The 72,089-nt window shown below is 36.9% G+C and overlaps 2 protein-coding genes across 3 annotated transcripts; both read left to right on the top strand.

The window, feature by feature from the left end:
• Positions 1-12,156: 12,156 nt before the first annotated feature.
• On the top strand, positions 12,157-31,648 carry LOC149837849 (protein WHAT'S THIS FACTOR 9, mitochondrial-like). Its single transcript, XM_090006225.1, has 2 exons — positions 12,157-12,193; positions 29,763-31,648. Exon 2 carries the CDS (start codon positions 29,765-29,767, stop codon positions 31,007-31,009), a length of 1,245 nt encoding a protein of 414 aa, XP_089862351.1. The 5' UTR covers positions 12,157-12,193; positions 29,763-29,764; the 3' UTR covers positions 31,010-31,648.
• On the top strand, positions 12,164-70,625 carry LOC149837848 (rho GTPase-activating protein 5-like). Of its 2 annotated transcripts, none has more exons than XM_090006224.1 (5): positions 12,164-12,463; positions 65,286-65,406; positions 65,490-65,609; positions 69,494-69,724; positions 69,818-70,625. In XM_090006224.1, exons 2-5 carry the CDS (start codon positions 65,317-65,319, stop codon positions 70,388-70,390), a joined length of 1,014 nt encoding a protein of 337 aa, XP_089862350.1. In that variant the 5' UTR covers positions 12,164-12,463; positions 65,286-65,316; the 3' UTR covers positions 70,391-70,625. The 2 variants fall into 2 exon arrangements, with proteins under 2 accessions (XP_089862350.1, XP_089862349.1); XM_090006223.1 differs by lacking the exon at positions 12,164-12,463 and adding an exon at positions 61,475-61,734.
• The last annotated feature ends 1,464 nt before the right edge of the window (positions 70,626-72,089 follow it).

Below are 72,089 nucleotides of genomic sequence, written 5' to 3'. Positions count from 1 at the left end.
TCGCATTGCATTTCATGTCATTTCTCATCATTTCATATCATTTCTCAGCATTTCATAACATTTCATCACATTTCATAACATTTTCGAAGTCCAGAACTCCAGTTTTATAAATTTCAATCCAGATTAAGTTTTAAAGTTTTCATAAATCAATTTCAAACCCTGGGTTTCCAAAATTAACATTTTTACCCCCAGGAGTCTAAAATTGGAAATATTTTCCCAAGAAAAACAATTTGGATTTATTTCAAACTCAAATTTTCAAATTCTACACTGGATTTGTTTTGCAACGGGGTATCGAACTTTAAAATCCGAGCTTGTTTCAAAAATTGCCAAAAATAGCTCGTTTCGTTTGGAAATAGTTTCTTGAGAAAAACAATCTGGATTTCTTTCAAAATCAAATTTTCAAAATCTACACTGGATTTGCTTCGCAACGGGTATTGAACTTCAAAATCCGAGCTCATTTCAAAAACTGCCAAAAATAGCTCGTTTTGTCTGGAAACTTTCTGAAAAGACTATTTTACCCCTCTAATCGTCAAAATGAATTTCAAAATCAAAATTTGGACCCGCTCTGAGATGGCCCATCCATTTGCATTCTCTTGTTTTAATTTATAAGAAAAGAAAAAAAATATCTTTTTTTTTATTTTTTGGTTTGTTTTATTTTATTTATTTTAAATTTTTTAAATTATTTTATTCTTCCTAAGGTGGGACCCACAAGGTGGTCACCCAAACCTCCAGCCCCACTTTCCATTTTTTTTTTCATTTTTTCTTTTCCTTTTCCTTTTTCCCTCCTTTTCTTTCTTTCCTTTCTTTTTCCCTCTTCTTTCCTTCTTTCTTCCTTCCTTCCTTCTTTCCCTCTTGCCCAACCCATTTACGTGAATTCCTTTCTTTCATTAATCAAAAAGAAAACTTAGGAAAGAGTTTATCTTTCCCTAAGTTAAGAAAACCAAAAGAAAAAAAAAGCCATACGGTTGGCCAAAAAAGGATTCAACGCTCATCTCTCTCTCTCTCTCTCTCTCTCTCTCTCTCTCTTAAACTCTATCTTTCTCTCCCCTTTGCTGCTACAACCATAGCACCTCTCCTCTTGGCTGCAACTTCCAGCCATTGAAGAACACTCCTCCTTCACACCCAACAACTCCAGCCATCATCTTCAACCTACGGTTCCAGCAGGCTTTGGAGTGGCGTCATCCTTAGCAGCTCGAGGACCTCCTTGCAGCCACACTTTGGTACCTCCAGCACCCTCAACTCCAGCCAACAGCCATTCACCCCTTTAGCCACAACACAACAGCCGTTCCCTTCGGTTCAGCCAAAGGCAGCCCAATCTTCATTGTTCCAGCAGCTGCTCCACGTTGAAGCCTCCTTCTAGCAGCCGCCTCCGGACCTCCTTCTAGCAGCCACCACGAGGGAACCGTCAGCCAGCCCCTTTTGTGACAGCTATCCCAACCTTCAGCCACGACCAAGGTGTGTTTTTCTTTCTTTTATTTTACTTGATATTCACTTTGTTTCATCAATACATGTTTTTAGAGGATATTCTATATGAGTAGGCTCGATGAATGATGGGATATGTCCGTTGGATGGATTAGATCTTTCGTTCGAAAGCCAAAAGCAGCAAAGTGAATCACATCCCCCCGCTAGTTTATTTTCATTTTGTTTTCATATTACATATATTTTCATGCTGCACCTAAGTTAGTTTTCTTGATTTTTTTTTACTCATCTTATGTAGTTTCATTCATGTCTAGCATAGAGCTTGTAAATTTTCATTTAAGTATCGTTTAGATGATGTTTCATGAGGTTGTTTTTTTTTTCAATAAATTCTTAAAATTTTAATATTGTTAGATTTATATGTTCTCAATTTCTTATAAAAAAAATTGGTTTCATTTGAGTTTGATAACCCCATAAAAAAAAAGCGAAATCCTAATTCGGGTTTTGGACTTCTCATAAATTCCAATTTCTGCTTTAGCAGAGAAGAACCTCCGACACCACCCTTGTGGGAGATCCGGATTGTCCTCCAAAAATCACAGTAGATTCATTATTGAATTTAATAATTATCTGAAAATTTTTAGGTTTTTCCAGTTAGTTTTGCTCTCTGTAAAAAATCGGATTTCTCAGACCCCTGGGAAAATATCGATTTTCTTTTGTCAGGATATAGACAGATCCTAATGCACCGATTCCGCCCAATCCGTAGCCCGTCTGCAAATACTTTCAACATGAAAGTTGTTCCTAACATAATTTCCTGTCATTTACCAAAATTTAGAAATTTTTGAATCTGTTTCATTATTTTTCTCGGATTTTCCCTTTCTGTCTAATAGATTTCAATGTCCAGAAATCTTAGAGATTTAGGTCTCTGATAACAATATGGCCTTTTCCAAACCATAACCAAATCCCAATGGTGTCAAAAGATAAAATCTTTCTATGTTTGTCAGAGACATTTTCCCACAATTTGCGCCTTTTTCCCATCTGTCTTCCATTTTTCCCACATTTTTCTACTGAAACCTGTCTGTTTCCCCTAAATCCTAGAGTCGCCGGATTCCGATCCGACTTGCCGGAGTGGCACAGCTCCGACCATAGGTCAAAACCAGAAAGTGTAAAAGGAAAAAATCCTTGCCTTATCGTCCTCTATCACCTCATAAAATTTGGGAAATTGTTATGGAAATTTAATATCCTAAATCCCCTTTAGAATCAACATTTTAGGCAGAAATCACAAAATTTAGGGTTTTTATTTGAATTTCCATATTTAAAAATACAAAAAAAATATATTTTCGAGCTCCATTATGTTTCTAGGGTTATTTTAGGTGTCCATGCCAAATGTGGTTTAATTCCAAGTTCATTTGCTCCAGGTGTTGGTTTATCTTTAAATTCAGAAGCGAAAATCAGGCGAAAATCAGGTTAAATTCGATATTTTATGATATTTTCACCATTTTAAGGTTTTTATCATGTACATAAGCATGTAGAATCATATTAGGGTTAATTTTAATCTCCTTTGCATTTCATATTTTTCAATTTTGCAAAATTTATTTCAGAAAACCCTGGTTTCAAGGCCAAAGTCTTGTTATCGGGGGTATTTTAGTCATTTTGACCTAAATTTCGAAATTTCAATTTCTAATTCTCCAAAATTTCATGCATATCATCATATTTCATCATATTATGTTTGATTTATTTCATTTAATTTTAAATTTCCAAAATTTACAAAAATTCTTTCAGAAAACCCTGATTTCAAGGTCATCATGGGTATTTTGGTAATTTTGACCCCAATTTCGAATTTTCAAGTTTATTTTCGAAATTTATTCATTATTTATCATGTTTATATCAAAGGGGGTATGATTTTGGGTTTATATTTGAATAATATCCGATAATTTCCTATATTTTCGGATAAATTCAGAAAAAACTACATTTTTGTGCTAACCTTGTTTTCCAGTTTTGCAGGAATATTCAAGAAGAAGACTTAGCCATTTTATTTATTTATTTTATTCAATTCAATGTAAAAATCAATGTAATATTTGGAATAAGAGTTACTTTTCTGCTTAGAATAGGGCTGCATTGCATATAGTTTAATTTATGCAAATTTTAATATGTGATGTACGATTCATGCACATTTATTTCAAATTCACTATGGTTTACACGAATGGCACGTGCACAAGCTCTTATGGAGTTTATAAACTCGGTGGGATTCGTATTTATGGCCATAGTCAGAATACGAAGAAAACCAAGATTTATGATCTTCATATTAGCCACATTCAGCCTACACACTTAGGCTAACTTCAAAAATGCACTACATTTTTTTAAAACTTCAAAAGGATTTCCCAATTCCTCAATGAAGTTCCCTTTTCAAATTCATATTCATTCATTCATATTATTCAAATTTCATTGTTTTCAAATTCATTTTCCAATTTCAATTTCAAAAAAATTCAGTTTTCTCAAGAATTTCCAAGTATTTCTCAGGATCTGATTTTCTCAAAATCCTAAGTTTTCAAATGACATTTCAAAGCATTTTCCAAGTTCAAATCAAGATTTTCCTATGTTTTCAAATTCTCAAATTTCAAAATCCCCAGTTTTCAGAAATCGATTTTCTCATATTTTTCATTTTTTCTGAGAATTCATTTTCCATTTCAAAAGTCATTTTCCAATGAATTTCTTAGATTTTCTTAGAATTCTCAAATCCATTTTCTGAGAAAAGCAATTTCAAATTTCAAAATCGATTTTCTAAAGTTTAAATTTTCCCGAGAAATCACTTTCCAATGCAAATTTCTGATTTCCAATAAAATTCAGTGATTTTCCCAGGAATTCCATTTTCAAGCATTTTCCAGTCCTTTTCTAAATGCATTTCAATTTTCCAAAGCAAACATCATATTTTCTCAAACTTGCATTTTTCAAAATTCCATAGCACAAGCCTGATTCTTTGTGCATTCTAGGAAAAATAGAGCATAATTTAGATATTTGAGTCAAGTTAAAGCACGTAATTGATCCTTGGTTCAATTACCCCTGGTAAAGGCGTCAGGAACGGTTGAATCTTGTACCGACAGGCAGATCCCATTCCACAGAATTTTCCCGCAAATTTTCAAAACAGAGGCGAGTAATTTTCAAAACCATTTTCAAAACTTTGGTCGAGTTTGACTCGCAAATTCGTTTCTCTCTCGCAAGGGAGGGGAAAAATTTTGCAATGAAAACAAGAACCAGCCAGTCACATCCTTCCAAATGCTTAGATTTGGAGCAGTCTTTGATGCTTTTGCGCAGCTCCCTGAAACCTCAAGTCGACTCTGCAGGACTGCACGCACGAAGAGCCAGGATCCTTGCGAGGTATCCCTCTCCTTAGACGAGGATGTATCGCCAGCTCCCAACTGAACTCTTGTCGCAAGAGTGAGTGATAGATGTCTCTTGCATCCTCCACGAGGATGCCTTTAAGGCATACGCAAAGAGCAAGAACCTGCACGTCATCTGCAAAAGCAAGGCAATACCAACACATATGCAAAAGCAAGAGCCTAGGCGCAACGACAAAGTAAAGGCGGTAAGCAGAAGTGCAACGCAGAACTTTTGCACGATGCGCAACGGCAAAGTAAAGGAACTGTAAACAGGAGTGCAACACAAAACCTGTGCACGATGCGCAACGGCAAAGTAAAGGACAAGGATCGCGAAACTGCGTCCTTGAGTTAAATGTGTACTCGTATAAATATATATGATATATATATATATGCATATATATTTATTTAATTGTCCTTTTTAGTTAATTGAACTAAATTCAATTATCCAAGTCTTCTGTGTAATCTTTCCCTACCTTTGAGAGTTGCAAGCTTGCTGTCGTCCGCAGATGTACGCGATTGGCGGCTCGGGTCGCAGAGCGCGAGCGGGATCCGTCGTACGAGCTGCAAAAGTAACGATCTTAGCAAGCTAATACCAAAATAGAAAGTCAGAGGCACTATCGTCGCCCTGACGTAACGGAAACAGAGGCAGGGGCATCGTGCGCATGCGCACCTGCTATAAGCGCAAGAAGCAGAAGCAGAAGCAGGAACCGCGAGCCCCTACTGACTTGCTATCAGCGGACTCCGAGGAGGCAGGGGGTTGCACCCCTACCCTCATAAAGCGAGGGCAAGAAGGGTTGCGCCCCTGCCTGACAAAGTAGAAGAGAGGCAAGGGCAGAGCCCCTGCCTGTCAGCAACGAAGGGGAGGCAGGGGGCTTCGCCCCTACCAGACGACATACAAAGAGGGAGGCAGGGGGCCTTGCCCCTGCCTGCCGAAGAACAGCAGAGGCAGGGGTGATGCCCCTGCCTAAAGAGAGAAAAGGCACAGGGAGGGGGCTCAACCCCTCCCCTGAACGACGAGGGCACAGGGAGGGGGATTGACCCCTCCCCTGACCAAAAGAGGAAGCAGGGAGGGTTCGACCCTCCCCTGCTGTCAAAGGGAGCAGGGAGGGGTCGACCCTCCCCTGCTGTCAAAAGGGAGTAGGGAGGGGTTGACCCTCCCTTGCTGAAAGGAGACACAGGGAGGAGGGGCTCGGCCCCCTCCCCTGTCAACACAAAGAGCAGGGAGGGGGCTCAGCCCCTCCCCTACAGTAACACAAAGCAGGGAGGGGGCTCGGCCCCTCCCCTGCCGATCAAAAGGGCAGGGAGGGGGCCCAGCCCCTCTCCTGCCGATCAAAAGGAACAGAGAGGAGGGGGTGAGCCCCTCCTCTGTCGATCAAAAGGGCAAGGAGGGGGCTCAGCCCCTCCCTGCCGATCAAAAGGAACAGAGAGGAGGGGGCGAGCCCCTCCTCTGCCGTAACAGGAGGCAGGAAGGAGGGGCTCGGCCCCTCCCCTGCCGTGACAGAGGGAGTAGAGAGACGGGAGAGGTAGAGAGGAGAGAGAGAGAGAGAGAGAGTGGCGAACGAAAGAGGGGGAGGTGCGTACCTGGTGGTCGCCAGCGGCGGCATCGTCGGCGTCGGAGGGAGGTCGCAGGTGGCGGCGGGTCGGCAACGCAGAGGAAGGAGACGAGAGAGACCGAGAGATGAGAGGGGGAAGGAGGTTTCCAGAACCTCCCCCCCTTCGTCGCTGCGTGCTTTTAAAAGCACGCAGCCGACTTGTTTACCCGGGTCAGATCCGGGTCCGTATCCGGCCCGGATCCAAACATAATTTTTTTTTTCGATTATTACAATGTTAACCATAGGGATTTATATCCACAGAAATTCCAGCAGAGATACACTTTATCGATAATGAATTTATCAACAGAAATTCTAGCAACATAACTTTTATAGCAAACATCTATATATTGGGTTATGATTAAAACCAACACCAACAAATAAAATAAAGATAAAACTACTGTATATATATTATATATATTCAATTTTACAAAGGACATCAAGTTGTTGAAATCAAAACTAGCATTAATGCTAACTACTGGGGTTTTTGACAAGCCATCCGAACTGTATGAAAAAGAAAAATACAACCAGCATTAGCACTAAGATGTTGGGTTTTATGAAAAGAAATTCCAATTAAATAAGAATCAAGATGTTGTAAATTTAACAACATTAACGTTAACATGCTAGGATTTATAAAATAAATAATACAAAAAATTCAACTGCAAATAGTTCAAGTTGTTGAAATCAAAATCATTGTCAACTACTGGGTTCATAAGAAATAATTCAAACTACTGTAAATCAAAATCAATGTCTGTTGTTGGGCTCTATGAAAAGAAATTAATTCCAATGGATCATGATAGATTCCCTACTCATAAACGAAGCAGCCAACATTTCATTTACAGGAACAGTACCAATAATTACTCATAAAAACTAAAGAAATGCAAATCCCATTTGGCCATAACCAGTTTCAAGAAGATTATACCTCAGAAATCTTGTTGTAAAAAAACTGCACCTTGAGGCACAGAGGGTCGCGCCTCAAAGCGAGGCGTGCCTTTTGCGCCTCAAGGCGCGTTTTTGATAACACTGGGTCTAACCTTAGTTTTCTAAGGTATTTCTTAAGTACCGAAGTTGTTTATTTCCTGAGGATATATTTTATCTCAAATGAAGATTGTAGTTGATGTCATTGCTCGTTATGGAATCACAAATGATGAAAGAGTCTACACACCAGAGGTTATCAATACAAAGACGAGAGTTGAAAGATGGGATTCCATTAGAAGATCCAACCTTATGTAGACAATTTATTGGCTCTGTGGCTTATTTGTCCATTACTCGACCAAATATTGCTCATGTGGTACACACCAGAAGTCAATTTCAACACGTGCCAACAACAATTCACATGAGTGTGGTGTTGAGGATTGTTAGATACATAAAAAATATCATTACTAAAGGGGTTTTGATATCCTTCTCATCTTTTTTAAATTTGATTGCTTATAATTGATTTTGATTGAGGAGAATATCCCAATAACCGACACTCAACTACCAATTTCTGTGTTTTTAGGTGATCAAATTATTTTTTAGTGATGCAAGAAGCAACAAAAGGTAAATCTGTTATCTACATAAGCTAAATATAGATTTATGACCACCACTATAGAGATTGTTTGGTTGCAGTCCCTCCTTGAAGACATGAAAATTGATATCTCGAAACCGTCAAAGTTGTGCTACGATAATAAGAATGCTATATATATTACCAGCAATCACATCTTCCATGAGCATATAAAGCATAGAGATGGATTCTTTATGTTTGAGAACACTTTACGTTTCTTCAAAATATCAAATTGCAGGCTTCTTTACTAAGTCTTGCCTTCTGTGCCAATTTTTTTCTCCTTAACAAACTTTCGATGGTCACACTGTAAGTTTGAGGAAGACTATTAAATATTATATATATTGTACTAATGAAGGTACGGAACTATTGAGAAGAAAATTAGAAATCACACTTTTTCAAAAAAAAAAAACTTTTTGTAAATCAAATGTTAAAGATGTGATCTACATGAAAATTTGTTTTGAATCATGTGATTATGACAAGTAATTTGGTTTTTAAAGGGGTTCAAAAATCAATTGCCAACAATGCGCCAAAACTTCATAAATAAAAAAATTGCATTTTTACATCAGAAATGCACAATCAAAGGATTGATCCTTAGCAAACAAGCCATGTTGAAAACATCTATGTGGTTAGATTGAGTTGATACAACTTGCACCTATGATTCCTAGCTCAACAATTCCTTAACTTCATTAATACCAACCTCTTTCTCTCTCTTATATATATATACGTGTGTGTGTGTAGGCAAAACCACATTGTTTGGTTTTTTCTCACATCTAACACCATAGATGTGATCTACAAGTTTTGCTTAGTGGGAACCGACTTCGGGATTGTCGGAATCTCACTTGTTTACAGGTCTTTTTGGAGATCCAAAAATCAATGGCTATGAAGGCATCAATTTTTTCTAACTCATAAAAACATGTTTTTTCGTCGAAAAACATGATCCAAGAATCAATTCCAACTAAATTGAGCATGTTGAACACATCTATGAGGTTAGATTGTGTCAAAACAACTTGTATAGTGAGATTCAAACTAGATTGTAGGTACAATTGTTTGTACCAAACATAAACTCTATATATGTTATTGAAAAGTGTTTTTATTTTTTTGAACTAGCTGTTAAGCTAGCCATTATGCATGACTAATAGCTAGTAGAGTCTCTTGTTCTCTCTCCTTTGTGTGTGTGTGTGTGTGTGTGTGTGTATATATATATATATATATATATATAGAGAGAGAGAGAGAGAGAGTAACTAGAATATGAGAACTAGAAATATGAGAATTTCCAACAATTTTTTTTCAAATCCAACCATGTGGATGTGCTTGGCATGGTGAATTTGCTAGGAATCAACCATTGGATCACGTATTTTCGATGAAAAAATGTGATTTTTGAATGATTGAATATTTATGAAGATTATGAGCCATTGATTTTAAACCCTTAAAAAAATGACATTTATGCATCAAAATCGGATGATTCAAGAACGAGTTCTTATAAATCCAAGCGTGTAGATCACATCCATACGGTTAGATTCAAGAGAAGAACAAAAAATTCACGGAAATAGTGTTAAAATAGTACATATATTATATATATTATAAATGATATGATTGTAATTTACTTTTTGAGTGAAGGGTATTTTGGTCATTTCCCCTTGCAATAAAATATCCACTAGTGACTGTCTGTAGCCTTTTTTATTTTTTATTTTCTCTTTTTTTTTCTTGACCAAGGGCTCTTTGATCTGTTGGGAGGGTGCCCAATGGTCATATTTGTGACAGTTGGGAGCTCCCAACAGCTCTTTGGAGCTCCGAATGGTCTCCTCTTTAAAGGAGGTTTTGTGTATAAATAGGGGTAGAACCCCTCTTGTTTCTTTAATGCTTGTGTTAAGCATTTGATCAATAAAAGGATTATATTTTTATATTTTATTCTTATTGGTGTTGCCTTGTTAGGCTTTTGTAATGTCCCATAGTGGACTTGTGCATGTGCACTTGTATGATTATGATCTTGTAAGCTCTTAGTGGCTTGTGTTTTGTGCTTCCGCATATTTCGTTATAAATAGCAGTTCACACATTAGTTCTCATATTTCCAGTTCTCATATTCTAGTGATTTTATATATATGGGCATCTCTCCTATTGTAATATGTGGTTGCTCAAGAGCATTTTATTAATACAATCAATATCCTTTATGTCTTCCCTCATGATATTGTGAGCTCGAGACTTGGTGCTTTTGTATTTGCCATTGGTGGCTTGAGTGTAACGCCCCAAAATTTCAAACTTTCGAACCTTTCAGAAAATAGGCAAGAGACTAAAAGAAATCTCTTTATTACAGAGTTGGTTTATGAAATCAGCAGAAGACCATCCTTTTGTTAATTTTAGAAAGGCAAGCTGACCACTTTGGGCGCGTTAGCTGAAGAACCAAAACATACAAACCATGCTACTTGAAAAAGGCACTTCCATTAAAGAAGGTTCCAAAAGTACAAAATTCGGATGTCCCAAGGAAAATCCGTTACAAGACCCAAAAACATCAGGACGCGAGCTAAGAGCAGGAAGAAGAAAGTCTTAAAGCCATCTTGCCATCGCGCCATCGCCCATGGAGTACCTATTCATCACCTGTACCCATAGAATGGGTTAGTTTCGCGAAAAACTAGTAGGTGCACAAGAGAGACTACAAGGAAACTGAATTATGTACATTTAATTCAGTAGGTTACGCAGTTTAAAGCAGATATGCAGTTAAACAGGTAAGCAATGCAAGCAGGTAAATAGTGCAAACGCGTAAGTAGTGCAAACGAATCAGTAGTGCAAGCGAATAGGTAGTGCAGGCGAGTCAATAGTGCATGCGAATAGGTAGTGCAAGCGAGTCAATAGTGCAAGCGAATAGGTAGTGCAAGCGAGTCAGTGGTGCAAGCGAGTGCAAGGGAGTCAGTAGTGCAAGCGAGTGCAAGTGAGTCTCACTACTCAACAACCAGTGCGAACAGACTTTATGTTTCGATATTACTGGCCTGCGGGTACGCGCAGGCAAAACGTAGAAACAACTGAGACTAGTTCGGGCGTCTGTTATTTTATGTATTTTGAATAACCCGAATAGCTAGTTGAGTCCGCTCTAAAGGGACGACTTTAGTTGAGAGAGGATTCCCCAAAGGAGGCAGTGCCACGGATGCATCCAACTTCTGCAGAAGTGTTGAGCTAACTATTATAGCCCTTTTCCCCTAACTCCAATGACTGGGGAGGCCGGATCATTGCCCATAGGGTGGTTGTTAACAACCTGTCCATTGGAGTTTGTACCGCTCTGTCCTCTCTCTTGACAGACCACTAGAAACGAATAGGTACGTTAGGGGTTGTTTTAATTGTTTATTCATAATTGGATCTCAGATAACCTATTTGGATCTTCAATGTTGGATCCTTAATATCTTGTTTAGAACTCCGATATCCCATTCAGATCTTAGATATCAAATCGCGAACCTTAAATTAAATATTTAATAATAGATTGGATCCTTGAAGTAAGTTGAATTTGAATGAGAAAATTTTTACAACACTTTAGTGGGAATTGGTATAGCTTAAGGCGATGTTCGAATTCACAATATTGCATTTGGATCTTCGATATCAGAACTTCAATATTAATCTAGATCCTTATATCGAAACCATAAGGATCAATGTACATTTAGTTGGATTCATAATAATTATTTTGGATCTATAGTTCCAAACCAGAGTATGATCAAAACTTCGGATTCCTGAATCCGAGTTTATTAAAAGGGTTTACGAAGCACAATGGATCCTAGACCCATAATAAGTTATGTCAATTTTTGGTTAACGTAAATTGATTTATATTAACCTATGAAGGACCCACAAGATCGTATCGAAAAATAAACCAAATGTATTAAGAATATAGTATTTTAAAGCTTGTAATATTTTGAATCCTCAGACGGATCCAAATTGCCCAACTAGGTGGTTTCATTAAAGATTTGGGTTGCGGGTCTGGGTGGTGGCCAAACCGAAACCGTACCCAATTGGGGTGTAATATATATATATATATATATATATATAAGATAGTAATAATAATACTAATTATAAATAAATATATATGGATCCGTATGGGTCCAAATATCAGACCCAAACCATCGATGGACCGCATATCCAGCTAGATCGCGGGTCATGGATCCGGTTGATCCATGCCCCCACAACTCACAGTACGTTAAGAAAAAAAGAGAGGCCCTACCCGATAAAATGGGTGTTAGCGGATAGGGAAAAAGGGGAAGGTTTTGTGTGCGCAACCGCCGGGCGAAGCGAGGAAGGTAACCGCCTCCTTCCGTTTCGGGGCCACCCTCCCTATTTACTCCCCTCCCACACCTCTCTTCCTCCCTCTCGAACCCTTGCTCGGCAACGGAGAAACTGAGGTTAGCGGACTCGTCTCTCGCAGCAACAACCTCTTTCTCTCTCTCTCTCTCTCTCTCTGTCTTCTCCTCTCTGCCTCCCTGTCCCTCTCGACCCGAGCTCTCCAGCAGGAGCAACCGACGTCGGCGATCTCCCTGACCGAGACAGCCACCTCCTCGTTGTCGGAACAAGTAGGTTTTCCTATTTTTTTTTGGGTATTCTGTGGGTCGAGCATGGGGTGAGGGTGCAGTGAACAGGGATTTACGAGTGCAGTGAATCCCATATCCGACAAGAAATTTTGGGGATTTAGGGTTTAAGCTACCGAATATCCCAGAATCTCCGATTTGGGGATTTTGGAATTTCAATAGTAAAGAGATAGAGTGTTTGGCATGGATTTAAATCTGGGGGAAACGAGTTGCTATGTCTGTTGTGAGTTTAAAATTCGGGATTTCACGGTGAACCCCCAAACTAAAACTCCAAATCGTTGATTTGGGGATTTTGTAAGTCTGTCAAAGAAGTATAAGAAGGGGAGAAGGGTTTGGTTTTGGAAATATATATATATATATATATATATATATATATATATATATATATATATATATATATATATATATATATGAATGAATTTAGTATACGTGAATGCTTGCAGTTTTCAACTCATGATCAGTAATTTGATTCCTGTTATAAATTTTAGTTTTCATTTGGTAGCCATCTGGTAGATTCGGATGTAAAGGTCTTCTTAGCATTTCCTGAGATTTAGACGTGATGCCTCTATTAATTCAGTTATGTGGGTACTCTGACTTGGTGGTTTTTGAAAGCTATATTGTTATCAGTTGTGGTAATAAGCATTGTGTTGCCATATTGTAAATCCCTCAACATCCATTTAGATTGGCCAGATTGTGTTGACTTAAAAATAAAATTGTGTTTGTTGATTTTCTCTCTATGGTGATGTTCAGTCCCTTATTGTTAGCTTTATGTGTAGATCCTATGTCAGGTATAATTAATACATGATAACTTAATGTGTCACACTGCTTGCAACTGTACACATCCTGTGATATTCATGTTAACTGTTTATCAATATAGCCTGTCAATCTTACACTGTCATGTCAGAGTCTGCCTGAATGCATGAGTCTTATACACAATCAACCTTACAATTTGAATAGTTGTTCCACGTTTATTGGGTACACTTCCTAATCGGTGTGAACTACAGCAGAATATAGATTTCCTTTTGAGTCAGCTCACGGGTGAAAGCTGGGAGTGTTTAAGCATATTTTTTGGTACATATAATCCCTGTGAGGCATGCGTTACATTTTGAAATACATATACATATTAAACGCTGATCGGAATGCTCGGGATTGAATTCAATACTCAAACTCTTTATCTACATGCTCAACTTGGATATTATGCCATGGTATATCCATAATTCTGATATGAGTGTTATATATATAAAAAAAAATAATGAGAAGAGGGATTCTCAGTTTTATTGTCGTATGCACTTGTAGTGTGGCTAATACTCACCAGTTCAATGTAGTTACATGCTTGAGTAGCTCTGAAATTTGCAATCTGCTATATAGTTGCTGTAACCATCATTGCATCCATCATTGTACACCCACAGCTTGTTGTACCACACACACACAATAGATTGACTATATCGGGACTGCATGTATGTAGCCGCTATGTGTTCGTTATTTTAAGAGCATTTGTAGTTGACAATACCATGTACATTATGTTCAACATATGATGATGTGCCAATTATGTTTTATTAAAAAGACCCACATGCATGCGAATGCTTCTAGTTACGAGTTACATTATGTCATGCATATACAGGGGTTTTGATTATGCCATAGTTCATGCTTATTATGTTTAACCTTGGTTAGTGACCAACATGTAAATAAATATCTGTGAATACATGTCTATTTCAAGGTTGGTATAAGTATATGTCTTGAGTTGTTGGGAAACCCTGCCTAATTGGCAATATGGGTTAAATACCCGATGCGGGTACTTGGACTGTTAGCTTGTGTGCTATGGCAATGAAACCGAGGAAAAACTTAATCTTAAGTGTTGTGTGCCCGACTGGTTTAAAGGTACCAGGACATTGGTGCTTACCGATTTAAAGGTACCAAAGCACTCTGGGTAATAACCATAATACTGATGAAAAACTTAAATTTAAATTCTATGGCCTAACTGGTTTAAAGGTACCGGGGCTTGTGTGCTTGACTGGTTTAAAGGTACCAGAGCACTCTTAGTGGGTTTGTGCAATCAATATGAAAAGAAAAATATATAGTGGGACCCATATAATAAATGCAACTTGCGTGTCAAAATGGGTTCATACCTCTCCCTATGGGGAAGCACTTTCCCTCCAAAGTAGCACTTTCAAAGGAAAGAGGCTTCCTTTGAGTGGAAGTGTGACAAACGCCCCCCAAGGGAAGACACTTTGCTTTGAAAATGTGACCCATAAAGGAAAGTGCTGCCTCTTTGAGGGAAGTGCAAATCCATTTTGATAGGAAAGATGCTTTTCTGCGTTTATCATGTGAGTCTCACCATGTATTTCTCATGGAGATGTTTGTTTCACCACTCCTAAGAAAGACGTTCTCTTACCCATGAAAGAGGGCCTCTTTTATAGGAAAGGGCATGAAAGAAATGCCCTTGCGCTTCTGAAGTGAGTTTCTTAGAAAGCAAAGTTTTGATGTTCACTGTGATGGTGGTAGTAGGTTGTGGTGGTTGACGATGATAATGATTCATCCACATCTACTTAATTTCGGTGATAGTAGTGCAGGATCAAGATCTAGAAGAAAAACGTTGGTATGGCTGAAAGCAGAAGGTAGCAACATACAAACCCATCTCCATCATTGAACTGGACCTATGGTTTTTAATGATCCAGCTGATAGATCTAGAGCAACCAATAGTTGCGTGTGAACAAGTTTTGGTTGATACGCATTAACCCTTGTGAATCATTCCTAGGTACCTAGAGATTGAGCTTATATCAACATAAAAATCAAGGGTATAGAATAACTGGATGTGAGCCCAGATTGAACCAAATTCCACAGTTAAGCATGCTTGGACAAGTGTAATATCACCGAAAATTGACACCATGCGGTACCAAACATTTAGCCTTGAATTATAATCTGTAGGATATAGGGGCTAGAATGTATAGTGTGCAACTGTAATCAAGTCCATCATGCCAGCAAAAAGGAAAGATTGATCATGGCATCTCTTAACTCCCACCCTAAGTATCTAAAGTTTTTGTATAACTCTCTTAGACGTCACCATTGTGTAGTTGTGATATTTAATTCTCATAGGATCTGTTTTCAAACTAGCTATGGTATAAGTGCTTGGTAGAAAAGAAAGGTCTGCTCAGTTCGATCGTCAAATTTATACTCAAAACCCACACACATTATATAGTTAGTGTTTAAAGGATTATAACTAACTGATCGTGCCACTAAAAATTTCACACTCCACCTTGTAGAAGATGTCATTATGAATGTCCTATTTTTGTCTTCTTGCACCCGGATAGGTTTATCTTTTTATCCAATCACTTTGTAGTCATGCTATTTATCTCTTTTCGTGTGATATCATCATTGTACCTATTAGAAACGAGAGACATGTTCAATTCACTCATCAAAATTAAACTATAGCAAAAAAATGAATACATAATTTAGTTAGCTTTTTAAGGACTATAACTAACTGAAATCATATTATGTCACTCATATTTTCAAACTCCATCTGGTTGAAGATGTCATTATAAATGTCTTGTTATTGATTCTTTACACAAGGGTAGGTTTGTCTTTTTATCTTGCCACCATATAACTCTCAGATTTTTTCTGATTTCATAGGGACAATCTCAAACAATCACCATCACCAATTACTTGTTGAAGAGCATAACTAGTCATTCACACTTTCACACATGTTCTTGTAGAGCATGACAACATGTATATATCAACATAGTTAATTATTTTAGGGTAGTTTTGTGTTTTTACCCTTCCACTGTGTAGTTGTAATACTTACCTGTTTTCATAGGTCTTTTTTTAATTAGCTATGATAGAAGTACTTGGTAGAAAAGAAAGGTCAACTCACTTCGCTTATCAAATTTAAAGTATAGTTAAAGCCCATATACATTATATAGTTATTGTTTTAAGGAATATAACTAACTGAACATTGTATTGTGCCACTCGCACTTTCACACTCCATCTTGTAGAATATGTCATTGTTAATGCCTTATTGTTGTTTTCTAGCATCCAAGTAGGTTTGTCTTTTTACCCCGCCATTGTATAGTTGTGCTATTTATCTTTCTTGGTATGGTTTTCGCTTATATTAAATATCATCAAAATACCTGTTAGAGACGAGCGACATGCTCAATTCGCTCAACAAAATAAAAACTATAGTTGAAACTTAGATACATAATACAATTAGATTTTCAAAGACTATAAATAATTGAAATTGTATCGTGTCACTCATACTTTTGCACTCCTTGTAGAAGGCGTCATTATGAATGCTTACAGTTGTTTTCTCACACCCAGGTAGGTTTGTCTTTTTACCAAGCTATTGTGTATAATGTTGTTTATCTCTTTTTGTGTGGTTTTTATTCATATTAGATATCATCAAAGTACTTGTTTGAGAGAAGTGGCATGTTCAATTTGCTCATCAAAATTAAACTATTGTCAAAACCCACATACATTATATTGTTAAAATTTCAAAGACTATAAGTAACTAAAATCGTATCGTGTCACTCACGCTTCCACACTCCATCTTATTTAAGATGTCATTATGAATGCCTTTTATTGATTTCTTACACAAAGGTAGGTTTTTATGTTTACCCGAACACCATACAAGACAATTTTTTCTCAATTCGTAGGGTCAATATCAAACAATATCCATCACTAAAGTATTTGTTAAAGAGAGTAATGTAATAAAATAAGAACAAAAGCAAACAAGTGCCTCTTATGGGCTTATAAGAATACAACTAACACACAAAGAACACCAATTGATGAATCCACATCACCCACTCAAGAGTCAAGAGAATAAAAATAAAATGCTTTTGTATTACACAAATGCTTAAGGAAGCATTGAAAATATACAAGGGCTTAAGGCCCTATTTTATAACAAGTGAGAGATAGGGAGCAACCCAACTAGTTGTTGGGGTGCTCCCAATGGTGACATTTGTGACTGTTGGGAGCAGCTCCAATCGCTAGTTGGAGCTGTCCCAATCGATTACACAAAAAAGACAAAATATAAAAAATAAGAATTATATAGTCAGCCCCTATTGGGTTGACTTCTATTAAAAGGTAAAATGATCGAAATGCCCCTGATGGGTATTTCAATTTATATACATATGGACATACATATATATTAATATATATACTTTTATTTATTTATTTATATATACATATAAATATATAAAAGCATATCTTGACACCCTCTTCAAACTCATGGCGTAACAACCGAGAGTTTGCCAAGTAGAAAGTTAAATCTAAGTGACGAGAGCATTTTAGTCAAGAGATCCTCCAGTTGATACTCAGATGGAACATAAGGCAATGTGATGGTCTTCTTTAGAAATTCTTTACGAAGATAGTAGCAATCTATTTTAATGTGTTTGGTCCTTTCATGGAATATATGATTACTTGCAATGTATACTACACTCTTATTATCACAATATAATCTTGAGAGTTTTACAATGTGAACTCTCAAATCTTCTAGCAATTGTCGCAACCATACTAATTCAGATGTAGTTGTCTCCATAGCACGATACGCTGCCTCAGTGGAAGAGAGGGACACCTTCTATTGCTTCTTGTATCTCTATGAAATTAGAGAATCACCTACAAAAATACAGAAATCAGTGGTTGAACGTCAAACATTCACATCTCCTCCCCAATTTGAATCAGAATCAAACTATGCAATAACTTCTAATGAGAAAGATGATGAAATAAATAACCATAATTAATATAATTTCTAATATATCTAATAATTCTCATTACAACACCCATATGTACTGTAGTGTGAGCATGCTGAAATTGACTGACAGAATGCATAACATGAGAAATATCAGGATGAGTAATAGAGAGATAAGACAAAGCTCCAATCATTTTTCTATATGGATTTGGATCCTTCAGAGGTTCTCCATCATCTTTCTTCATCTTTGATGACCTCTAAAATATCAACTCGTTTTTCATCTGAGAGTCTTGATTGTTCGATGATCTATGATGTATACTTAGTCTGCGATAAAAATAACCACGATGTGAGTAAGTCACTTCTATTCTAAAAAAATATCATAAAAAATCAAGATCTATCATATCAAAGTTGGTTTTGAGCACATCTTTGATATGACTAACTCCCTGCTTATCACCTCCTATGGTAATCTTATCATCAGCGTATAAAAGTAATATCATCATTCATGCATTAGAAAACTTAACAAACAATGTAGTGTCAGTATAACAAGATTTAAAGCCAAGTTATGTCATCACACTACTGAATCATCTATACCAAGCCTTGGGAGATTGCTTTGGGCCATACAATGTTTTTTATACCCGAAGATTTTTTCTATGTGCTAAACATAAACCTGGTGAGGGATCCATATAAACTTCCTCATTGAGATTACCATTCAAAAAGATATTTTTTACATCCATTTGAAAAATTGATCATTTTTTAATTGATGCTATGAAAATAAGGGTTTTAACAATAGTTATTTGAGCGACTGGAGTAAATGTCTCATCATAGTCTATTTTGTATTCTTGACTAAATCTTTTGGCTACTAACCTAGCTTTATATCTTTCTAATGTTTCATCACTTTTAGTTTTTATCTTATAGACCTATCAACATCTTATAGTTTTCTTTCCTTTAGATAATGTTTGAATTTTCTAAGTTTTTGCCTTATCTAAAACTTCTAATTCATCATTTATTATCTTAGTCCATTTTTTATAATTTTTAACATTATGGTAAGATGAGGGTTTTACATATGAGTGTATAACCATTAAACAAGCTCTATATTTAGGTTCAAAGAAATCATAGGATATGAATCTACTAGGAGCCTTTGAAATTCTCGTAGTTCTTCTAACACTAGAGGAATCTATATCTTGATTTTGAAAACATCTTTTTAAAGCACACGGTAGATGGTCTTCGGTATGTTAAGTATAGGTTTGAATTTCATTATGAGATTGATCTATATTATCAAGACCCTCGTTCAGATTCCCATGTGCATCATGAGTGTCCTCATTGTCACTCTCATGCATATCATGAATGTCATCACATCTTTCATGCTCATTGATAAGGTAAAAAAAATGAATAGTCATAATGCTCTTGGAGCTTTTCTTCACCAAATCCATTTTTGTTTTCAAGAAAAGTAACATTTCTTGAAACATATAGTTTGTTCCTTTTAATTTTATAACATCTATACCCTTTTTTATTTTTGGCATAGCCTATGAAAACATAAGGAATAGCTTTTAGGAAAAGTTTATCATTTTTGTCGGTAAGAACAAAGCATTTATAACCAAAGGCCCTAAACTTTTCATAATCGAGAAATGTTTTAAATAATTTTTCAATAAGAGAAATGTTTTCAATATTTTTTGAAGGCATCCTATTTATCAAATAAATCGTTGTATGAGTAACTTTAACCTAAAACATTTTTGAAACATTTCTTAATATAAGAAGTGTTCTAGTACAATATTTCTATGCTTTCTTTCGGCTAATCCATTTTGTTGAGGAGTATAAGGACATGATTTTTGATGAATAATCTCATGTAAGTCAAGATAATTTTTAAACTCCTTTGATACAAATTCTCCTCCGGAATCAGTTTTTAAGATTTTAATATTGGTTTTAAATTGAGTCTTTATATAACAATAATTTTTTTGGAAGCAATCAAATACTTCAGATTTGTGTTTAAAAAAATATCCAAGAGTGTCTACTATAATCATCCACAAACACAACATAATAAGATACTCCTCCTTTGGATATAACTGCAGTCGGTCCCCGTACATCCGAATGTACCAACTCAAATAGATTATTAGATATAAAATAACTAGGCCCAAAAGGTAAAGATTTTATTTTACCAAGAATGCAATCTTCACAAACAAATTTCCTTTTTTTATAACTTGTAAGAAATGAAAACAATTGTAATTTTGACACACTAGGATGTCCTAGTCTTTTGTGCCAATTTTCTATATATTTCTTTTTTACAAATTACAAAAAGCATGTTTTGATAATTCAAGATTGTCCATAACATAAAGATCTCCTCTTCTATGGCCTTGCTCAATCGGCTTTCCAGATTGGAGATCCTTCATCAAACAATCATTATATGAAAACAAGATTTTACATCCATGATCTGCAATTTGAAAAATGGATAAGTGGTTTAAATTTAATTTTGGTATTATTCTAATATTTAGTATAAAGAAAGTTTGTTGTTTTTTAAAAGACCCAAACCTTTTAATTTGTAAGGAAGTTCCATCGGCGGTTGACACATAATAATCATTTGGGTTAGTATGACATTCAGATAATATGAATTCATTTGGTGTTATATGAAAAGAAGCATCAGAATCAAGAATCAAAGAAGTCTTATCGAGGTCAATGCTTGTGGAGATGACCACACTCAAGAAGGAAGTAACTTGATTTTTGAACATTGGTTGTAGTGCCTCCATGAGTTGTGCCAAAAATAATAAGTCGATGCATTTAGATTTGCCTACACCATTTCTTTCAAAAGATGGTCCCACCAAAGCCACCTTCTTATTATCTCTTTGATCATCTTTTCTTCTTTTAGGGCAAAAAGGTTGTTGTGACCCGACTTATAGCAATGATAACATATTAGTTTGCCACTCTTCTTGTATTCATGATCGCTTCTTTTATCATTTTGACTTCATCTATAGTCATTGGAATTTCTTTTATTCTTATTATTTCTTCTAAAGTGAGGAAGCTTATAACTCCTTGTGTGATTTACGGGCTTTGACATAGCAAGAACGAATTCTTCATCTTTTAAAGAGGATAGTTTTTTCAACTTATTTTTCTCCATAACTAATTCTTCTAAGAGTTTCAACTATATTAGGTGCACCTCCTCTATGAAGAAGGGCCGATTTGGTTCATTGAAATTCGGGTCTAAGCTCATTAACAAATTAATAGAAATACTTTATTCTAATTTATTTTTTATGGAGTTCTATATCTTGGGGGCAATGTCAATTTGGCTCTAGAAAAGTCAATTCATCTCAATAAAGACAAAAGGCATTGTAATATTCTCTAATACTCATCTCTCTTTGGGTCATAGTTTTCACCTTATTTTGCATATTGCATATATGAGCAATATCATTGAGACTATATATCTTTAAGATACTTTCATGCATCACTAGCAAAATCAAATTTTGTTAAGCTAGAGCATTTTTTGATGTCAACAATATTGATGAGTCATCCAATTATCTTGGAATGACTCATCCTCGGTTCTTTTTATTTTTTCTCATATTCAGTGACGGCCTTAGACATCTCTTCTACTTGAAGAGTCACTTTCTTTCTATTTTTTATTTTGGTAAGCATAAGTTTTGGCTCTCTTTCGGTGCCATCAACTAAACCTAATAGACCCTTTTTCTATATTTTATGTTTTACTATGGATGCCCACATCACATAGTTAGCATCGTTGAGTATCACGAGAATAAAGACAATCACTTCTCTTTCATCCTCTATTTTTATAATAATGAGAGAGAGATAGAAAAAGGAAGGTAGCAAGAATTTTTATGAAGATAACTTTGATGGTGTGCTTCCTAATACAACGATTTCACGAATTGATGCTCCACGAATCTCATGATCCTCCTCTTGGCCTTTTCAAATAAATCACAACACAAGAACACTAATGCCCTGATACTATATAATAAAATAAGAACAAAAGCAAACAAATGCCTCTTATGACCTTACAAAAACACAATCAACCCACAAAGAACACCAATTGATCAATCCACACCACCCACACAAGGGTCAAGAGAATAAAAATAAAATGCTTTTGTATTACATAAATACTTAAGGAAGCATTGAAAATACATAAGGGCTTAAGGCCCTATTTGTAACAAGTGAGATATAGGGAGCAACCCAACTAGCTGTTGGGCTACTCCAAACTATCTCAAGTGATTGTGTTTGTGAAAAAGTCTTCTAAGAGATTGTGCTCTCCTCTTTTCGTTTTCACTTTCTTTCTCTGTTACCCATACAATGGAGACCAAGATTGATCTCTCCTTCAAGCTCAATGGAAAGAATTACATGATGTGGGCTTACGCCATGGAAAACAATTTCAAAGGAAAAAAACTTTGAAGTTATGTGATGAGCATTATCTCTGAACTTCAATTCAAGTTCACAAAACTAGAAGGAGGTCAAGAGAAAGCCTTAAAGGGATATGACTGTGCTAAGGCTATTGAAGATCATAAAAAATAAGTGAAAGATTGGGAGAGCAACTATGTGAAAATTCTTGCATAGTTCATGAATAATATCAAACTTAAGATATGTGCAAATATTGATTTTTTTTTTAAAATCCAATAAAGCTTGGTTTTTTATGAAGGGTATTTATACCCAAAAGGATCTTGCAAGAACATATTTTTTGCAAGAAAATGTTAGGACCACCAAGAAAGGTGAAATGAGTATCCAAGACTATTATAGTGCTTTGAAATCCCCTTTGGGATAAAGTATAACTTTTAGAGCTTAAGTGGGTTGCCATTGAAGATGTGAAACTTAAGCAAAAACAAATGGAACAAGAGAGATTTTTTCAATTCTTATATGGGCTTCGTCCCGAATTTGAGCAAGTTAGATCTTCTCTCTTACATAGATCTACTCATCTTCTTCTAGAAGATGTTATTTTTGAAATCATCCAAGAAGAAACTCGTCTTGGTACTAATAAAAGTTGTGATGAAGTTTTGGTGGTAACTAAACCCAACAACCATGTTAAGACCTATAAGCATTCACACTTTGGAAGGCAAAATAACTATATTAATAATAATAACTATAGTGGTGGAAGAAAAATAATTATTTGTCATCATTGTAATGAGTCGGGTCACATTAAACCTGTCTGTCCTAAGTTGAATGAAACCTTCAAGTATAAGGTTGCTTTTGTTGAAGAATCTATTCCTAAGAAGGAAGAATAAGGCAAAAGTGGAGCGGATCTTAAAGACACACGTGGTCAAATATTCATGGCACTTTAACAAATTCTTAACACAACTTCTTCTATATCAAGTGTAGCCATAACTTTTATATCTTCACCTGGTACATACTCTTGGATTCTAGATTCAGGAACATCTTTCCATATGACTCCTCATGAGAATGCCTTATCTAATATATGCATCAATTCAAATTTATCATGTATTTCTACGGTCGATGGAACTATTTTGAAAATCAAAAGTATAGAAATATTAGACTAAACTTTTTTTATTTCAAAAGTTAGAGTTGTTCCCAAACTAAATTTAAATCATTTTTCAATTTCTCAAATTGCCGACCATGGATGTGAAGTATATTTTTCATCTAAGGGTTGCTTTATGCAGGATCTCCGGTCTGGGAAGAAGGCCATAGGAAGAAAAATCTTTACTTTATGGACTCTTTGTCCCTTTCTTTAAAATTATTTTGTTCTTATGTCCAAGATAAGGGTAATGAAACTTTGTATAAAAGACTTAGACATCTAACTTATTCTAAAATATATCTTTTTTCTTTTGAAAATAAATTTTGTAATGAAAAAGATATGACTTGTAAAAACTGTATTCTTGAAAAAATGAAATTTATCCTATTTTCAAATAGAACCTTTGTCTCTACAAGACCTTTTGAATTGGTATACTCGGATGTATAGGGTTCTTCTCCGATCATATTTAAAGGTGATTACTCGTATTATGTGACTTTTATTGATGACTTTACTAGATATGCATGGGTTTACTTAATCTAAAGTCAAAAGTTTTTTTCTTCTTTAAAGAATTTCACATAAAAGTTAAGAATCAATTTTAAAGCAATATATCTATTCTTAGATCGGATTTGGGTGGAGAATATCTATCCAATGAATTTCAAAATTGTTTAAAGCAAATTGGGGTTTGCCATCAAAGATCTTGCCCTAAGACACTACAATAAAATGGGCTAGCGAAAAGAAAACATATGCATGTAATTGAAACCACCAGAACTCTACTTATTTCTAAAAATATTTCCAAAAACTTTTGGGCCAAAGACGTTTTAACTTTCATTTATTTGATAAATCGATTGCCATCATCCACTTTAAAAACTATTTTTCCTTATGAAAAACTTCTAAAAATAACACCTGATTTCAATCATTTACAAATTTTTGGTTGTAAATGTTTTGTGCTTTTCCACAAAAGAGACAAGTTATCACCAAAAGCAATTGAATATGTTTTTATTGGATATGATGAAAATAAAAAAGGTTATAAGTGTTTTGATTTCAAAAATATCAAACTTTATGTTTTCAAAGATAGAAGATGAAAATAATTTTAAAGAGAATGATAAAAGGGAGGAAATAGACTATATGTTTTATATGATCTTTCTTTAAGAGAAGATATGCATACTAATGATGACTCTTTAAATTACCATGAAATTATAGATGATATCAATCATTAATATTTTAATATTGGGACATCATCGAGTAGTGATGACATCATTAATAGATCTCCTAAAAATATTCAAGTTTATACCTGACGTGAACAAAATAAACTTACTAGTACCTTAGAAAAAAATTCTCAGTATGGCGAACCTATAGAAGAAACTCCTCTTAGAAGATCTAGTAGAGAATCTATTCCACCAAATAGGTTTATCTCTTATGAGTCATTATCTCCCAATTATAGGACTTGCCTAATAGTTTTATATCCGTACCATAACCTTCACATTATAATGAAGTTAAAAATATTCTTCATTGGATTGAAGCCATGAACATAAAACTAGATGCCCTTAGAAAAGCAAAAACTTGGAAAGTAGTTGAGTTACCTTCAAACAAGATGCCTATTGGATATAAATAGGTTTTTAAAGTTAAAACCAAGAGTGATGAAACTCTAGAGAGATATAAAGCGGGGTTAATAGCTAAAGGATACTCTCAAGAATATGAAATTGACTATGAGGAGACTTTTGCACTCGTAGCTAGAATAACTAATGTTAGGACTCTAATAGCTATTGCATCAATTAAAAAATGGCCTATATACCAATTAGATGTTAAAAATGCTTTTCTTAATGGAGAACTAAATGAAGAAGTTTATATGGATCTTATATTGAGATTTGATATTAAAAAAAGAAAATCACTTAAACTCTTGAAAGCTTTGTATGGTCTTCAACAAGCCCCCAAGGCCTGATATGATAGATTCAGTAATATTATGATTAATTTAGGTTTTCATTCATGCAATACTGACACTACTCTCTTTATGAAAAATATAGGCACTGACATAGTTATCCTTCTATTTTATGCAAACGATATGAATATAATAGGGAACAATAAAAAGGGAGTTAGTGATGTTAAAAATATTTTAAAAGATAATTTTGATGTGTCACACTTAGGATTCTTAAAATATTTTATAGGAATTGAAGTTGCATACTCTCTTAGAGGGTATATACTTTCTTAAATAAAATATGCTGCAGATATATGTGAAAACTCCTCAAGTGGTGAATGATAAATTAAGGTTTGAATATGAGACTCTTTTTGGAGATCCCACACCTTACAAATAACTAATTGGCTCTCTCACTTATCTGTATATTACCAGACCAGATATAGCTCATGCAATTCACTCAGCTAGTCAGTTTCAATATGCTTCCACAATGGTACACATGAATGTTGTATTAAGAATCGTCAAATATATCAAGAATATCATAACTAAAGGGCTCTTTCTATCACCATCCTCATTTTTCGATTTACTTGCCTATACTGATGTTGATTAGAGAGAAAATCCTAATGATAAAATTTCAACTACTGATTTTTGTGTCTTTTTAAGAGATTCTTTGATTGCCTGGAGATGCAATAAGCAACAAAAGGTCTTATTACCTCTACCGAAGCATAATACAAAGTTATGACAACTACAACTATGAAACTTGTTTGGTTAAGAAATCTTCTCAGAGATACAGGTGTTGATGTCTCCAATCCTTCGAAGATGTGTTGCGATAATCAAATTATAATTTACATTGCCAACATCCACACCTTTCATGAGCGCACGAAGTATATCGAGATAGATTGCCATTATGTTCGTGCTGAATTCTTGAGAGAAACTATTGAGTTACCTTTTGTCACTTTAGAATTTCAACTTGCGGACTTCTTTACTAAAACTCTTGTTGCTTCACACTTTTTATTCCTTCTAAAAAAAACATATTCGAAGTTTGAGAGAGGGTGTTAAGATATATACACACACACACACACAATCTTAACATACATCGGCATAGTGATCTATTTAAGGGGTAGTTTTTTTATCCCACCATTGTGTAGTTGTGATATTTATCTCTTCTCATAGGGTCTTTTTTTAAACTATCCATGATAGAGGTACTTGGTAGAATAAAAAGACCTGTCGCTTGTCAAATTTAAAGTATAGTCAAAATCCATATAGATTATATAGTTAGTGTTTCAAGGATTATAACTAATTTAACATCATATCGTGTTAATGATACTTTCACACTACATTTTGTATAAGACATCATTATGAATGTCGTATTGGTGATTTCTCACACCGAGGTATGTTTTTTTACCAAGCCACTGTGTAGTCGTGTTGTTTATCTCTTTTTGTATGGTTTTCATTCATCCTATATATCATCAAAATACTTGTTGGAGATGAGAGACATGCCCAATTCGCTCATCAAAATTATACTATGTACCCTTACCAGATATCTCTTAAGCCCCATGTGGCTGAGGGATTCAAACTTGGGCCTTCAGCTTGGCACATGATCCTTCTTTCCACATGGGATACTACCTGGGTGGTGCTCATGGTAAGATCTTGGCTTTATCAAATCATCAAACTTCTAAGCATGCAAACGGGGGCTCCCCTTCTGGCAGCAGCAGTTAGTGTACGTCACCATGTGTTGGACGTTGCAAGTTTGAATCTCAAATGGTATGGTCGTATATCTGGTAGGGGTTTGCCTAACCTCAGCTCTCTGTTGAAAAAAAGAACTTCTAAGCATACAGATTGTTTACAAATGGATAATGATGTGTCAACTAAACTAATATCAAGTATCTTATTTTTATTTTCTTTTAAATGTAAAGATCCATCTGGGCACAAATGAAGTGAGATAGGATACATATTATATTAGCATATGGTAGATAATTGAATGCAATTGAATTAAACAAAATTTTATATTTACCATATGATACTACATTGCTTGTTATGTCACACGAACATGGACACGCCATTTCTTGATTGATTTCCCATTTAAAGTGCTATACAAGAGGACATGACACAAGGGTAAATTGGAGTACTATCTCTATGACATGGCTGCTTATGAGCTATATGATGCTATCAACAATATTATATCATCTACTAGAAAATCGTAGTGGCGAGCTTTATTTGCTCAACCTGATCCAATAGATGCGTTTAGCATGGTTTATTTATTAGAAGACACAATTTGAATCGAGTTGTTATCAAGTGATTTTTTTATTAGATGCAATTTGAATCGTGTTGTTACACTACAAGAAAATTGCCAATTAGCGACGGATAATGGCAACGGATTTTTTCCGTCGCAAAGTTGCGGCGGATTAACGACAAAAACTAATCCATCGCTGAGATTTGTAATATTTACGAAACTAGCGACGAAAATACTTTCGTCACTACCTCCGCCGCTAGTTAGTGACGACTTATTTTTGTCGCAACACACGCGACGATTAGCGACGAATGTGGCGACGACCGTTTTTTCGTCACTACGTAGCGACGACGCTGGCAACGAAAATATTTTGTCGCTAACTAGTCATCTAAATTTACAATGGCGTTGCGACGGAATTTGACCATCGCCAAATCCATCGCTAATTTTTCCGTAAATCCCTAATCAGAGCCATTTTCCCTCTTTCCTGTTTCGTCTCTCCCGCCCGCCCGACGCACTCCTTCGCGTCCCGACGCACTCCCCGACCCACCGTCCGCCGCCCGTCGCCCCCCGGTCCGCCGCCTCCCGCCCACCGCCCGACGTCTTCCAGGTAAATCCCTTTTTAGTTTTTTTCCAATAAAAGGGGCGCCTGCCCCTTTTAATTTTTCCGGCAGGGGGTGGCCCCCTGCTTCGCTTGTATTTTCCGGCAGGGGGGCGACCCCCTGCCGCGTTTTGTGTTTTCCGGCAGGGGGGCGACCCCCTGCCTCGTTGTTTTATTCGAGCAGGGGGTCGCCTTCCTGCTTTTCCAGTAGGGGGTCGCCCCCCCTGTCGCGTTTTGTGTTTTTCAGTAGGGGGGCGACCCCCTGCCTCGTTATTTTATTCGGGCAGGGGGTCGCCTCCCATGCTTTTCCGGCAGGCGGGGCGACCCCTGCCGCGTTTTGTATTTTCTGGGAGGGGGCGACCCCCTGCCTCGTTGTTTTATTCGGGCAGGGGGTCGCCCCCTGCTTTTCCGGCAGGCGGCCGCCCCTTGCTTTTCCGGCAGGCGGCCGCCCCCTTGCCACTTTTTTTTTCCGGCGGGTTGGATCTGGGTCGGGTCCGGACCCGAATCCAAAATGTAATTTAAAAATTGAAATGGACATTTTTGGACTCGGTCAAAGTTGACCGAGTCCAAAATGTGGACGGACTCGGCCTCAACTCGTTGACCGAGTCCGACTTGGCGTTGACCGAGTCCGGGCCGAGTCCGAAGCCTCACCCGTGTCGGGGCGTGTCGACTCTGGTGCGGCACCTCCTTAGCCGAGTCCGTGTGACATAGGTTGCAAGATAGCTTGGTTTATTAAATTCTTTTTGACGTATAACATCTGTTTTGATTAATTGATGTTTAATGTTGATTGGTTTTTAGTTTACCAATTGTTGTTCATTTAGGCCTGTACCCTTGTGTGTACAGTTCTTCCTACTGATTCATGGATAATTTTGGTGATTTTTCTACTTTAATATAATTTCTCAATTGACAATAATCATTAGGAAAATCAAACATTTTCTTCATGACAAAGTTTTCTTGGGATATTCATACAAATGCTTCATATAGGAGCGATTCTCTGAAGTCCACGTATGCTAAATCTGTTATTGATATATCCTATCACACAATAAAAAAAAGCACTAGAACTACAATACATGGGTCCTTTTGAAGCAGGGGTCTTTTGTAGGGTTTTCCAGGTTATTACAAATCCTGTTAATATGAGACTAGCTCAGGCGACATTTTATACTTGAGCTCTGATAAAATTTAGTTTGTGCCTGAGATGTTTAGGTTTTATTTATATTAACCTAATTGGGTTTGAGAACTTTTGGGTTTTTATCTATTTTTAAGTTAACACCTTATGCCACATCCTATCATTTACCCAACAGTGAAACACTTAATGGCCATATAGCAGTGAGTGGAAAAGAGCAGTGCTGTCTATTTAAATGATTTGATGTGGTGAATATTATGCTTGGTGAGGCTAACTCTCAGTTTCTTCAGTGCAGCTATGTTCCTTAAGCAAGTGCTTTTATCAATTATCTCCAATCACGGAAGGCATTGGGATTCAAGGCTCTCCCACCAATGGATTTCACTCATCCTATCTTGCCAGGATCAGCCATTCCACTGTTATATTCAGAAGTGCAACTATGTGGATGTCAAGATGAAGTGGAAGAAAGATGTGACATTAGATTCCATTCCAATCATAGATAGATCTCAAGAACTTAAAACACTGATCTCCTTGAAAAACTGTATCCGAAACGAAGGCGGTTGCATACCAATTTCACTTGTTTCCAAAAGGGGTTACGAACTTGGAATACCTATTAGGGTTGCTACATTCCTTAGACAATACCCAACTATCTTTGAAGAGTTTACAGGAGAAAAATACAACCTTCCATGGTTTAGATTGACCCAAGAAGCCATTGATCTTGATAAAGAAGAGCAAGCTGTTTACAATGCTAATTGTTCCAATATTGTTGAAAGGCTAAAGAAGCTGTTATTCATGAGTAAGGAGAATAGGCTTCCATTGAAGATAATTCAAGGGTTGCAGTGGTACTTAGGGTTACCTGATGAATTTTTGGGTGGCCTAGATCTTGTAAATCATTATGGGAAGTTTGAGTTTGTTGAAATGGAAAACGAACTTAGAGGGTTGTCTGTCCAACCTGAAGAACCAATATTGTCAGTAGTTCAGAAGAATGCTGTGGGAAAAGGAGAAGAATATGTGCAAGGATCTCCACTTTCCTTCACTTTGGTTCCATCGAAAGGTTTGCGACTGAAACGGAAGATTGAGGAATGGTTGGATCAATTTCAGATGCTTCCGTATGTATCTCCCTATGAGGACTCATCTTATCTGAACCCAAACAGTGACATTGCTGAGAAGCGTGTTGTTGGAGTTCTTCATGAATTGCTCAGCCTCTTTGTTGATAACTCTGCAGAAAGAAGGAAGCTCCTCTGTCTTCGTAAGCATCTGGGCCTGCCACAAAAGTTTTCGAGAGCATTCGAGCGCCACCCGAATATCTTTTACCTGTCATTGAAGAACAAGACTTGCACTGCCATCCTAAAAGAGGCATATGTTAAAGGCTCAGTGATGGAAAAACACCCCATCTTAGCTGTGAGACAGAAGTACCTTAGATTGATGAATAAGTCAAACTCTGTTCTAATTAGCCGGAGGCACAGAAAACCATATGCAACAATGCAATCTGAAGGTGGGGATTATTCATTTGGAGAAATTAGGGAGGGCCTGCAGGATTGCTAGGGGAAAGGTCTATATATGCAACCAATTGTTATTTTCTGGTCTTCATGTCAAGAAGATTCAAAGCGGTGTCATCACATGCATGGGTAGGTTTTAACTGAACATTATGGTTTGTTCAATGTCACACCCGAAGTGCAATCTTTATGTTACATGAATTTTTTGTACAAGATCTGTGCAGATGTTGGGTTTGACCTATCAATCCATGCTAACAGTGTTAAGATTCTAGCTTGAAGATCAGTCAGTTGCATGTGAATAGTGGTACCCATTATAAAAGGTTTGATCATGTTGCTATTGGTGGGGATGTTTGAAACGTTGATGAAATTTTAGAATTCGTGGTGGGTTACATTGCTGCTACTGCTGTTTAAATTGATCATAAAATTAGTTCAAAGCAGATTCATGTGTTTGTTTGTTTGCATATGTTTGTCTGTGGATGTGTATGTTGTGTTCATGCATACGCCCATGCAATTTGCAAGTTGGAGTAACTTGTATATCTTAGCTCTAATTATTGTGATTTGTATTGAAATCATATGTATATGGATTTCTTCTTTTAGCATTCACCTGCACCATACTTCTTGGTCTGGGTTCTCCATTAAGAGCATGAACTATGACTTTTAACCTGTGAACAGTAGCTGATTTCATGCCCATCTCTCTTTTGAAATAGTAGTTTGACTGGTTGGAGTTTTAGTTTTTCCTTTTTTAAAATGATTTTGTTTGAGAATCAGGTTTCTACACTTTTAGATGTCATCTGTCTGTACGATATGATTTGGCTTCACCAGTTACCATATTACTTGTGACATGCACCCATGATAGTTCATGCCTTACCAAGGAAAATCACCTGCAACCTATGGCAGATGTTTACAAGCTGTGGATGCAATTGGCGTTTTCTAGAAGCCCCAGGCAAATCTGTTTAGAATGATCATTGTCATTAAGCCTTCCCCAATGCCACAGGTTGGCTTAAAAATCTGTTTGGACCATGTTATTTTATGCTATAGTTGGTAATTCGATGGTTCTTATTTTTTTAGGACTTTGAGAAGGTTCATTAGCTCATAATCTATGTCATGGCTGTGAGACATGTTAACGGTGTAGGGATGTTTCAGTTAGAACTTTCTTTTGGAATCAAATTGTGTGGTGAGAAGGAATATGTTGCTGAATTTTCACATGGATGAATTTCATGCACACTAATGTTGTTCTATATAACCTTTAGAGAGCAGGTTTCGTACTTTTCTTTGGATTGTGTCGAGCCTGGAGATGAATGTTTCTGTGAAACATGTTCAAATTACTGGGGACCACTTCAAGTCTGAGTATGCATTAGTTATGCATATATAACAACCATTTTAGTGAATTATGATTGTAAAAAATTTCTAAGAACACATTTTGTTTATTTAAATTTATTTAGTGAATTATGAAATGTAAAAATTCTCTACAAGCAACATAGTCTGTCTAACTCAGTCAATTTAATAATTGAAGTGTAAAAATTCTCTACAATCGACACATTGTCTTCCTCTCTCCATCTTGAGTAAAGTTATAGAAATAAATTTTTGCCGCATCTAAGAGAGGGCTTGAATTTTTCTTTTTTCTGTTTATTCCTTTGTTATTGAAAACTGTTTGGCTTTGTAAGTTTATTGCATCAGTAAAGGCATCAACAACAAAAAAGCCATTTCCATCCATTAATCAGCGAGTTGGTCTCTCCATTTTTAATCCATTCACTTGCTTCATGGCTAATGGTGCCTACGTCATCGGTTTGCATCATTCTATAGTCACAAGTCGGTGTATATCACATAATCCCCTGCCAATCAGTTTTCATTTTTTGCAGTGCATGTGAACTCTGAAAATGCTATGCTATGTTTTGCCCTTAAATTATTCATATAAACAGAGAGATTTGAGATATTGATGGAATTGAACCACATCCAATTAGGCTGATATCTTAGGAAATGTTGCATTCCGTATTTCACTGGAATCACAAACAGAAGAAAGATTAAAAAATCAAATAAAAGCAGATGTGTTGGAGTTCATATGGGGTTTGCGGATGAAAATTCAAAGGCAGAAAGGATTAATTTATTCATTTATATATTCCCTAGTCAGATCTACTTCAGAAAGGGAGAAGGACCAAAGCATCTGAGGTCTCCATTTTTTCTTCAAGATAACTAATTACCTTGGAAAGGGAAAAAAAAGTTGGAGATCTCCTGGTTAGTTCACTTGCATTTTTTCCTTGTTCAATAGGCAAGCTGTGAACTTTCAACTATTTTAGTAGTTGTTGGCTGGTGGTGGTACACCATAAAGTTTATTAAGAGTTGCCATACCACAAGATATCTACTGGTTTCAGCTTAAGATTCTCTAGCAACAGCTCAAGATGGTCAACACCAGAGTCTGCTGCAGAACACTGGAATTCGGTTGGAGCTGATAGGCAAGCTGGGGGATAACCACCATGGGGTTTGAACCTGAGTCTCCTCGGTTATTACTGTGTGATCTGGCCATTTAGTATGTTTCACATCTGTTTTTAAGACATTGACCTGCTTTGAGAAAGCTTGTTAGACTTGCACGTTTCAGTGTACCTAATGTCACCAGCTTGAGTCCACTTATCTCCAACTTGTGATCTTAGCTGAAGCTTTAGTCAGGAAAGGAAAACATAACAGATTGCAAGTTGCAATTGGGATCTTCATTTCGGGCAACAAGCTTGTTGAAGGATCTTCATTTTGGTGGGCATCAGGCTGGTCAGGGCCACAGGCTGGTCAGGGCCACAGGCAGTCTGGGCCATCCAGGTAAGCATACGGAGCTCTGACCAGGCTAAAGCTCGGCCTGTGGCCCGAAAACAGCCATCAGCCCATCCAACATAAGACCTGGACTAAGTTGGCCTAGCATAGTCCATTGCCAAGTTATTCAAGTGGGTCAGGAGGCTTGGGCTGCATTTAGGTCCTCAGCTGGCCCTTTGGTGTGCAGGCTTGACCCAGCCACAGTCGATCCATGATGCGAGCTGCACTGAGTTGAGCTGATCCCTACCCATGCATAGCAGAGTGCCATACACCTAAGAGATGGAATCTGACATCAGCTTCTAAATTGAAGCATCTTTTATAGCAGCACTAATCAACTAGTTGTTTTAAGATGATTTTATCCAAAAAAATAGAGACATCACAATGCCCTCATTAATCCAAGTGCCATAGACTCAAAGGTGTGTTGGTCCAATTTTACTCAAAAGTCTAAACCACATGCTTCTTGCACACTTTGCGACCTTATGACCAGCTCACTTCACCCATTATTAAATTGAACATCTGATGATGATGAAAATTCATTTTTCACTTAAAAACAGTTTCTCTTTTTATTATTCTTTATTATAAAACTTACATGCCATGCGTATTTATCAAAAAAGAAGGCCTATAGATGTATTTTGAGTAAAAATATATTTACTTTTATTGATGATTCCTGTTTGATTCCATTATTGCTTCTTACTAGTGCACTTCATGCTTCCCTTGGCATTTTTTTGAACACCCACTTCTTGCTTCACACTTGACGCATCGCTTCTTATTCTAGTAACTATGGGTTTACTGCCTAAAGAGGAGGCAATAGAGCCATAGACCATCTAATGCTTTGTTCAAAAGTTGATTACTGTCGAGTGGATGATTCTTTGTTTGTACTAATCTCCACTGACTGCATTGGATCTTGGTTAGGGGGCCACTTACATGTTCATCGTATGATCCAAGCACCTTGCATAATGCTAGTTATACTAAGCATTGTCTTATGCAGAGGGGCGATGCCAATGGGAATCAAACCTTGACTGCCCGCAGGGGCGGCTCAAGAGAAGTTTAGGCCCTAGGCATATTTCATTGGAGGCCCATATTTCTCCATATTTTTTTTTCATTGGAGGCCCTCGGCATATGCCATGTTTCATTGGATGCCCTCAGCATGTGAAATATAAGCATTATATATTTTTTTCATTTGAGGGTTTGAGCGGTAGCCTCAAATCTCAAAGGCCAGCTTGTCACAGACTAAATTTTAGATGCCCATGCGGCGTTGGGGAACCTTGGCCCAACAAGCCTTTTAGTGAGTTTCAAAAGTCAACACAACAGATCTTTCGAAGCAACAAATGCATAGATAGTATTGCATACAAACACACAATTACAAAGATGCAACAATCACACAGAGCAGAGAGAATGAGAGAATAGAGGGAGAGAGAGAAACGTTTAATAACAATTAATTCATTAAACGCAGATAAATACAATAGTATTGTGCACCACAATCTCATTAAGAGAAATGCAAATTACAGGTATGTAAAGCTGTACAAACATTACAAGGCCGAAAGGCCCGTGTGAGCCACGCAGGGTTTTGGTAGGCTTAGTACAAGGCAAAAACTGCACAAAAAGTTTGGGCGTAACATTCTCCCCCACCTAAGTTGTCGACGTCCTCGACGACAGGGCTCATGCTTCATACTGGTCCACTGCTAAGGAAAACTGGTGGACGTTCTTCGCTTTCTTTCAACTGGCTTCTTCTTCTAGCAATCCTTTCCACTTGACAAAATACTCTTTAATCTGTCCTTGATGATTTCACAGATGATCCATGATGTACTCTACTTATTTGGCGTCAGTTGTGCGGAGAGGTGATGGTGCCCGCATCGACTGGTTGCGGTTGTTGTCTTCTTCATCAGCATTGAATGACTTTAGGTTACTAACGTTGAAGACTGGATGTGTTTGAAAGTGCAGAGAAACTTCAAGCTTGTAGGCGAGGCTGCCTACACACTTGATGATAGGAAAGGGGCCTTCGTATTTGCGAACGAGGCCTTGATGTAGACCCTGAAAGATCCTGGTTATCTCGAGATACAATTTGACCAATACTAGGTCTCCAACTTTGAACTTCGTAGGGCGTCGCTTCTGATCTGCCCACTTCTTCATCCTCTTGGCAGCTTTGTGCATGAACACCTTGGCCAACTCTGTTTGATCCTGTCAGTCTTGAGCAAAATGATGGATAAGTGGCTCATTGCCCTTATAATTCACCTCAATGGTGTGCGGCGTCTAGGGTTGTCTCCCTATTGCCAACTCAAAGGAACTATGTTTAGTTGATTCACACTTCTGCAGGTTATGGGAGAACTGAGCAACGTCCAGAAGGTCTACCTAGTCTTTCTTATTTGCACTTTGGGCATACCCAACAATCGAAACACTTCGTGCCAAAACTTTTCTATAAAGCGTGGGTCGCTGACAATGTTTTCTGAGATCTCCTAGTTGGTCACAACATGCTTCATGAGAAACCTGCGACTCTATACCGGTGGGCGCCATCGACATGAAGATAGCATATTTTAAAAACCGATCCACCACCACAAAGATCGAACTACAACTGTTCACCTTCGGTAGTCCCAAAATGAAGTCCATGGAGATACTCTCCCACAGATAGTTTGGAATAGGAAGAGGCTTGAGTAGTCCTGCGGGCTTCTGATTACTCGGCTTATCCTACTGGCATATCAGGCAAGTGCGAACATAACTCTCAATATCATCCTACATAAAAGGTCAGTAGTAGGCCTGCTCTACTGAAGCGAGCATCCGATGTTGCCCCGGGTGCTCTGAGTACTAGGTATCATGACACTCCTTGATTACCAATATCCGCAATGATCTCCATCGCAGTACAAAAACACGACTGCCCTTAGTCACCAGGAGGTCATCTTGCATCTAAAATCTCTCGGTTTTTCTTTGCTGAACTAAGGTCACCAGGTGTTGAGCTGATGGATTAGACTGGATGCCTGCCCGAATGCGATCAAGGAGGTCGCTTTGAGGCTGAGCATACAAAGCTTTCTCCTCTTGCAAGTCCACCAACTTGGCCTTTTTGCTTAGTGCATCAACTACGACAATGGTCTTTTTGGGCTTATACTCTAAGACCATGTCAAACTCTGCTAGGAACTGTTGCCATCTAGCCTGCTTAGGGCTAAGCTTCTTCTGTGTCTCGAAGTAGCTAGTAGTTGTGTTGTTCGTCTTAATGACGAACTGAGATCCCAAGAGCTAGTGATGCCAAATCCGGAATCAATGCACAATTGTAGTCATTTATTTCTCATGCATGCAATATTGCTCAACAACCTTCAATTTGTGGCTCTCAAAAGCGATGGGGTGTCCTTTCTGCATGAGCACTCCACTGATAGCAAAATCTGAAGCGTCTGTGTGAACCTCAAACATCTTTGTGTGGTTGAGTAGCCTCAACACTAGATCACCGACAATAGCCCTCTTTAGCTCTTCAAAGGTTGTTTGGCATGCATCTGACCAATGCCAACTTCGATCCTTCCGAAGCAAATCTGTAAGAGGAGCACAGGATAAAGAATACCCCTCAATGAATCAGCGGTAGTAATTTGCGAGTCCCAGAAATGACCGCAGCTTCGATACAGAGGAGGGAGGCTTCCACTCCACGATGGCTTGAACTTTCTATTGGTCCATTTACAACATGTCACGTCCAACAACATGCCCTAGGAACTCCACTTCCGCTTGCCCGAATAATCACTTCTCTCGTTTCACATATAGATCATTGTCCTTCAACAACTGAAACACAATGCCCAAGTGACGCGCATGCTCCTCCAAATTCTTGTTGTCGACAATGATGTTGTTCAAATAGACAACTACAAACTAGTCCAGGTACGGGTAGAAGATTTTGTTCATAAGGGTCGAGAAGGTTGTAGGGGTGTTCGTCAGACCGAACATAATAACTAAGAACATATATGTGTCATATCTTGTCACGCGCATTGTCTTGGGCTCGTCCCCTTCTACGATCTTGACCTGCTAATAACCCGATCGCAGGTTATTAGGTCTAGCTTCGAAAACACTCAGGTGTTGGTCAGCTAATCGAATAGGTCGATGATCAATGGCAGATGATACATGTTTTTTACTATCACCTTGTTCAGCGCCTGATAGTCCATGCACTACCATTGAACCCGTCATGTTTCTTTTAAAAAAGCACGGGTGTGCCAAAGGGTGCTTTTAATAGACGAATAATGCCAGAGGCTAGCATATTATCTAGTTGCCTTCGTAACTCCTTCAACTTTGGTGGAGCCATGCGGTATGAGGCCATAGGAGGGGGCTTCGCGCCTGGCAGAAGTTCAATCTCATGATCTACCTCCCTTCGAGGAGACAATCTCTTTGGGAGCTCAGGAGGCATCATATCCTTAAACTCTTCTAATACGGGGACCAAACTAGATGGGGTGTCTGCTTGCTTTGTAGTCTTGACTTCACGGAGGGCCACCAGGAATGTCTTATCTCCCTGCTTAATGCCCTTTTCAACTGAATCGTCGAAGAAATTCCTGTTTCAACAGGACGAGCAACAACAATGCACAAACATTGCTCATCCATAATAGACACCACATTCAAGTGGGGCATGATAGAGGCTATGTTCGCCCACAAGAACTCCATGCCAAGGATCACCTTAAAGTTGTCAAGTGGGGCTACCGAGAAACTGGTTGTGCCTGATCAATCTCTCATCTTAAGTCATATTTTCGTCTCGCCGAGGATTGGTTTCGCTTTCGAGTTCACCGCTTTCATGCATTTCACCTTCTTCATGGACTTTAAGCTCACTCACTTTGCCTCTTCCTGAGAGATGAAGTTATGGGTGACACCTGAATCAACCATGGCCTCAGTGACCACTCTGTTCACAATGACATCCACGTACATGAGTGCCTTGCTGGATGAAGGCATGCCAACACTCACTTCTTTGAGTGCTGATACTCTTTCTAGTGTGCCTATCCTTGGTTGGTCCTCTGGTGGGTCTTCCGTTTATGTTACATTCATAGCTCTATCATCATTTTTGTGATTCCCATGGTTTTACTATTTTTGCCATACCATCAAAGATAATTTCGGTTTTGGTTGTCTTGACAATTTTGCCCTTGGGCATGCTGTCTATCTTCCCAATTATCATTATGCTTTTTGTCCTCAAAAGTTATCTTTTTCAGTTGTCTTCCCTTAAACTCATGTTTTCGCTGAAATTTCGATAGTACTTCTACTGCTGTTAAGGTGCTAGCAAGATCCCGAGGTTTCTACTTTCGCAACTCTTGCTTCACCAAAGGTTGTAATCCCATCATGAAATGGAAGAGGTGGTCCATCTCACCTATATCTGTAATCTCCAACATGAGGGTTGAATAGGTCTTGACGTAGTCATGGATCGACCCAGTTTGCTTCAGGCCCATTATCTTCTTGTACATCAAGTAATTGGCGTCCATCGAAAGGAAGTGACTTCACAACTCTCTTTTGAAGTCATCCTATGTATCAATTGCGCAAAGACCCTTCTCCGTGTCATTGTGTCTTCTTCGCCACCAGACAATGGCATCATCAGCCAACCACATTATGGCGGCTCGAACCTTAACCGCTTCATCCTTGGCAAAGCTTTTTTTGAGGAATTCCTTCATCTGCCACAAGAAATTCTCTACTTCCTTGGCATCGTGAGCACCAGTGAACTTCTTGGGTTCGGGAACCCTCAGACGAGTAGTCAACGTCTCGACTACACCATAACCACCGGTCGCTGGCCGACGTTCCAAAGCTAGGATTCTGCGTTCCAAAGCCTAGTTCTTTTGTTTCATTCTTAACCCTTCATCTCTCACAGTGTCCAACTCGGCAACGATCGAGTCTACTCTATCTTCGAGTAATACGATACTTCCTTGGAGTTCTTCATTCACAGTCTTGAGCTCATCATCAAGCTTTCAATAGCTTAGAGAGGCTTTACACACTGTAGCTTTTATCTCCTATATTTTTCGCAGGAGTTTTTCCACCATCTTTTCCAACTTGGTGGAGTCTCCCGAAGGAGTTTCCTAAGCTTCTTCGGTGTTAGACATCTTTGTCCCCTTTCCTTTCTTGCTCTTTGGCTTCGGCTGTATCACCACACAAGAATCTCCAGAAGCCATAATCAACGATTGTCGCTTGGTCGATCGAGACTCGATGAACTTCACCTTTTCTAGGGTGAAGTCAGCTCTGGTACCACTTGTCATGAGCTAAATTTTAGATGCTCGTGCAGTATTGGGGAGCCTTGACTTAATAAGCCTTTTAGCCAGTTACAAAAGTGAACACAGTGGATCTTTCAAAGCAACAAGCGTGCAGGCAGTATTGCATGCAAACACACAACTACAAAGAGGAAACAATCACACAGAGCAGAGAGAGAAGGAGAGAATAGAGGGAGAGAGAAGAACGCTGAATAACAATCAAGTCATTGAACGTGGGTAAATACAATAATGCCATGCACCACATTCTCATTAAGGAAAATACAAATTATAGGTATGTAAAGTTGTACAAACATTACAAGGCCGAAAGGCCCGTGTGAGCCATGCAGGGCTTTCAGTAGGCTTAGTACAAGGCAAAACCTACGCAAAAAGTTTGGGCATAACAAGCTGGCTATGACTGTTGCCCGTCTAGCAGCCAAGGCCTCACCCCACTATGCACCGATCGTAAGTATGATAGGCTGAGCCAATGGGATCAGGTCTTCGTGCCGGGTGCAGTTTCTTCGGGTTATAAATAAATAAATAAAAAGTAGCAAACTCCATACTGAGTAAGCCGGGGGGCATCCTCAAGTCTCTTCTTTCAACCACTATGCCTCAGCGCATTTTGGGGAGAACCAGCTAACTTTGGGTTTGAGTAACATTTCATCTCTAACCACAACTTATCTGCTTATTCTTCAACATCAATTGGTTCGGACCTCTACTTAGTTTCACTGAAACTTCATTTTGGTCATGGATAGATCACGCGGGTTTAGGTCCACAAGCATTGACAATTTCCATATGAAGACTCATTTTTGCTATGGATCCAATGTGTGGTTAGGGAATATTACATGCCCAATTTGGCATCCAATGATTTGATTGTGCCCACCACCATGTCCACTTGTGCACTGTTATGGACATAGTTCACATCCAACAAATTTCTTCCACAATTTTGTGTGGATCCTAAAGCCTATATATAAAAAGACAAGCATTATGGCTACCATGAAAAGGTGACAGCAACCTACAGGCCCAGTTCACTGTTCATGTCGAGCGATGGTCCTTCACTATTTAGAGCATTCATCTCTTGAAGCAGATAGGCACATGTCGCAGATTCTTGGTGATAGTTAGGGGCTTTGTCAATTGTTAGTAGGTTCCACCATAGTTACAAATCTCATTCTCGAAAAATATTGGCAAGGGAAAATCTCAAGATATTTTGAAAAAAGAAGTTTTTTGGGATGAAGATATCATTATATGTTTTAATATTCAAAATATCAATAAATATAAATTTAGGAAAATATGTTTTCATCACCTTAATATCACGCTAAAAATACAATATTTTCAACCCCTTTTGGTAGAATATCATCCCTTGAGAATATCATAAAAATTGCAACATTTCAAAATGTTCACAATATTTGTGATTACAGGTTTCATCAAAGAATAGAATTGTTGGAGTTTCTGAAATTGAATGCTCTGCATCAATGATGAAATATGAGTAGGCTCCCTTAGGGCTAGTAAATGATCCTAACAAACCAAACAGGGCATGTTCAGGCTTGACTCATTTACCGGTGGATTGAGCTCATGGCTGGGCTCTTGTTCGTGTTTAGCGGAGCCGAGCTTGAGCTCAACTTGTCCATGAATGAGACTTGCCAAACATGAGCTGGATTGTGTAAAAGCATTCTATGTTATATATATATATAATTCATATTTTATGTATATATTTTTCATTCATCCCTCTCTTTTTTAATATATTTTATGTATTTTTTATTTTATATATTACACTTAAAATATCTATTATACATAAAAAATATATATATTATCTATATGAGCTCTCCTTAGTTGAGCCGACCCAGCCAAACACTATGAGCTAATGCTCAACTTGGATCATTTTGTCAGTTATACAAACTGATCACGAATGAGTTCATGACGAGCTGAACCGAGCCGGGTTGTGAGATGCTAGGTTTGTTTACCAGCCCTAGGCCCCACCAAGGAAGTTGGGCATGCTTGTGGAAGGGTAGCATTTTAAGTACATGTGCTGGAAACCCTTATGGTAAAGCACAGCCATAAAGGATTGATCATGACATCTCTTAAAGTAGCAAAGCCAAGCCTCCCAACTTGGGCAAAGCTTCCTTGCCATAGCATAGGCTAGACCTTAGATTTTTTGAAGCATGCATGCACCTTGCTCTTCAATATAGGTCCTCCTTAAGCCATGCAATGGCCTTGCCTGTGGAGCCTGTGAAAAGGTTAACAAGAAAGGTTAAGGAACTGGATCTTCTTGAAAATCCGAGTATGAACCGCTGCATGGAGATACCGTCAATTTCTCTAAGCAACCTACTGCTGGGTTCTTGGCGCTTTATATCAGGGAGGAGTGCCAGAGGTTCGTTGCGCAGATCGGGTTCTTGTCTCATCCCCTCTTCAAGATGTTGCTGTGTTATGCGATAACTGAGTGCTTTTATGATTAAAGATGATTTTACAAGACTGCTGTAAGATCAACACTCTTATATGGTGTTGAGTTGGGCAACTAGAAGGGTGATAAGAAGAAAGAGTGCATGTTTCTGAGACTATATTAAGATGGGTATATGGAGTTGCAAAAACTATATGATGAAAAGGATATAAAAATTGTTTCCAAGTACTGCCAATAAAAAGGAAAAAATAGAGCATCATTTAAGATGGTTGGAAATGATGTACAGACTACAGAGACCTGTGGCAACATCAATAGGCAAAAAGAATTTGTATTTTCTTTTCCAAATGGGCCAGCTGTTTGTATTATTTCTTTACATGGTCAGAAATGCAGATTGTAAGTGCCCTAGGAACAAAGTGTGGCTTATATCTGCGAAATGTGGCCAGTATCTTAAACATGATTTTCAAAGAGTGCAAGGTTTCTAAAGCTTGGTTATGCAACACGTGCCTACTAATTACTTCGTCATCTTCTAGTTGATGTTGTCTCTTAGGATATAAACATACACAATTAAATTTGTTGTTTGTTTTGCTGTTCCTAAGATATGTGCCTTTAGTGGCATATTTGTGCTGCAAGGTAGCATTTGCTGGTGACCATTCTTACACTGGCTATACATTGATGAGCTTTAACTTTTGTGTGAAAACCCTTTTAGGAGAGGAACTTATTGTCTCACTTTTGAGGACATCTTAATCTGCTGACACATGTTGGTGACTGTACTGCTTCTGAGTGACATGGTTTTATCAATTTCATTTTGTGCGATATGCAGGATTGCTGATCTCTATTCTTTTGGAGATTTTGCTGTTTTATTATTTAACTGTTCTTGAAAATTGTTTGGACTTTTTTCTCCTAAACAATTTTAGTTTCATTGACAGAATATGTACATTATATAGCTTTCAGAATTACATAAATATACTCAAAATTATGGCGATTTTCATAGGTTCACCTGTTGAAGAGATCTCGAAGGGGGATCTTAACCTGTTTTCTTTATTCCTCTATAGTAGCTGCTAGAAGTATCTCATTCATCTTCGAAACTTATAAGGTTATTCTATTGGATTTTTCTATTCCAGTAAAACTAAATGCTAACCGAGTGGTGGTTGGCACTCTTCGTGGATTCAATCAGTTTATGAATTTAGTGGTTGACAACACTGGAGATTAATGGCAATGAAAAGAATGAAATCGGGATGGTGGTGAGTATTCTCCTTTTTTTAAACCTCTGGCCTTAAGTATGATTTAGTCTATGGATTGAACTCGCATTGACCATGGAACTTGGTGGCTCAGCTCGATTCTGGCCTAAAGGACAGTTAAGATCCTTTCATTTTTTTCAGGGAACTTGGATGAATCCCTTGACAAAGTGAAGGGGAACCTCAGTGGACTCCAGCAGAGTTAGCTAACCAAGTTCAAGCTAATCCAGAATAGGATAGACCACTTCAAAACCCTACTTATGTCATCTATGCAGGTCATCAGGGGGAACAGCATGGCGATGATTGAAGCTCTTGAACCAGTTAGCAAGGCTTCAATAGGTTCCACTAGCACAGCTGTTTACTGTTAATATGAAGAATCATTATACTGCCTGTTGCTATACAGTTGGCCTCTGGCTTCATCTTCTTCCTAGATTGGACATGTTTTTGTATTCTACTATTGGATAGGTTTAGAGGGCCATTGCTTGGTGCGATGATAAAGTGCTCGGGCTGCCGTTTAGAGATCACGGTTAGAGTCCTGGTGTGATCACTTCTTGCTAAAGTAGAAGGTTAGGATGGTCTCCAATTCACATCTCCCCAGCACTCCGGAGGGACTACACTGGGTCTGGCCATTTTATTGGATATCGTCTCTTATCTTAATGTTACTAAATTAAATGCTAAATATTACCAGCCTCCTTTTCAATTCGTGCAAGCACGTGCATTTGTGTCAGCTTGGTCTGTGTTATTGTGTGGGAAACTGCACTGAAGCAGGTCGTTAAATTTATATAATATTTCTCTGTGCTGTACTAACTTAGGGCATATTGATAGCTTAATTATCCAAATGGGTGGCCGATGTGACTCATCCAGCTTCTGGGGATGTCATAAAATGCGCTGAAAGACCAGACACATTTTCTATTGGCTCTTGTACTTCTGAAATATGCTGTGTAAATGTTATATTTAAATAGTTAATTATTGTTTTTATGGAAATACATGAGGCCTGATGCCATAGAACCATAAAGAATAGCTGAATAGGATAGCATCGTTTGTTTTTCATGCATTGATAAAAGCAGACTGACTGTCTTACCAGCGTAAAACTCCATGGTTCCCCTCAACCCTCAAGGAACCTTCTGCTTTCGCCTTGTGCTAGGGGGTGCCCACAAGGAGATTCAAACTTGGGATAAGGAGATATCTCCTTGTCCAAGAGTCCGGGATCATGTAGACAACCTCCTTGAGGCCAACAACATAAGGCAGTTAGTATCATAATACCATGTATAAGGATGTCTGGTATAAAAAAATCCTGTTTCGACATGATGATGGCTTGAATCTAAGATATTATTAACGGAAAATGATTGAATGGCAAAAATGACATGTTTCTCGAATGCTCCATAATTTTTTAAAAAATGCCTCACCCAAATTTGCAAATGCCAAACTTTTTAGGATTTTTTTACCCTTTGCACATGCGAACCTCTTGAGGCTTTCCCTATATATATATTGCCTCGATCTTGCAAGCTTTTACTAAAAAATATACTTGCATAATGATTTTGTGGACTTTACTAAGTTTGTATAATCAAATTTGTAAACTTGCAATGTATTTTGACAGCTGCTGTACGAAATTTGCATATATAGATGACATTTGTTAGCTATCATGTGAATCTTCTTTAAGTAATTGATTCTCAAAGAGGTTTGTAAATGTGTAGCGACATTCACATATTAATGTTTGGGAATGTCCTTGACCTTTGCGCTCTAATTGATTTTCGTAAATAAGGTACTGCATTCGTATGTATAGTATGCTATTCATGAGTTATCATGTGAATCTTCTTTTTAAGTAATTGATTTTTAAGGAGGCTTGCAAATGTGTGATGACATTCACGTAATAATGTTTTTGAATGTCTTAGACTTTTATGCTTTGATCGATCTTCGCAAATAAGGTATTACATTCACATGTATAGTATGACATTCACGAGCTACCATGTGAATCTCTTTTAAGTAACTGATCTTTAAGGAGGTCAACAACTGTATGGAGATATTCACATATTAATGTTTGCGAATATCCTTGACTTTCACACTTTAATTGATTTTTGCAAATAATGTACTACCTTTGCATCTATACTACGACATTCACGAGCTACCATGTGAATCTCCTTTAAGTAAATGACTCAAGCAGGTTTGCAGATGTGTGGCGACATCACATATAATGTTTTTGAATTTGCTCTGCATATGTGAAAGTTCAGACTCACTTGTGGAGCTAACGAACATTCGCAAATTTGAGGCGTGACTTGCTTGCGAATTTCTCTAGTTTTTGTGAATGTCCATATGAACATTAAATGCGCCAATCATCAATATGTAAGCAATGATTTATATTTCAAAGTTATTTTTACATAAACTAAGGTTTTTGGTGGTCCCCAACATTCTTTTTTCGATAAAAATTTCAAGCAATTTTTTGGTAACTATTTTTGGCAATTCATTAGAGGAACTTCATTGGCGGTGACACTTCATTGGTGACTTTTTTAGAATCATCGATAGTGAGTTTTTTGGTAAGTAACAGTTAAATCAATTATTTTTTGCAACAACAACGTCAATAAATGAATAATTGAAATATTGACAAGTTATCTTTGCATGTTTAATAGCGTATTTTATTTTATTTTTAAATGATTTTTCAGTGAGTCTCTATTTGTTTCTTTAATGATTGGTATGTCTCTAGCCTCGATTTTGGTTGTTTATTTGATGTGTATCTTGTATTACACGTATGATCATTTTTTTGTTTTTTTATCTTATTTTCTATTAGCCTATTTTATTTGTTTTTGTAATACTTTTTCAATAGCCTATTCCTTGTCTCGTTTACCCACCTATTAACCTTTATTCCTCATTTTGTTATTATAGGATATTTTGAAATTAGTGATCACAAAATGATGATTGAAGAGATTGCCTCGAAGGGGCTTACACCCACACTATGTGCTACTGTTGGAACACAATAAGAAAAGCCAAAGGATGGGTGATACTTCCTACTCTGAAGTATGAAGTATGTTTGGCAAGTAGATAAAGAGGGACCCTACTCCATGGCCAAAAGCCTGGGTGTCCAAATTTTTTCATAAAAAAATGTAGCCTCGGTAAACTAAAACCCAAAAATATGTGCTCAAACAAGCACTAGCTAAAGCCTTCAATGTGCCTCAAATCTATGGCTGAAATTGGAAAAAAGATTGAGGAGTTTGTAGATACATCCATGTCTCCCATCTAAGGAGGGAGATGGGAGGAGAACTCATGTGTACAGTCGGTGGTGAAGAAGTTTGAGCGATTAGCTTAGCCTAAGATTGTTGCTAACCTTAATGTCCAACTAGAGGAAGCTAGAGACGAGGTCACCTGCAGTGGCAATGGCAAGATGAACAGGGACGATAGATAATAGAGGAGAAATAACCTTTATAAGGGCGGAGGAGGTACCTCAGCATGGAGAGGATGTGAAGCCTCAGAAAGTGCCAAAGAGTAAGGGCCCTTTGGCTAGATCATATGCTCTGCCAAAGGTTGAGGCTGAGTTGGAGAGTGCATAAAAGGATCCTGAGGAGGATCATTTGGAGGGATCAAAGAAGGATCCTCAGGAGCCTAAGGTGGAGGTCCTAGATAATAAGGTGGCAGATGAGCCATTGGAGGAGCAAATCCATGCTCCGAGAAAAAGGATGTAGTGGTAAAAAAGGTTCGATGCTGGTGGACATATACTTTCTTCATTTGTTATTTTGTATATATATGTTTGTAAGATATTTTTAGGATAACTAGTTTGATTGTTGTAGTTCAATATTTAAAATGCTACATATATGTGTGTGTCTGAAGCATGTTTGTAAGATAACTATGTTGAGTATTGCAATTCATTGATTAAATTGCCATATATGTATATATGTTTGAAACGTGTTTTTAGGATAACTAGTTAAAATATATACATTTATTAAATTATCACACACACACACACACACACACACACACACACATATATATATATATATATATATATATATATATATATATATATATATATATAAAAGATAAGATAACTAGTTTGATTATTGTAGTTTAATATTTAAAATGCTACATATATATGTGTTATTTGAATTTGAGTCTTATATTCAATAATTAAATTGCAATATTAATTGATTTCAGTAAAATTAATTGTGATTGTAGAATTCACAGCTAAAAAATTTAAAAGATCCAACATCTCGCATGCACTGGTTCTACTGGTTCAAAACACATGATTGATTCCTAATACTAACAGACTGGATCAGATGTATTTTGAAAAATTCTTAAAGGTCACACCATGGAACATTGGTCACAGTCTCATAGAGTCTGTTGTGAAGCTCTAGAATCTGGTAACCAACACTTTCTAATTCAAAAATATTGAGATGATCATTACGTTGGAAGTGACACAGATCACTGAATTTAAGCATTATGTGAAGCTTGTGAGGCACATTGGTGGGTAGATTTCAAGCATATGTGTGATGTTGATTTGATAGAGAAGGAGGATGCATCCGAAGGTGAAAGGATGAAATTATCATGATCGAGGAACCACTATGACCCCAACAGGGAGAGGAGAATGAAGAAAAAACTACCATATGTTGGGGGAAGGCCAGTGCTAGGGTAAACCAAGGAGGTGAGAGCATTCTTGCTCTATTTTTTGGCATATGCTTATTTATCAACATTAGTGGAAAGTTGATTCATGTATAATACATACAACTATTGCTAGACCTAGATCACATCGATGAATACACATGATAAACAACTTCACTTGCACACCTATATGCAAGTTTGAGTAACATGAGGTATAGAAGAAAAAACATCATCAACATGTTGGTGGTCTTGGAGGTATTTGTCTATTAATTATACCTTGGCTTTTGATTTATACTCAAACATGATTTAACATTGTTAATGTACTATGTTGTATATTAATTTGTATTAATCTATGTATTGATCCTCTCCAACATGAGGCAAACAACTCAGACAATGAAGGATCTACCAAAAAGTGGATTCCTAGTAACAAGTGTCCCCGATCACCACCCAAAGAGAAGGATTTGTTGGCTATAAGCATCATTGAAATTAGAAAATATTTGAAAGAGGCGGAAACCACAGAGATTTAAAGAAAAGAGGAATTTGAGAGGATGCATGTTGCAGAGACCAAAAACAGAGCAAGGAGAGACTAGAATCAAGAATATGAGGAACTAGACGGCAACCCATGGGGGAGTCTCAAGTGTGATGCCCCCGAAGATTTAAAGATTAATTTTTTTTTATAATAACTCTTTTAAAAACACAACGGTAGCCTTTTTTTTTTTTTGAAATAACACTAACCTCGAGCACACCACAAATTGTAAATAAAAATCATTCATTTAAAGTAACAAAATTTATTTCATTCTTTTTATTGAATGAAATATCAGAGTTTAACAACCAAAATAACAATAAACTCTCAGATGCAATCAAATTCATTCCAAAATTTTTCTTGAGTCCCCGTGTACTACGTTATCTGTCTGCCTACTCCCATGAGCATAAAAATTTAAATAAAAGAAAACTTAAGGCAACTTAATGTATCATATTATTTTATGAACCCTAACCGAGTCTCTAGCATGCAACACACATAAAACATATATGAACTTTTAATTAATAGGTCATCATTCATATAACATTACATCGTAACATGTAATTGAGGCATGACAATTATGTATTTGACATGACTTACCTATATGACACAAAATGATTTATATCTTTTCATTTAAATTGCTTTTGAATTTCATCGCATGCTTGCAATCATTAAGTAATAATCCTGATTCAATTCTCGGGACACATCTTCTCGATCCACCTTGGGCTTTTAGGTCTGTCATGGGTGTTAATTCAATCATTTCATTATATATATTTTAAACCCTGAAGGAAAACTAAGATGCTCGCACCAAAGTTCAGGATTCTTCGTCAAAACATCCTTCTCCCTGGGACTTAGAGTCTGAGACATTTTGTTCCTCTCCCTAAAGTTAATGTGGTGCACCACTAGGCATACAACTACAACTCTACCACAAAAGTATGTTGTCACCTAAGCCACTGTGAAGGGGGATAGTTTACATTTGACTTAAGGCATGACCGCTGAAACGTGCTCATGCCAACATTTATTCTACAGGGTTTGGTGTAGGCACTTGTTCACAATTGACAAGCTAGTTCATTCATATTTGACGAGCAATGTCACTCCATCTTTCAGGGTGTGATTGTTTTTAGTGCAATTTAAAATCATTTTTTTGAGAATATTTTTTCAAATACGTCACATTTTTAAATTGTCTCAAGTTGCACTTGGGTTATTACTTATAATTTTTTATGACATTCATCCATGCATTTACATGTAAATTTAAAGCATAAACAACTGGAATTTAAAGCAAGTATCTACATGGAAAGTATCCAATGTGTTATATCATGCATTTATTCTTTTCTTTATCGAACAGGTACCTGGGCATTCCCAGAATGCATATTCAACTCAGCTATGATCTATGTCATACTTGCATACATGCATTCTATTTATTATTGATGTACATGTTATAACTATAAACATGCATCATAAGAATTTCATTCATCTATGCATATACACACTGTAATTATAAACATGCATAATTCATCATTCAAGTATATATTTTATCAAACTTGTGATTACTGCAGAATCTTCTACATTTTAGACCATAATTACTCCATAAGTTCTTGACAAAACTTACTTTATATTAAATCATAATTTCTGAAAATTTTATCATAACCCATTTTATATCAAATCATAATTTCAGAAAATTTTATCAGAACTTTCTTTAGATCGAATACATATTTTTGAAAATCAAACAAAAAATTTGGTAGAACTTCCTTTAGATCAAATAAATATTTTTGAAAATCAAATAATTTTTTTCCAGAACTTTCTTTAAATTAAGTCAACATTTCTGAAATTCAAACGAAATATTTTTATCAGAACTTCCTTTAGATCAAATCAATGTTTCTAAAAATCAAATAACCCTTTAGATCAAATCCATATTTGTGAAAATCAAAGGAGAATTTTGACAGAACTTGCCTTAAAAGATCAATTTAAGGAATTCATACTAGAATCTAGCAAGTTTTGAAGAATAATACCTTATTCACGTTTTAGATTTGCCGAATTTTTCTCTGCAGCTGGTTGAATCTTTGACACTAACTGGGTATTGCCAAGAATTAAGCTAAACCCAGCTTTCTAAAAGAGAAAAAAAAGAGAGAGAGAAGAAGGAAAGCTAGAGAGAGAAGAGAAAAAACTAGAGAGAGAAGAGAGAAAGCTAGAGTGAGAAGAGGGAAAGCTAGAGAGAGATAGAGGAGAGAGGGGTTTTGTTAGGTGAGAGAGGGAGGGGGTGGGGATATTTATAGCCCCCATAGGAAGTCGCCCCCCTTTGGGTGTCAAGCTAAGGAGAGGGGAGGGGGTGACTCACCCCTTTCCCTAGCTAGGTGTCACCCTAGGGAGAGAATGAGGGGGTGACTCGCCCTCCTCAGGTGGGTCCCACCTCCAAAATCATTTGCCAAAACCATCAAAGTTGATGGTTTTGGATTATTTTATATTATTTTTATTTATTTTGTTTATTAATTTCATTAAATCTTATTTATTTTTACTAAAACAACCTTAATCTGATTCAACTAATCCAGGTTGCCATTTGGGTTATGAAAATTACCTTGTTACCCTTTTATGGTTTGGGTATTTACTTAAATGTGCCATTGAGATTGTAAATTACCCTTTTACCCTTAATAATTTTATTATTTTTTTGAATATACTGCTAAGTGTGAAATTATTGTTTTGCCCTCCAAAAATATAAATATTTATGAATATATCCCTAAAATATGGATCCAGATAAATATTTGGATCAGTTGAAAAATATCTGTTTGGATAATAATTGGATCTATTAAAAATATCCATTTTAATTTTGGATATGGGTCAAAATTAGTATCCAGATTTTATAAGAGATCCAGATCTAAATTTTATTTGGATCAAGTTTCTGAACTATGCATCATGTCCAAATATGATTCAAGATACAAATACAAAAATAAATTTATTTAACATTTAAAATTTTCAGTTATTACACCAAGTATCTGATGAGGAGAGGAGAGTAACCTCGGGTGATCCATCTGATCAAATCCAAATATTCAAAATCCGATAGAAAGATAAAATCCCTAGAAATTTTGGTCTAAAACCTCAACATAAGAATAAAGTACATGGATATAGAAAAAAAGGAGAATACCATAGAGGACTTTTTACCTGAGGGATGTGAGGATAATGTAGAAGATGCTTCGCCAAAATTTCTCAAGTTTAACAGGAAGGGGCGTCCGAGAACTCACATGGCCTTATTAATGGGAAGTACAGTCAAATATCAAAACAATGATAGAAAGCTAATCAATTGGTTTTCCAGAAGTTTGAAAGGGTAAACACTGGAATGGTTTATTATCCTAAATATTCGACAGGTCAAAGAATTTAAGCAAATTATCAACCTTTTCATGAACATATTCTGCTATAATCTTAAGGCCTTACCAACTATAAGTCAACTATATGGTTTAAAACAAAAGGATGAAAGTGCCCATGATTTCATCAACAGATGGTGGTCTATGGCCAATAGAATGAAGAAGTCAATCTTAAATCCCCATGCCATGACCATTATCACTGATAACTTTAGCCAATTCCTGAGAAGTTTAGTCAGCATGACCCATGTTGTAACCTATGCTGAACTTACTAAGAAGACCACTTCCTTTGAGGTTGGTATCAAAAGAGGGGCATATGATGGGTTTTTAAAGAATAACAAAGACAACAACATTTATAAAAAGTTAGACTCATCCAAAGGCAAGGTCAATACAGTCTAAGCCTTAGGACAAAACCATCAGAAGCAGTACAACCACAGTCAAAAGTCAAGCAATTAGAGAAGTGCTCCCAACAAGCAAAACTTGAATGGAAATGACTTTGCCAAAAATCCAAAATGGGACAAGGACCAAAGGTTTACGAGGTTTAAGCAAGCTCGGTCATGGGTCCTAGACCTATTGTTGCAAGACAGCTTGGTGATGTTGCTTGAAGTGACAAACCCACCACAGATGATGGGTAAAGACTCGTCCAAATATTGTTGATATCACAAAGTTGTGAGGCATGACACTGAAGAATTCATTGTGCTTAAACACAACATACAATATAACATCAAAAGTAGTGAATTGATTGTCGATAAAGAGCAACAAAATTACAACAATGATGATATGGACATCTTTAGAGAACCTTTTCCACGTCACACTAAGGAAGAAGGAATATGAGCTTGTGAATCAAAGAAAATTTGACCTCTAGAAAAGGCCATTGAGCAAGGATTCCTCACCAACACAATAATTTGGATTCTTCAAGCTCTCACTTATGATACTAGTTCTCATCAACTTTGTAAAGCTCCTCAAATATATTACCAAGGAGGAAGGGTTGAAGGAAGACAAATTTTATAGAAAAACAAAGTCTCTTAGAAACTTCCTTAGATAAGTGTGATTCGCCTAGATCCACCAGAAAATAATTACAATAGGATTCCTCCCCCAACATCTTACACTAGAGATGCAATTGTAAACAACAATAGCCCCCTAGTCTCTCTTAAAAAGAACAACCCAGCAAGTGATATGGGTCAAGTCACGTGCGTAGAAAAGGTTTACCGACCAGAAGTCTTGAAAAAAAGACTTACCTTTAATGCCCCCATCAAATCACCTCCCAGACCAAGACCAATAAATAAGCTTAGGAAAAATCTAAAGAAGCAGATAAGGGGAAGTACACCATTGAGACTCATCTGGCCAAGTTGCCTTCTAATAGCTCAATATTGGAATTAATCAAGGTCTCTGATGAGCATCAGAAGGCAGTGAAAGGGATCTTGAGAAATGTTAAAGTCCCCCCCCCAACACCCAACCTAAGGGATTGACAACCTTGATCTCTCAGGTCATGACTCAAATGCCAGTCACCTTAGTTACCAATTGTTTGGTGGACAGTTAAGTCTCTCTTCGAAAGACAAGAGAATCTTTCCCCATTGGTTGGAAATGATAACCTTGAGATAAACTTAGGAACCCCTGAGAATTTCAAGATAATTAAGATTGGAAATTGCTTGACAGAAGATGAAAGGGAAGAAATGCTATAATTTTTAAAGCAATATACCAATGTTTTTACTTGGATATTTGAAGATATGTCAGGATTAGATTCTGACCTAGTAGAACATCATCTCATATTGCATAAGGATGCAAAGTTGGTTAAACAAAAATTGAGAAAAATTGATCAAAGAGTAGAATTGCAAGTCAAGCAGAGCCTAGAGGATATGGTCTAGGTTGGCTTTATTCAATCAATTGACTTCCTAAATTGGTTAGCAAATATAATTACTATAATGAAAGCTAATGGTAAGGTTAGAGTGTATATAGACTTTAGAGACATGAATAGAGCCACTACTAAAGATGTCTTTTCTTCACTTAATATTGACCTCATAGTTGATAGTATGATAGGCTATGAAATGTTCTCTTTCATTGATGGATTGTCTGGGTCAGATCAAGCTAGTGGACAAGCCCAAGATTGCATTTACCACTCTATGGGGTACGTTCTGTTATACAATAATGCCTTTTGAATTGAAAGAAGAAGAAGAAGAAACTATCCATCATTGTCATATTCCATGATGAAATCCATAATTGACTGGAAGTATATGTTGATGACATTTGTAAAATTCAAAAACCAAGTAGGTTATTTTAAGTCACTAACTTGGGTTTTAGGTGCCTTCAAAAGTATAAACTTATGACAAACCCCCAAAAGTGTGTTTTCGGAGTCGAGTCAGATAAACTCTTAGGATTCATAATGAGCAAGAGTGGTATAGAGATAGACTCGACCAAGGTTAAAGCCATCATCAACATGCCTCCTCCACAGAACCTCAAACAACTTATGAGCCTTTAAAATAAGATTCAGAACATTAAGATGTTCATTTTGAACTTGACAACCCATTGTGAACCCTTTAACAAACTCCTTAGGAAGGGTATCAAGTTCGAGTAGAACCAAGAATGTCAAGAATCCTTTGATCGCCTAAAGCAATACCTTCTCAACCCTCCTTAGGTCTCTTGTCATAGAAAAACCATTGTTGTTGTACATGTCTGATGGAAAATATGCGTTTTGATGTTTGCTGGTCTAATATGAGGATGATGAAAAGACATAATATGTCATCTACTACCTGAGTAAGACTCTATTGGAGTATGAAAAAAGATACATGAAATTGGAGAAAACATGCTTTGGTCTAGGCAACTCAAAAACTTTGACATTACATCCTAGTATGTGAGATAAAAGTCAAGGTTTGTTCTGATTATATATCTCTTTGATAAACTAATGCTCACATGAAGAATTGCTAGATGACAAGTCATGTTAATGGAATTTGATTTAAAACATGCATGCCAAAAAATCTACAAAAGGGAAAGCAATAACAAATCATTTAGCATACCTACCCCCATAGAGAAAAAAACTAAAATACCAGATGATTTTCTGGATGAGAATGTCATTACCTTGAAAGAGAAACAACGAACTTGAAAAATTTTCGTTGATGGGACTAAGAATATTCAAGAAGCAGGCATGGGATTTATATTAATCACTCCATAAGGTATTGAGATACCTTGTTCCTTAAAATTAGAATTTTCATGAACCAATAACATAGTTGAATATGAAGCTTTAATCCAGGGAATAAAGCTATTGATAGAGCTTGGAGTCAAGGAACTGGATATTGTAGGAGATTCCATGATAGTCATCAACCAAGTCAACAATGAATCACAAACTAGATAGAAAAAATTGGTTCCCTATAATAGCCTAGCATTAAACCTATCTAGAAGCTTCAATAGGTGCACTTTACCCCACTCAAGTAGGGATGGCCACCGGTTCACCGATAGGCTAGCCAGTCTAGCTTCTAACATTTGAATCAACCTAGACCAGTAAAAAATGATCGTTGCAGTAGGTAGCCATAAGGGGCCAACGTTCAAGGGAGAATAGAACCCCATAGAGAAGGTCAACTTGGTAGGATCCGAAGGAGAGAAGCCCTACTATTACAACATCAAGATTTTTTTTGAAAATGGTGAGTACCCTGAAAGTGCAACTTTCACTGACATAAAAACTCTTAGGAGTGTGGCATCCCAGTTTGTCATCATAGGAAGAGTACTATACAAGAAAAGGTTTACCCAAGAGCTTTTAAGGTGTGTAGATAGAGAGGAAATCTAAAAGATCCTTAGTGAGTGTCATGAGGGTGTATGTCGACATGCTGAAGCTCAAATGATGGCTAAGAGGATTTTGAGAGCCGACTAATATTGGTTAACTATAGGTCTAGACTGTCACTAACATGTCAAGAGGTATGAGGCATGTCAGCATCATGTACGAGTAATTTGCATTCCATCTTTAACATTTGCATTTTGTAGTCTTTCTGTGACTATTTTCTATGTTGGCCTTCGATGTCATAGGAGCCATCAACTCCTTAGCATCCAACAATCATAAGTATATCCTGGTAATTGAATACTTCACCAAGTAGGTGAAGGTCATTTTCCTAACTAGTGTCGAAGGTTAGCATGTAGTTTTCTTTATTTGCAAAAACATTATGTGTAGATTTGGCATCCCCAATGCCATTATTTGTGACAATGAAGCCCATTTCAAAAACCAAAAAGTAGATAAGATTTGCAAGATGTTAAGAATAACCCAACACTTCTCTGCTCGTTATTACCCCCAAGACAAGCAAAAACAAATAATAAAACCATCATGGATCATAGAGAGAACCATTACCAAGGATCTTGATTGGCTTACAAATTGCTATATGTTGTGGGCCTATAGGATAACCATTTGAACTCTTACTGATGCCACTTATTTTAAGTTGGTATACGAGATTGAAGCAGTTTTACCTTTGCAAGTACAATTGCCTCCCCTTAGGATTGCAACTGCACTAACAATGCCCTTGGAATCCCAACATGAAATCTGTTTAGCAGAGTTAGACCTATTAGATAAAAGAAGGCTACTAGCAGCCGAGCATACACATAGTTATAGGAGGAGAATATAACGCCATTATGCAAAGCATGTGATTGAGCCATCATTCAAGGTCAGGGATCTTGCCCTCAAATGGATCAACCACGCTAGTAACTATCCTTTAGGAAAATGGTGCCTAAACTTGGAGGGTCTGAATGTAGACAAGAAAGTTATTCTTGAAAACTTATATTGGTTTGCCAATGCCGATGAAGTCGAGTTATTAGATCCGATCAATGCATTACATCTAAAAAAATATTATCCTTGATGTGGCTCTTTTAAAAAAAATCATTTCAAAATGATCCTTTAAGTATGTCCCTGCATGCGAGAGTTTATCATCTAGGAAATCCAATTCTTAAAGAAAAAAAAGGTAGTGATACGATAAGGTCGAGGTAATTTAATCTAATAGTTCTAGTTCATGAGTCTACAAGGATGAATTATAAGGGCATGAGTATAGATATTTTGGAAACTCACCTAGGTAACCAACTCTTCAAGAAAAGAGCGAGTGTAGATTGCCTTCAATGCTAATTTGCTTCATAGGTAAGGTCACTGGAGCCTTTTTCATGTCAAAAAGAAAAGTGTATTAAAAAATGAAAAAAGCGAAAGAAAAAGTTTAAAAAGAAAGAGCACATGAACACTGAAAAATGAAAAGCATGAAAGGTGAATGGTGGACCCAATGTGTTAAAATTGGTGCACTAGGTGAATCAGTTTCTTAAGAAATGTAAATTTTGAATCGAATGAAGCTAAATCGGTTAACTTTCACCATAGAATGACATGTCATTTGAAAAAAAAATGACCCCCTTTTTGTTTTGATATTTACACGGAGAAACTGCCCTCTGGATTAGAGACCTAGCCGCGTTAGCTCTGTCTATCATACTTATGATCACTGTCTTAACAACGTAAAACTCATAGTTTAAAAACTTGTCGGGTCAATCAACTCGGTGACTAAGTTGACTCGGCTCGGATTGCCCAATCATCGGGTCAAGAATGAGTACAAACTCATTTGAACAAAACTTGTCCGAGTCACTGAGTTGACCGATCGAGTCATGGATGAGTTAACCGAGTCATGGGTCGAGTCACTGAGTTGACCGATCGAGTCATGGATGAGTTAACCGAGTCATGGGTCGAGTCAGCCCAGTCATGGTCGAGTCTTGCATATATATTCATATATAATATAATATATATATAATTACATATATTATATGAAATATAATATAAATATTATGTATATTATATATAAAAATGTGATTATACATATATTAATAAAATTCTACACTAAATATATTATAAAACTATCATATAATGTATATTATATATATTAAGTTGATAAAATATTATAAAATATATACATATATTTATATATTTTATATAAAATATAAAAACATGATCCCGAACGAGTCACCGAGTTGACCCGGCCAAGTCACGGGTCATTCAAGGACGAGCCGAGTGACGAGTCAACGAGTTTTAAAACCATGAGTTTTTCTGTGGGATTACCCTTTGCCCTCAGGAAGTGGCCACGCTTAGGCTTGCACAAGGATGGCACGTGATATTAAAAAAACCCAATTGAATCGGTCCTTTTAGAATCGTTGTTTGGCCGATTCAGACCGATTTTTAATAACATCATCTAGACCAAACCCGAAGCAGTGGCATCCCAACCTTGGAGGTGCACCACCACATCTAGCTCCTACACCATAGATTCAAAGTGGGTGTGATAATTTCTTATCTCATATGGGGGGTTACATCCATTTAGCTAAATAAAGCAGCACCGATCTCCCCATTTGCAAGTCCCAACAAACACTTTTAGCTTTTTCTCACTTTTATGAGAACCAAAACTTTAAGAAAAGCAGCTTGGCAGAAACGGGTTATTCAAAATTTGAAACTTAGCATACTTTTTCTTAGACTGAGGTTAAATGCAAGTGTTTTGATTGTTGCATTTATTGATAATTAATGTATAGTTGGGTTGCTTAAAACATTTATAACATATTTCCAGCTACTCTGAAGAACATAATTCTTTGCGATGCTCTTGTGGTTAATGATACTGTATGGACAATGTTTGCCATTCTTGTGGGTAAGAAACCCCTTAATTGGAACTCATATGGGGAGGTTGTTTCGACCAAATTTGACCTCACGATTGTATTTATTATTATCAAAATAGCAGAAATCTAACAAAAATAACAAATTTTTATTATTGAAAATTTTAGTTCATTGTATGCATTGATTTTTCAACCGCAACATGCAGATTAGAAAACATGATCCAAGGATCCGTTTATACTCAACATGTAGATCACATCCCAAGGATTGGAAGTAAAAGAATAAAAAATAAAAAACTAAAAAATTAGAGTATTTGCTAAAGAATTCTTTAGATACGATGGTAGCAAATATTACTCGGATTCTCCAAGATTAATATATAGAAGTGAACTTTCATACGGAGAGTGGTGAACAATAACAATCCATTTTCTGTTGAAATGCAAGCCAAGGCATCATTTGAAAAGTAACCAAGTTCACAAACTTCAACGTTACGATAAGTTGTTGATTTTTTTTTATAATGGTGACGCATCTTTGAGTACAAATTATGCACTAAATATACAAGTTGCTTTAGGATTCTATATATTTGTCCTATCCGATAATATTAGATTCATGTTCAAGTGTATTTTCCCAAAGAAGTTTAATGACAAAAGACTTTCCAATTGGTTGGGCATTAGGAACGTGGTAATCTCTCTGATTTATTTGTCATTATTTGGAATTTACCTTTTATTCTCATTTATTTGTCATTGTTTTGAAAGTGGGGGACTCTTCTACTACCAACCCTATTGAGGCAATGGTCCCCAACAAACTACAGTCTGGAGGCTCAAAGTCCAGCTGGTTTTATCCCATGGAAGTGTGGTAGAGGCTACTATACATGTACTTTCGAGGGTTTGATCTATCTGGTTGGCTCATATTGAGTTGTTGAAATCCGAATCCAAATGTTTGTTTCTTCCTATACTTTGCAAGCCGTCTGACAGAGGCTAGGAAAACCTAACACAATCTGGCTTGGGACCAAATCCAGATTTGCTTTTTTGATGAATTAGAACTATCCATATCTTGTTCATCTTTAAGAACCTCATCACGAAAAACCATAGCAATTCATGTTTGCCCTTATTAAGGGATTGTTTGTTTCACCCAATTTACACATGAAAATGAGGGTTTACATATGAAACCTTCTATTTTTTTTATGCAAATGAAACAAACATGCCAACTTACAGTCATCATGAGTTTCTTTTCACGTTGACCATACATTTACTATGTAAATCCATACACACCATCCTCTCAATGGATTTAGAGATGCCTTTTTTCACGCGTGGGATAGCCTTCCCATCATGGGATGCCTTTCCCATAGTCTTTTACTAATTGGTGAGAATAAAACAAAATCACTAAGATTCTCTAGTGTAAACCTTTGGGGCACCCTCTTGCTCACTAGGTAGGTTTCTCCTTAGCTTCAGCCCTAAAGGCACAAGTGACTAAGCCAGATTCAACCGAACCCACTTAGGACTCAGCTCAATTCAGTTCAGTTTGAGGCTCAGAAAGTATAGAAAGGACACACCAGCCCTAGCCGCAGATATCGGCTATTTTCTGCAAATCTTGCACTGCGATTTATTCGTGGGATTTTCAAAGACTGATATAATCTTTAAAAACTAAATAATTTCATAATATCATCTATTTTGAAATTACCATGCTTTTATCACGTTATTAATGCAATATTTATATTTGATATTTTTAATGCGTTTCTTATATTGTTCTATTTTTGCTTATATATTTTAAAATTTAAACTTACTATGTTTTCTCAAGATTCCTTGAGAAAAGTAAAATTTTCCTAATAGCTAGATTTTTCTTTGCTGAGAAAATCCAATAACGTGAATTGGGATGTCTTTGGTATGTACATTCATACAACATCAATGAGTCAACCCAAAGGTGTGTTTTGTTTGTACTCAATTTGGCACCATAAATGTGATTTACATGTTTTATTTAGTAAGAGTCAATCCTTAAATTATATTTTTTACCAAAAAAAAGCTTTTTTGAACTGAAAAAATTACAGCTATTCAATTTTTAATTTATCAAAAAAGCTTGTAAATACATCAGAATCCAGTGATCCAAGGGTCTGATTACCACTAAATAAAACATGTCAATCTCATGTACTGTGTGAGATTGAACCGAAATAAGTCGTACTTATGACTTTTGACTCATTGATACCGTATGATCGTACGTACCATAGACTTATTATCACTAGAATTGTGACTTATGACACCAGCCTCAGAGCCAAAAAAAAAAGAGAAAAAAAAAATTGAAATAAAAGGCATGGTCCACCAGCAGGCAGAGTATAAAGAAGCGGGTATTAAAGGGGAGAGCCTCCTCGTCATAGCACCCTTCATGAATGTAACTGTGCAAAGCATCCCTCCTCGGCGCTCTCCCACAAACAAAAGGCATTTGCTAGGCTTCCCTCAAAAAACTCTTTGCTTCAAAATTCAAAATCAATCACTCTCCCATCTCCCCAAGATCACCCACACAGCTTGCAGCAGGGCAACCCCAAGAGACCTCCCTCTTCATGATTCCATCGTCCCACTTTACTATTTTTTAACAAACGAGAGAGAGAGAGAGAGAGAGAGAGAGAGAGAGAGAGAGAGAGAGAGAGTTTCTGCCTTCATCCCAACTCAACCATAGTCCTTCTCTATCTACAAATCTGACCCCATCCTCCAATTTTTAATATTCTTTGTTTACTTGGGTGTCAACCATGACAGAGGTGCTCCAGACTCCTCGGTTTTCTTCCTCCCCAAGCTCCCCTTTCCACTCATCAGATAATGGTGGTGGGGTGCAAAACCATCATGCCCACTTGAGTTCTACGTCGAATCTCTTGGTGGGTAGGGAGGATTTGGAGGGAGGGGTGGGGGTGGAAGAGGGGGAAGGTGGGAGGGAGAGGGATACCCTTTCTTTGTTGGCTCTGTTGGTGGCTGCCTTCAGGAAGTCGATGGTTGCCTGCAAGACTGATGGGGAGGAGCTCTGCTCCATGGAGATTGGGTGGCCGACGGACGTGAGGCATGTTGCCCATGTCACGTTTGATAGGTTCAATGGGTTCTTGGGGTTGCCTGATGAGTTTGAGCCCGAGGTGCCCAGGAGAGCTCCTAGTGCCAGGTTGGTTGGTTCTTTGAGTTGCTTGTTTTTCTTGTTCCTCTTCTGAATCCTTTTTCTTTTGGGTGTTATCTCTCTCTCTCTCTCTCTCTCTCTCTCTCTCTTTATCTCTCTCTCTCTCTCTCTGAAGGAGTTGTTGGCGATAATGGATATGCATTTTAATGATTAATTACAGTTGCATTAACTCTCTCTCTCATCCCTTTTCAATTTTTAAGGAGTTGTTGATGATAATGTATTTCCATTTTAATAATTAATAAGAGCCATGATATTCACAGGGTCTCTCTCTCTCATCCCTTCTGAATTTTGAAGGAGTTGCTGGTGTTAATGTATTTCCATTTTAATGATTAATAAGAGCCATGATATTAATAAGGTCTGTGTGTGTGTGTGTGTGTGTGAGAGAGAGAGAGAGAGAGAGAGAGAGAGAGAGAGAGAGAGAGAGAGAGAGAGAGAGAGCTTGACTGGCGTTTTGTACCATGAAATTGGAATTTTGTTTTCCCTTTTGAAATTTTAAGGAGTTGGCGTAATGGCTTTGCATTTTGATGACTAATAAAACCGTGACATTAATGGGTATCGTTTTTTTTATGGTGTTTTGGGGTCCTTTTGGTGATTAAGATTTGATGGGTACACTGTTGCTGAAGCCTGTATAGGATTTGTTTGTAGTTTTTACTTTTTACAGTCCTATAGTTTGTGAAATTAATGAAACCGGAGTTTTATTTTGTATGAGTTGGTGATTGCTTAGTCTGTAAGATTTGATAAGTAGCGTCCGATCTAGGACTTTTGATTTGGTATGTGCACTTTTTAAAGTTAGGTTTCCTTTTTCGTTTCTAAGAAAGAAATGATTGGGCATGATGGCATTTGTCTGACTATTTTTTCTATAATTCTGACAGTGAATGATATTGGATATTTCCATGGGAGTCTTTAAATGCTAAAAATAGAATATTCCGAGTTGTCTTTTTACCCGTTGGATTTGATTTGCCTATACAATTCGATGATGCATTCAGCGAAGATGAGGTTCTTAAGGAGAAATTCTTGATACAATGATTATTATATTCACAAGCATTTACCTATTTACTTAAGTGGTTATTATTTTCAGAGTTATTACCTAATTAATGGGTTAGTAGTAGGACATTTCCTTGCGGATCTTTCTGTTTCTGGTGTTTCTTTTCCTTTTTTTACCCAAAATTATTTTAGTTTGGAATTGCATTCTGCTAGGTGTTTATCTTTCTATAACACACATCGAAACATCTTATGCATGGTCTCCTCAAAAGACTATCGAGATCACATGTATATGGTCAAATCTACAGTACTGTACTTTATGATAGATCCATTGATTTTCTAATGTTCTCAGTGAATGTTTTGTAGATCTGACCAATAGATGTGATCTCCATAGACTTTTCAGTGGTGAACATGCATCAGATTAAGAGGTTTTGATATGTATACAGTTTTTTAAAGAAGTTTAAAAATCAATACCACATAATGCACCTAACTTCACAAGGGAAAAATCTATTTTTACACAAAACGGTTAGATCATAGCATGATTTTCTGCATACATGTGTGCCCGTGTATGTGAAGTCCTCCATGGTTTTGGACATTTACGAGATAATGATGAAGTTTTTATTTTCGAGATTGAGATCATGGCAGATTTGTTCATTTGGCCTACAGCTTCATTAATATCTTATTGGACTTGGTGATCAATTACTTAGTATGTTAAGCAACGGTATGATAAATTTTCTAGCATATTTTAAGCAATCTACAGTGCGATGGTAATTTTTTTGTCATTTGTCCATTCCACTGGTTGTCGCCAGCATGAGCGTTCTGAAAACTCTATAAGGATGAACCATATCTGTTAGAAATATCTGTATTTTCTATAGGCACAGCTAACAAATGTGTTGCTTGTTCAGTCACATCAATATTTTATTCATGTATTTCTGCCAATCACTAGTTGGCCTATCAAGAGGTGATAATTCTGATTTGGAGTTTCAGATACCAAAATAGTTAATCTGACATGACTTTCTTGTGTGATGCTGCTACTTTCTCCTATAAATGATTTTGGGAAATTTTCAAAAAGGCACCTGAATTATTAGCAATAATAAGAAACACACCTAACTTTTAAAGAATGTTAAAAACACACCTAAACTATTTTCTGGTTAATTAAAAAGACCCACAGTTTACTTCCGTCAAAGCTGCTGTTAAATATGTATTACAATTACCAATTTTCCCTCAAAAAGTGTTTTAGAAAAACACTTCAACAGTGATGATTCCCTACCAAATCCTTGTGGTTCACCCTGATGATTCCTTATCTCCTTTGAGGTGATTTGCTTTCTGATTGAGATTGTGACTGCTACTAGTCACTACTAAAACCTGATATCTAAACTCAATCTCCATTCCAAACTCTATAATTCTCTGTTGCCCAACTTGCTTGATTATTCAACCCAAGAATCCAACAATCAGAAACTTGTTGTTTGAATCTCTCTGATCAACAGCCCAACAAGGGTAAAGAAACTGATGCCCCCACATAATCCATAACTAGAGAATGACTTTAATTTGTTCAACACTCAAAACTATATACACCATCCATGACCATAACTAGAACACAAGCAAGCAATATTAGTTGCAAGGAAAAGAAGGAACAAAAGCAAAAGCAACAAGAGAAACAGTGGTATGTATGAGAGAAATAAAGGTTTTTCCTCTTAATGGAACAGACTAAAACTAAAACTCCACAAATGAGAGAGAGAGAGAGAGGTCCTTAGTCGTGTCAGTAGGAAAGAGTTGCAAATGTATGAAGATGGAGGAGAATCTCAACAAAAAAAAAATTGAGGGTAAATTAGTAAATTTGTCCAACAAACACAACTTGGGTCAGTTATAACCCAAGTTAAATGAATGGAATCGTGGTTTTTTTACTAACTGAGCATAAGCTTAGGTGTGTTTTTAACAAATTTGAAAACTTAGGTGTGCTTTTGATTATCACTAATAATTTATGTGTGTTTTTGAAAATTTCCCAATGATTTTTGTTGATTACTTGAACTTGTCACATCTAGGAATTTAGTCCTTTCCAACATGTATTTGTTTCCTTATTAACAGTTTGTGATTAAGTTGGACTAGAGAATTTCTGAGTTATATAGCTACATTGTGGTTAGGCATTTCATTTAGCCCTTAAATCTGTAGTTATGGGTTATATATGGGGTCTGATATGCAGCTGACAGGGATCTTAGTCATCAAAAATGGGAAGGGAGAATGCTATCAGCTTAAAGAGGAATTGGGTTTGGGAATAGTTGTTCAGACAAGAATGGATATTAGTTTGCTTTAAGTTTGAAAGAAAAACATTGGTTGGATACGTTTTGTTTTTTTGTTAATATTGCCGAAAAGGTACAGAACCCTTTCAGCTTTTTTTAATGATAGTTTCCATATTTTTTTCAAACATTTTAAAACATACTTTCAAAATATCACTGTATTAGTGGCTACACTTTCATCTAGGTTTCCGCTTGCATTATTCTCTTTGATTCACGTGTTCTTAATTCTGAATCATACATGTACTGTATGTCTATCTTATGCAGCACAAGTGTCTTTGGAGTCTCCACAGAATCTATGCAATGCTCCTATGACACCAGGGGAAATAGCGTGCCAACAATACTTTTGCTGATGCAGAGAAGATTGTATGCTCAAGGAGGACTTCAAGTATTCTTTCTTCTATTCTGATGATATTACTGCTTTGATTTTATAAGTTCATTTATTTTTTTTCGTTTTGATGAAATGTGCAGGCTGAAGGCATATTTAGAATCAATCCAGAGAACAGCCAAGAGGAATATGTCAGGGACCAGTTGAACAAGGGCATTGTACCAGATGATATTGATGTTCACTGCTTGGCAGGATTGATTAAGGTATTATTCACCATATCATCAAGGATGCAAAGGGGTCAGATATGGTCTTGTCATGCTTGACCAAACACTGTATCTTGACTTTTGAAGAGTGATCCAGTTTTAATTTTGGATTCAATACACTGGAGTTCTATATCCAGTTACGGTCTGGGTCTCTGTGGTACTGAATCCACTGGAAATTGGCAAAATATATTGATTTTTTTGTGGAAAAAGTTAAATGAGTTGGGTTAGACCCCATTCTGATCCACACGGAACCATATTTGTTTACACATTTCTGACCTGAATCCAATTAGACCCGACCATATTTGTTCCTAATCCGCCTGTATTCAGGTATATTCTACTTGGATTTGACAATATAGTCCAGATCTGGTTTGGGTCCCAGTCGGAATTCCGACCAGTTTGCATCCGTATCCATTGTATATGCTTCTTGTGGCTTCACCTAAATTCAATTTATTGCTTATTTTTAGATTATCATGATCTTATGGAGATTTTTCACAAATTAGTTACCAATTACCATGGTTGAGACTTGCAACTTGATTGCTAATTTTTTCATATTTTTGATAGATTAGACCATGGTTTGATTCTTTGAAAGTCGTGTTTGAAGCCTACTTTGGAAGCCATGGGAAACATGCTTCCAGGAACATGGATATGTGCATCCAATATCTACAGCCCTAAATAGAACTCAATTTCTCCTATTTTAGTTGAGTTCTAAACAGAAAACTGCATCTATTTTGATACACACAAAAAACAGTCAAAAACTAAAAAGACACTTTCATTTTTATAAAACTGAAGGACTTTTAGGTAATTTATTTTAAAAAAGGAAGTTTCAGATATTAACATTAAGCATTTTCTTCTTGTTATAAAAAGAATATGTATTCCATATGTGTATGTCTTTTCATGTGAATATACTTCATAGGTTTCATGTTAAATTTCATATGTTATTTGCCACTTACTAGTTAGTGTGACATTAGTTTTAATTATTCTCACATCAATTTAAGATATGTGAAGTTGTGAACTGGCTTTTATATGTGTGTGGGGGTGCATTTATGTATGTATATATCAATGTAAGTAAGATTGAGTGAGAGTTAATACTGATAGGAGCAAGGGTGGATCCAGTGGGGGCGAGGAGGAGCTTGAGCCCCTCCTAAAGTTTTGAAAATTTGGACTATTTTGTTATAAAAAAATTTGCCCCCCTTTAAGCAAAATCCTGGATCCGATTTGTATTGGAAAGATAAGCCTCCTAATCGGTCTCTTAAGCATGAGATCATAATTTTTTAATGCTTGAAACTTGTAATTTCTGTTATCAATCGACGCTGGGGGCTGGAATCCACCAACTTGCAGATAAAAAATCTGCCTCAGCTAAGGTTGGCTCAAGATCCACTATATCATATTGGTTTGTTTCCACAAAGCTGGGCCCAAGAACTAGACATGGTCCTTTGCTTGTTAAGAGAGATTATATCAAGAAGAAGATTTTGGGGGAGGGCAGTTAGACCTGATGCTAATAAAACTTGATTTGATAAGAACATATTCCTTTGAGTTGGCGTGATCATCATCCATATGGCTACCATGTGAAGGCTCTAATCAACTTAAGTCTTTTAATATACAATGCTTTTATGAAGTCAAAGATTGTCATATATGGTAAGACAAAAAGCCTTTATGAACTTTAAAGATTAATACAAGGAACTAACCAGGTTTAGGTCCGGGTCCAACCAGAAGTGACATCATGGTGACCTCACCCAACCCAGATCCGATATGGGATGGACTAATTTGCTATTTTGGGTGCCCTGCCTATTTATGCATAGACAAGGTTGAGCCAATACCTGGACCAAACCAATTCAAAAACATTTTTTTACTACTTTATTTTATTCTTTAGTAGATCACCAGGTCGGTCTCAGCTGGTAATCAGCAGGTTGGCCTTTGATCCAGCTCTCATAAATTCCCTGGAAAATTGTTGATGATATGATGATAAAAAGATATAGGATCCAGCGCCCCCCAAGGGATCCGCTCATCTGGCAGGGAGCGACATGTGAAAGTCACCGAGTTGATGGGACATCATGAGTTCGAAACCTATAGGCGGCATCCTTTGCCTCAAGGTTGAAACAGAGTGTACTCCTCAAGGGTTTTACCAACCGGAAGTCAGCCAATGTGTCACTGGTGATGGGAGGAAGGGTTTCCCTTGGCCTATAAATAACCTCATTTTGGACTTTTATTTTATTTTATTATAATTTTTTGGCCCCTTTAAGCAAAATCCTGGATCCACCACTGGATAGGAGCCAATTATGTTCAGGTATAAATATGTTAACTGCATGTATTTTCATGCTTTAGCCACATAAAAATGAATTACTGTGTGCTTGCACACATGTAGACACAGATGTTGATGCAAAATTAAGTATCCTTTATCCAGGTAATGTTACTTTAATTTGGAAAACAAGAATTTAGGAAAATTTTAACAGGTATATACATGTATGCAGAATAGTTAAATGTGAATCGGAAAAGTGTGAAAAATGAAATAAAGTAACTATTAAAAATGGTGATGAACTGACGATGTGTTATAAAGAATTTGAGAACTAAGGGTCGAATGAGATAGCTGGATGGTTAGGGTGTACTGTCATAAACTGAGGCGTCTTTGGCTCGATTCCCATGGTGGTTATCCCCCAGCTTGCCTATCAAAAAAAAAAAAGAATTTAAGAACTAAGTTTCCATGGAAAAATATGATCTATGATATCTTGAAAATGGATTGTTTCCTAGATGGAGCCTTTAGTTAGTTTTCACTGTTGCTGATATGCTCGTCTTAGTGATTTTAGCATGAATATCCAATTAGTCATAAGCTTAGTTATTTTGTGAAATGAAGGGCTATGTTTGGAATTTGGAAGTTCACACTGCTGTACGCATACCTGTATGTCACATAGATATGGCTGTGGATACGGGGAGACAGCCATTTTTATGAAGTTTTCAGCAAGACTAGTATATAAGAGGATACAGAACTGAAGTAAAAAATGCAGTGTGACAACCTGTTTCAGTTATGAGGTGAGATCAAATGTCAGCAAGGCTGGCATATTTAAGGAGAAACACCAGTTTATCTTACATGAGGCTTCAGTAATATGATGCAGTGATTTTTTTTTTTAACTTCTGATAGATTTCTGTGGCTGGTTCTGCCTTGCGCTTTCCATCTAAATGCCTATGACAAAGTTGACAGGTCAGTCAACCTGTATTGCCTCATGGTGGTCTTTATATGTAGCTTGTCAGAACTTTTGGTGCCCTGTATGTTCTATCATGTGGTTTTCTGCTGTAGCATGCTAACATCATTACTTGCAGATAGCACAAAGCTGAACATTTTCTTACTGAATTTTTTAAATTGATTGGTCGAAGATCAACCCAATAGATGTTTGTGCTGCATGGACGAGAGAGACTATTTATACAAAAGTATTCTTATGTTTCCTAGTATTGCAGGGTGCCATGTTACAATCATTGTTGCCATCTCTAAAAGCAGATTTAACCTTGTTTCACATCTTATACTATCAATATCAAGCTTATTTAGTATGTTCGTGACCTAAAGTTTGTCAACGCTTCCTGTTGTACCATCTTCACATTATTGCATGAGGCACAGAAGTTGATCATTCTCTTTTGTTATTCATGGCTTTTGTTTCGATTACTCATTTTTTTAATGTGCATATAATGTGTTAAAAACTTGTTCTGGTTAAACTTGCTTGTGTCTTAAACAGTGTTTTTTTTTTCATATTTGTGGAATAGCAGACACATACCGCCTGTAGTGAGCCATTCTTTTCTGGCTCTTGGTGGTTATCCTTTGAAATTGACACATTTGTTGCCTTGTTCATGAGTCATGAATTCTGGGTTCTCATGCTTCTGGAATCTGGAGGCTTCTTCAGGCTTGGTTTAGAGAACTTCCAAAAGGGTTGTTGGACACTCTTACACCTGAACAAGTAATGCAATCAAATACGGAAGAGGACTGCGTCCAACTTGTGGTGCTTTTGCCTTCAACTGAAGCTGCGCTGCTGGATTGGGCTGTGAATTTGATGGCTGATGTTGTCCAAGAGGAGCAACAAAACAAGATGAATGCTCGCAATGTTGCTATGGTGTTTGCACCAAACATGACTCAGGTTATGAACTGACTATTCTTAGTCATTTTTTCAATAATTTCATTTTAGCCTGTCTACTTTGAATTTATTTAATCTATGATTGCCCAATTGCAGATGGCAGATCCCTTGACTGCATTAATGTATGCGGTTCAAGTTATGAATTTTCTTAAGATGTTGATTCTAAAGACGCTAAGACAAAGGCAGGAGTCCGTTCTTCAGGCAGCACCATCCTCTTCCCACTCAGGGCCTTCTAATGAGAATGATCACCATAATTCTTCACAGTACTGTTTAAGCACAAGTGCGAAAGGTGACCAAGAACAGGAAGAGCTTGAAACCAGTGAGCCCAACAACAGTTCTTCAGTCAATGATGCAGATGATGGTGTTGGTGAAGAAGACAAATGTAGTGCTGATGTTTGTCAGGCTTCCGTTGAAGATTGTCCAAAGGAGGGGCCATCTCAATCCAAAATTCCAAGTACTGGAGCAAAAACTGCTATAAGTGGTTCGAAAACTAGCACTAAAGAAGGCAGTCATAGAAATATAAATGGTTCAAATACGAGGAAAGGTGCAAAAAAGATGAACAGGCAGAATACTGTTCGAACAGTAACAGCAGCATCTGAGAAATCAAGGGAGCCAACCAACGTAAGCCGCATAAATTCAAGGATGGAACATGTTGAAGCTTGGCGGTGAGGTTGGTTGGCGATGACTAACTGCTTCTGGGTAATTTAGATTTGTTGGGTCTGGTGTTTTGGTTTGAGACTGGTTGTTGAAGGTTGACAGTCTGTATGCTTTATATGGTTTGTTTTGGTTCTGTTTGGTGTTTGCGTTTTTCTTTTTCAAACTTGTACATCACTTACCAAAGGTTTCTTTGAATGTGTAACTCCTGTTTTTATGAAATCTCTTACTGTTTATTGATTTCTCAAAATTTTCTTTTGGCAAATATCTTTCTTTTCCACATCCAACTGAGAGAGAGTTAGGTGATCAGACATAATTTGCATGTGAATTTGCTGGCTTTGGAATTAAAAATACCAGATTGTGATCAGTTAGTTATATGCTTTGGGCTTGTTATTTCCAATATAAATTCTACTGTTTGGGAGGAATTCACCTAAATGACTTGCAGTAATTATCTCAGTGGATATGGCAACTGAGCTTGAACTAGGTATGCTCAGAGGCATGCGTTAGATGCATTATCTTTAAAATGGTCTTTAGAGTCAAAAGGAGTTGCATGGATGTTATTTAAATTATCAAGGGGAAGGAGGTCATTCCATTTGACTCAAAGTTCCGCCCGGGGCATTACTATCTTTTTACTTGGCCCAATACTCCTTAGGGGCATTGCCATCTTTTTGCTTGAGGAGGCAATCACTCCCAGAGATCCTCCCAAGGAGGAACGACCAAGAGTGATGGGTTCTATATAAACTTGTATGTCAATAGTGTAAGCATCCAATTTTTTATTCTGAAATTTAATTGAGGTTTTTCAATTTTGACCTATTGAGTTATGGTAGGATTTGGTTTTTTTCCTTAGGAAAGAGATTGGCTCCCTTAAATTATTTCCCAAGAAGATTTCCTCCCCCCCCCCCCCCCAACCCACCTTTTAAAAAATCATGTAAACCTCTCTCTCTCTCTCTCTCTCTCTCTCTCTCTCTCTGAACCCTGAGTTGCTATCATTGATACATGTTAAATAGCACTTAGTCATCAAAATATGCATATAAGACCCAAAACATTTATTTAAATATGATATCATATTCGATATCCGTCTCAAAAATTATGGATCTAAATCGGATCCAAAAATGACAATCATGGATCATGATCAAAATGAATCACGAAATGATCCAATCTTATTTAAATAGGCATACGACCCAAAAGCAATCATATGCCATAAAGATATCAAGTACAATTGGATATGATAAGAATAACATGTATTGGTCCATATCCAAAAAATATAAGAAGCGGGTTAATAGTGAAATGGACCAAATCCAAGATCTGGTGAAAGCCATAAATTAATAAAATGCATCTTTTATATGCTTAGCTACAAATAAAGGCTAGATGAATCACAATCTCAAAAGAATAAAAAAAATATTTTAAAAATAAATTCAAATCCAAGATAGGATCCACAAACAATATCTCAAAGGCAAAAACATTAACAACCTCAAGTGAATAAAGTATTTTGAAAATTAGCTCTTATGGCAAAACAAATTAACTCTAATTTCAAGAAGACCGATTATAGTTATTCCTAAATAAGATCCAAAAAACAAAATTCGGATCTAAAAGAGGGTCCAAATAAAAGATCAAGAATAAAGTCATTTTTTACTTTTTAATCATTAAAAACAATCATAATTTTCATATATATTATAGTGGTTTCGAAATATAAAAATATTTTAACATGTTTTCA

The sequence above is a fragment of the Nuphar pumila genome, chromosome 5, assembly GCF_984573655.1.
Source record: "Nuphar pumila chromosome 5, dmNupPumi1.hap1.1, whole genome shotgun sequence".
Taxonomy (NCBI): Eukaryota; Viridiplantae; Streptophyta; class Magnoliopsida; order Nymphaeales; family Nymphaeaceae; genus Nuphar; species Nuphar pumila.
Note: the sequence above shows the minus strand (reverse complement) of the source record. Positions and strands in the feature narration are given on the sequence as shown.

Coding starts and splice junctions, on each gene's coding strand:
- LOC149837849 (XM_090006225.1), top strand. CDS start 29,765: ATGTTCCTTAAGCAAGTGCTTTTATCAATTATCTCCAATCACGGAAGG.
- LOC149837848 (XM_090006223.1), top strand. CDS start 61,571: ATGGTTGCCTGCAAGACTGATGGGGAGGAGCTCTGCTCCATGGAGATT. Junction 61,735..65,285: donor AGGAGAGCTCCTAGTGCCAG/GTTGGTTGGTTC, acceptor TATCTTATGCAG/CACAAGTGTCTTTGGAGTCT. Junction 65,407..65,489: donor ATGCTCAAGGAGGACTTCAA/GTATTCTTTCTT, acceptor TGAAATGTGCAG/GCTGAAGGCATATTTAGAAT.